This window comes from Mustela lutreola, chromosome 2, assembly GCF_030435805.1.
Source record: "Mustela lutreola isolate mMusLut2 chromosome 2, mMusLut2.pri, whole genome shotgun sequence".
Lineage (NCBI taxonomy): Eukaryota > Metazoa > Chordata > Mammalia > Carnivora > Mustelidae > Mustela > Mustela lutreola.
In genome coordinates this window covers 135,629,592-135,701,680 of record NC_081291.1, presented here as the reverse complement: position 1 = coordinate 135,701,680, position 72,089 = coordinate 135,629,592, and positions in this window count along the sequence as shown.

Below are 72,089 nucleotides of genomic sequence, written 5' to 3'. Positions count from 1 at the left end.
GATTTTTTTTTAAGCTTCTCTGGTAATTCTAAAATATATCCAGACTTGCTAGTCTTTGCAAAATAGAAAATCACAGGGTGGTCTATGTGCGGTATGGGGGGTTTCCAAACTACTGATTTTTGTGCTGTGGATCGGTTTCTAATTCAATAGGCTTGGAATATCTGCTTCAAAAATTACAGTTTTTGTCAGCCCCTCATGTGCCTATATGTTGTCAGTATTAAGAAGTTCTTTCTTAGCAGACAAATGTCATCTAGAATGAAACTTAGCCTGTGTGTCAGGTAATCCAAAAGTGGACAGGAACTTGACATATTTTGACAGATGTAGAAATTTGGATGGTAGCAGAGGGTGACTTTTGGATGTGGTAAAATGTAGGGAAGCCTGGTTTGGGGACCAGGTTTGAGGGGCAGAACCCCAGGCCAGAAAACAAGGTTGAATTAAGGAAACTGGTCATTATGTAGCAAAGGTTCTCACTGATTATAACACAGAAGTCAATGAAGTAAATATGAAGAATAAGGCAAAAAATGAAAAGAAGCATTGTTCCTACAAGGCAGTTGGGCATAGCTGAGGCTGATCCTTGAACTATCTGGATTTATGGCATCACTCGCTGGTAATCAGATTAAGCCCTGAGCTGGTCAATGGCTAAATGACATCAGTTTAGAATATTGGGAGTCTTCAAATAAGAAACCCTGAAATACTTTGTAGCCTTTTGAATTTAATTCCTCATCCATTTTTCAACTTCTTTTTTATTTTCCTTCTTTTTTTTTTTTTTTTTTTTTTTTAATTTGATATAGAGAGAGAGCACACAAGCAGGAGAAGCAACAGGCAGAGGGAGGGGGAGACATAGGCTCCCCACAGAGCAAGGAGCTCTATGCAGGGCTCAATCACAGGACCCTGGGATCATGATCTGAATTGAAAGCAGTTGCTTAAATGACTGAGCCACCAGGTGCCCCTATTTTTCAATTTCTAACCAGGCTAGAATTTGAGATTTTCTCAGGACCCAGATAACGTTTAATTTTGGAAATATGTTCATAATATTTTCATTTTTAATGAGAAGATTAAGTTATCATTATTTCAGGGAAATTTTCTAGATTAATTAAGATTATTCCAAAAAAATTAAGATTATTCCACTTACAAAGAACTCAAAAGTTATTAACATTTCAGAGCATTTTTTAAGTGTTCAAGCAGAAGCATTAAGAATCCGTCAGGCTCCAAGTCAGTTTTGTGTTATTTTTAATTCTCCAGAGTAGCATTAGATATTTTCCTCCTTGAAATTGGCTTTAGCTTTATGTATTAGACAGTATATAAAATATGTGACCAAACCTTAGAAAGAAGCACTTAACTTATTCTTAATTAGTAACTAGTTATTGACTAGCATTTCCATTTGGAAGACTTTTGAACAAATCACTTTTCTTTTGTTACACAGTGAGCCAATCATCTTAATTCTAACTCAGGTTTATGTAACAATATTCAACTCTTTCACTTTATAGAAGCACAATTCATATACTAAGACTTACATGAATTCCAGAAGCCATTAAAGTTTAGATAAAAGTTTTGTTTTGTTTGTATTTGTTTTGTTTGCTTTGTTTTGTTTTGATTTTGATTATAGGCTGCTTAGATAACCATTTTGTCAGCAGCCCAGAGTTCAAAATTCTAGTTAGTAATTCCCTCCTAATCTTTGTTGCCAAATATGTTTACCCAGAACTCCCTGGTTGTTGAATCTACTCAGCTGTTTTACATTCAAAGAATTCACTTTTCTTCCATTTTTGCCCACCCTTCCCTGACTTACAGTATTGTAAAAATGAATGAGTAATTGCTCAAGCCACTCTCATCTGTGACTTACACAGACTCACTGTCACCTGATTAAAATGCACTCTGTTCAGCTTCACAAGAGAAAATATTTTTGTGTTACTTGACAAATAGTGTGAGAGTCCTCTTTGGTTACAAATTCAAGACATATCCCTCCAGGTATACATGCTTAATTGAGGAGAGAACAAAAATAAAATAGTCAGCTATTATAAAAAAAAAAAATCCAGCTCAAAGAGTTACAATTGTAGCCTTTAACATAAACCCCTTCAGCCTTTTACACTCGCTGCTTCCTCTGTCTAGAATTACTATTAGCTTCTTTTCATGGCTGGGGTTCTTGTCATTCTGGTATCGCTCAAAGAAGATCTTTTCAGTTTATCCTTCTCTGAACACCTAATTTACATTTATTGTCTTACAGTATTTTCTGCAAACCATTGAAATGATCTCATTCTTACATTTATGTGTTTATGTTTATTTTCTCTGTTTGTATTTCTGTTCCACCTTAAGAACAAGGATTGGATTTGTATCATTCACAGCAGTTTGCTAACTGTCAAGAAAAATGTCTGACCTCATAAGAGGTGCCTGATTATTATTTCCTGAATGAATGTGAATACGAGTATATTACCTACACTGCCTGAGTTTCAGTTCCCTCAATTTGAAAATTGTGATAAAGATAATGTCTTTAGCACATGATAGTTGTGAGGCTTCAACAAGGTAGTACACCTAGGAAAAATGTTGTTATTTTTAATGAGGCTTGTAGCAGAGAAAATTGCCAAATGAATGTTCTCAGTGTTCACACCAAAGAAGTGGCTTTTTATGTGATCATCAGTAAACAACGTCAAAAGCAGCATTTTTCAACATGTGGTGTCCATGGACAACCCATATCAGAATTACATGAGCTACTTTACTTTTTTCCTGACTTATGAATCTCTGAGAATGGGCCAAGAAGCTCAGTATTAAAAACAAACAAACAGAAATGAAATCTTGCCATTTGCGACAACGTGGATGGAACTAGAGGGTATTATGCTTGCGAAATAAGTCAATTGAAATAAGCCAATCATATGATCTCCCTGACATGAGGAAGTGGAAATGCAACGTGGGGATTTGGGGGGTAGGAAAAGAATAAATGAAACAAAATGGGATCGGGAAGGAGACAAACCATAAGAGACTCTTAATCTCACAAAACAAACTGAGGGGGGCCAGGGGTGGGGGTAGGGAAACTGTGGTTGGGTTATGGATATAGGGGAGGGTATGTGCTATGGCGAGTGCTGTGAAGTGTGTAAACATGGCGATTCACAGACCTGTACCCCTGGGGCTAATAATACATTATATGTTTATAAAAAAATTTTAAAAAATATTAAAACAAACAAACAAAAAAGCCCTCTGGGCTATTTTTATGTACAGCAGAGTTATGAAGTACTATCACATATACCTTAACACCTGGACTAATGAATCTTCTAGGAATAAAATACCTTTATAACAAATTGAACTCTTTTAAATGGGAAAAAAAATAACATTGTAATCATGAGCTTTGAGCCTTGTATCTAGCCTTATAACTCAGATGAAAGTAAATCTAACTTATAAAAATGGTGAAATCTATAAAAGTCACTTATTTTGAAACTACTTTTACTGTAGCCTTTTCATTGTTTGTTCTTGCCTCAGGCAGAAAGATCTTTGGCTATGGAATCCAGAGTGGTGTTTACCTTTTTTTAAGGATTTTCCCTATTAAAATAGAAACAAAGCAAAATAAGAATCCTCTTGTTAGTCTTTTACATTTGACATTTTTATTACCCTTTAAAAAAATGAGCATTTGTGAGTTAACATATACATTTGTGCCTTGTATCTCTATAAAATAAATAAAAAGCTTTGTCACAAAGAAAAGGAACCATATGAAACCACCACCACACATTGATAGACAAATTATTTGTTATGTATGGGGGCAGGTGTAGGAAGTTGTTGTAAAATAAAATCAAGACTAAGCCTCAGGCAAATGGACTTTATTTTTGAGAGAATCTGAAGTGGTTTTGGATTGTGTCAGGGGAATGGAGGTGTAGGTAAGGATTAGAAGGCCTGTAACATAGTGATGTGCTAAGGAGTGACTACTGGTGTTGAAGGCATTTGCTTCTTTTTCCACATGAATTTTATCCCACAGTTAGTTTGTCCACCTTACCCTGTCCAAAGCAGTAATTTGGTCAGAGTTTAGGGAATACATTTGCTTTTTCCCCTCAATGACAATACTGCAATACTATAATCCACAATCTACCTAAATTGCACATTGATAACACGTCTCTAAGCCTCTTTTACTGTCATAACCATTCCTGGAGAGGGAATTTCACTGAAGCACTGAAATCTATGGACTTTATTAATAGAACTAATTTGAGATGGACTCTCCACAGTGCATTGTTTCATTGTCACCAGGTAGCTAGCTCCTCTGGATGAGGTCTACTTGTGTTTTAGTCTGAGCACAGTGCTTATTCTATTTTTAAGAAAAAAAATTGTCATAGGATTGCATTAATAGCAATATATAAATATTAACTGTAATACATAGTGTAATATAAAATATAAATAAGTATAATCATATTCAAAGTTTTATTTAATAATACCTAGGTATACAAATGTTATGCTCTGTAGCTTTGTGTAATATGCATTTTCTTCTATGTCTGACCTGTGATGCATTTGATACATAAAAATCATGTATATTATTATGTAAAAGTTAGTAATATCAGATATATATTTTTAGGGTTTTGTACTTTCTAAAATATTCTGCCACACATTCTTTAAACACCTGTTTAAGTTAGTAAGGAAATGATATGATTTGCTATCAAGGGAGTAGAGCCTAATAATTTCAAATTCAGATCTTTCTATTTCTTTCTCCTCAATTCACATTGTCTCTAGTTGTAGTTCTGAGATTTCATTTCTTTGGCAACATGTGGGTTATTTTTTGACAAGTTTATATTTGCAAAGGACATTTTATTTTAGTATACAATTTCAATTAGGTAAGTTAAATAAGAAATACAAAGCACTGGGTACCTGGGTGGCTCAGTGGGTTAAGCCTCTGCCTTTGGCTCAGTCATGGTCTCAAGGTCCTGGAATTGAGCCCTTCATCGGGCTTTCTGCTCAGCAAGGAACCTGCTTTCCCCTCTCTCTCTGCCTGCCTCTCTCTTGCTTGTGATCTCTTTCTCTCAAATAAATAAATTAATTAAAAAAAAAAAAAGGAAATACAAAGCACTGGTTTCCTTCTCTGCATGATGGAAGAGCTATTTTAATTTTTTACCTACTGTGTGTATATATACATAGTTTTGTTTTTTAAAAACATTATTAATCTCTCTTATTTTCTAAGCTGAATATCATCATGGAAGATTGAATGTATCCTATGCATTAATAAAATCTCAGTATCTAAGCAGGCTAATGAAACAATAAACTAATCTACTCTGGAATAATTGCCACATTATTTACATGTTATTTAGAAAAAAATTCTCAAATTACATATATGCTTATGCAGTGTTTTTCTAAGCATTTCAAGTTGTGTAACATAATTGTCAAATTATGTTAAATTCTTATTATGAGTTATATAATTGAAAATTACAATTTTTACATAAACATGTGAGACAAACACAACAGAAGATTTAATTTAGGCTAAATTATTCACTTAGTTTCCCACAAGATAGATTCAATAAATGAGCTTTTAAAAATCTGTTTGCATAAATCAAGCACTAATTTTGGGGACTATCAAAAGAAATCAGTTTTCAATGGCTTATCTTTTAAAATCATCTATATGAAATAACAAATATTTCATCAACAAGCCTCAACAAGAACATACACATGCAAAGGATATTTATGTAACAACTTTGGCCAGTTGGCACACACACAAGAATCTTGAAGTTATAAGATATTTCTAAGTAGCCACTAGGAAGAACACAATTCATAATAATTTATATTCTTTCCTGCCTAGTTTTCTCCCATATCTATGCTCTGGCATGGTGATTGGTTCTCCTGGTTCTAGAAATTCATTTTCTCATTTTTAACATGAAGTTAAAGTTTATTGCATTCTCTGTCTTTATGATTTTTCATACTATTAATAGTAGATTATATGTTGTAATGGTATTTTTCTTTACTGATATATATGTATTTTGAAGATACACTGGAATAAACTGGTTCATCCAGTTTGTCCTATAGAAACTGAGCAACTTTTCTCTCATTCCCCTCTTGAATACAAACCAATTAAAATTTCATTCCCCACTACTTCAAAAATTCCGTGTTTATGATATCAATAAATTTCAAGTGGCCAAATCCAATGATCAGTTGTTTTGTCTTATTTTGGTTCTTTATCCTCCCTGCAAGGTCCTTTTCCATCTCCTTTGGGTGGTTTCTCCTCACCTTGCTGATCTTGAAATATTGCAGTTTCTATTTCTACTAATTTTTAAGTGATGATATATCCATAAATGTAAAAAGAGTCAGTACACTTGAACTTTCTAAATTTTTATTTCCAGCCTAGATCTTGTTTCTGAACTTCTGAGTTATACTTCTAAGTACCTATGTAATATTGCCACTTGCAAACCTGATAGATATACCCCACTTAGCTTGTCCACAATTAAATTCAAGAGTTTCAACCTAATAGCAAATCTTTCTTCACAGTATCTTCATCTTCAGAAATGGCCATTCCATTTTTCTAATTACTTTAGACAAACCTTCATCTATTTATTTATTAATAAACTTTATTTTTTTAGAATAATTTTAGGTTCACAGCAAAACTGAGCAGAAACTACTGAGTTCCCATATACTCCCTTGTCTCCACACATATACAACCTTCCCCTGATATCACCATCCTGGACCAGAGTGGTAGATTTGATATAATTGATGAGCCTACATTGACACATCATTGTCACTTGAATTCCATAGTTTACATTAGAGTTTACTCTTGATGTTGCACATTCTATAGGTTTTGACAAATCCTTTTTTCTCCCTGTTTTATTTTATTTCTTTTCAGTGTTCCAAAATTCATTGTTTATGCACCACACCCAGGGCTCCATGCAATATGTGCCCTCCATAATACCCACCACCAGGCTCACCCAACCCCCTAACCCCTTCCCCTCCAAAACCCTCAGTTTGTTTCTCAGAGTCCACAGTCTTTCATGGTTTGTCACCCCCTCTAGTTTCCCCCAACTCCCTTCTTCTCTCCATCTCCCAATGTCCTCTGTGTTCTTCTTCATGCTCCACAAGTAAGTGAAACCATATGATACTTGACTCTCTCTGCTTGACTTATTTCACTCAGCATAACCTCCTCCAGTCTCACTCATGTTGATACAAAAGTTGGGTGTTCATTTTTTCTGATGGAGGCATAATACTTTATTGTATATATGGACCATATCTTCTTTATCCATTCATCCATTAAAGGACATCTTGGTTCTTTCCACAGTTTGGTGACTGTGACCATTGCTGCTATGAACAATGGAGTACAGATGGCCCTTCTTTTCACTACATCTGTATCTTTGAGGTAAATACCCAGTAGTACAAATGCAGGGTCATAAGGTAACTCTATTTTTAGTTTCTTAAAGAATCTCCATACTGTTTTCCAAGGTGGCTGCACCAGCTTGCATTCCCACCAACAGTTTAAGAGAGTTCCCCTTTTTCCACATCCTCTCCAACACTTGTTTACTGTCCTGTTGATTTTGGCCATTCCAACTGGTGTAAGCTGGTATCTAAACGTGGTTTTGATTTTAATCTCCCTGATAGCTAATGATGATGACCATTTTTTTTTAAGATTTTATTTATTTATTTGACAGAGAGAAAGAGATCACAAGGAGGCAGAGAGGCAGGCAGAGTGAGAGGGGGGTAGCAGGCTCCCTGCTGAGCAGAGAGTCCAGATGGGGGACTCAATCCCAGGACCCTGAGATCATGACCTGAGCTGAAGGCAGAGACTTTAACCCCCTGAGCCACTCAGGTGCCCCAATGATGACCATTTTTTAATGTACCTGTTAGCCATATGTATGTCTTCTTTGGAGTACTGTCTGTTCATGTCTTCTGCCCATTTTTTGACATGATTATCTGTTTTGTGTGTATTGAATTTGAGGAGTTCTTTATAGATCTTGGATATCAGACCTTTGTCTGTATCATCATTTGCGAATATCTTCTCCCATTCAGTGGGTTGTCTCTTTGTTTTGTTGGCTGTTCTCTTTGCTGTACTTTGCTGTACAGAAGTATTTGATTTTGGTGAAGTCCCAAAAGTTCACTTTTTTTTTTTTTTAAGAATTTATTTATTTATTTGACAGACAGAGATCACAAGTAGGCAGAGAGGCAGGCAGAGAGAGAGAAGGGGAAGCAGTCTCCCCGCTGAGCAGAAAGCCCGATGCGGGGCTGATCCCAGTATCCCGGGATCATGACCTGAGCTCAAGGCAGAGGCTTTAACCCACTAAGCCACCCGGGCGCCCCCTAAAAGTTCATTTTTGCTTTTGTTTCCTTTGCCTTTGGAGAAATATCTTGAAAGAAGTTGCTGTGGCCAATGTCAAAGAGGTTACTGCCTCTGTTCTGCTCTAGGATTTTGATAGATTCCTGCCTCACGTTGAGGTCTTTTATCCATTTTGAGTTTATCTTTGTGTATGGTATAAGAGAATGGTCGAGTTTCATTATTCTACACATAGGTCTCCAATTTTCCCAGCACAATTTATTGAAAAGACTGCCTATTTTCCCATATATATATTTTTTCCTGCTTTGTTGAAGATTATTTGACCGTAGAGTTGAGGGCCCATGTCTGGGCTTTCTGCTCTGTTCCACCAGTCTATGTTGACAAATGCTTCTATTATCTTATAACCAGCCAACACACATTTCTCTTGCTTCTGTGTTCCAAAAGTATGCAGACCTGAAGCCATTTTCCCACCTATATCATGGGTTTTTAATTATAGAAAAAGCTTCTTCTCCATCTTCTCCTTCTCTTTCTCCTCCTCCTCCTTTTTCTCCTTTGTCTTCTTGTCCTCCTCCTCCTCCTCTTCCTCCTCCTCTTCTTCCCCTTCTCCTCCTCCTTCTTTTTCTTCTTCTTCTTCTCCTTCTCCTTCTTCTTCTCCTTCTTTAGAGAGAGAGAGAATTAGCAGGGAAGGACAAAGGGAGAGGAAGAGAGATAATTTTAAGGAGGATCCATTCAGGGAGCCAGATGCAGGGCTCAGTCTCACAACCCTGGAACCATGACCTGAGCCAAAATCAAGAGTGGGATGCTGATTGACTGAGCCACCCAAGTGCCCTTGAAATAACTTCTTATCTGTGTATCCATCCCATAAACCTGTCTCCACAGAGCTCAGTGTGATTCCTTAAAGATTGTTAAATATATCTATATTAGTTTCTCTGTCATCTTACACTTGCTCATTTCTATTCACCCACATTAGCTTTCTCAGTGTCTCTATAAATATCAAACATACACCCTTCTCAGGGCCATGGACACTAGTTCTTCCCTTTGTTCAGACCTCTTTTTTCCCCCTGGTTATCAAAAAAAGCTTAATCTCCAACTTCATTCTTCTCTATGTTCAGTTTCACTTTCTAAAAAATGAAATCCATGATGACACTTTGTAAGTGAAATCCATGGTGCCACTACTTGCCTTACAGTATTATCACTATTAATGTATGTATGCAAGCAAATATATATTTGTCCAATCTATCTTTACTTCATTATTTCTTCCACTACTAGAATATAATATCCAAAAACAAAGGAGTGTGTTAGCTTTATTCAGTGGAATATCCATAGTCTTTGAAAAGTGTCTGGAATATAGAAAACATATAAATAGTTTTGAATAACTGTTTCATGAATGACATGCAAATTAAAATCTCAAGGTGATTTTATGGAACTTGAAAAATTGTCTTTGGAGTACTATGCCTCCATCAGAAAGGATGAATACCCAACTTTTGTAGCAACATGGACGGGACTGGAAGAGATTATGCTGAGTCAAACAAGTCAAGCAGAGAGAGTCAAGTATCATATGGTTTCACTTATTTGTGGAGCATAACAAATAGCATGGAGGACAAGGGGAGATGGAGAGGAGAAGGGAGTTGAGGGAAATTGGAAGGGGAGGTGAACCATGAGAGACTATAGACTTTGAAAAACAATCTGAGGGTTTTGAAGGGGCGGGGAGGGGGAGGTTGGGAGAACCAGGTGGTGGGTATTAGAGAGGGCACGGATTGCATGGAGCACTGTGTGTGGTGCAAAAACAATGAATACTGTTACACTGAAAAAAATAAATTAATTAAAAAAAATAAAAGACGAAGAGATAGCTCAAGATTCAGAAATCAATCCTTTCACAATTGTTTCATGATAGTTTTAGGGTGTACAGTTATCCTCAATCTCAGTAAGTTGTGTACATTAAATATGGACAGCTTTTCTATGTCAACTGTACCTTAATAAAGTGGTTTAAAATTGTAAAAAAAAGTTATGAAAAGGTTAATGAGTAAAATATTAAAACAACCTCATAAAAATGGGTAAGTTTTGAACATATAATTCACAAACAAATACATGGAATAATGAATAAACCAGTAAAGAGGATGATTAACATCATTACCCATTTAAGTTAAAAGCACAATGAGTTGCCACTACACATCTACTGGAATAACTAAAATAAAAATACTGAGTCAATCCCATTTACAATTGCACCCAAAACCATAAGATACCTAAGAATAAACCTAACCAAAGAGACACAGAATCTATACTCAGAAAACTATAAAGTACTCATGAAAGAAATTGAGGAAGACACAAAGAAATGGAAAAATGTTCCATGCTCCTGGATTGGAAGAATAAATATTGTGAAAATGTCTATGCTACCAAAAACAATCTACACATTTAATGCAATTCCTATCAAAGTACCATCCATCTTTTTCAAAGAAATGGAACAAATAATTCTAAAATTTATATGGAACCAGAAAAGACCTCGAATAGCCAAAGGGATATTGAAAAAGAAAGCCAACGTTGGTGGCATCACAATTCCGGACTTCAAGCTCTATTACAAAGCTGTCATCATCAAGACAGCATGGTACTGGCACAAAAACAGACACATAGATCAATGGAACAGAATAGAGAGCCCAGAAATAGACCCTCAACTCTATGGTCAACTCATCTTCGACAAAGCAGGAAAGAATGTCCAATGGAAAAAAGACAGCCTCTTCAATAAATGGTGCTGGGAAAATTGGAAAGCCACATGCAGAAAAATGAAATTGGACCATTTCCTTACACCACACACAAAAATAGACTCAAAATGGATGAAGGACCTCAATGTACGAAAGGAATCCATCAAAATCCTTGAGGAGAACACGGGCAGCAACCTCTTCGACCTCTGCCGCAGCAACATCTTCCTAGGAACAGCGCCAAAGGCAAGGGAAGCAAGGGCAAAAATGAACTATTGGGATTTCATCAAGATCAAAAGCTTTTGCACAGCAAAGGAAACAGTTAACAAAATCAAAAGACAACTGACAGAATGGGAGAAGATATTTGCAAACGACATATCAGATAAAGGACTAGTGTCCAGAATCTATAAAGAACTTAGCAAACTCAACACCCAAAGAACAAATAATCCAATCAAGAAATGGGCAGAGGACATGAACAGACATTTCTGCAAAGAAGACATCCAGATGGCCAACAGACACATGAAAAAGTGCTCCATATCACTCAGCATCAGGGAAATACAAATCAAAACCACAATGCGATATCACCTCACACCAGTCAGAATGGCTAAAATCAACACGTCAGGAAATGATAGATGCTGGCGAGGATGCTGAGAAAGGGGAACACTCCTACACTGTTGGTGGGAATGCAAGCTGGTGCAGCCACTCTGGAAAACAGCATGGAGGTTCCTCAAAATGTTGAAAATAGAACTGCCCTATGACCCAGCAATTGCACTACTGGGTATTTACCCTAAAGATACAAACGTAGTGATCCAAAGGGGCACGTGCACCTGAATGTTTATAGCAGCAATGTCCACAATAGCCAAACTATGGAAAGAACCTAGATGTCCATCAACAGATGAATGGATCCAGAAGATGTGGTATATATACACAATGGAATACTATGCAGCCATCAAAAGAAATGAAATCTTGCCATTTGCAACAACATGGATGGAACTAGAGCGTATCATGCTTAGCAAAATAAGTCAAGCGGAGAAAGACAACTATCATATGATCTCCCTGATATGAGGAAGTGGTGACGCAACATGGGGGCTTAAGTGGGTAGGAGAAGAATAAATGAAACAAGATGGGATTGGGAGGGAGACAAAACATAAGTGACTCTTAATCTCACAAAACAAACTGAGGGTTGCTTGGGGGAGGGGGGTTGGGAGAAGGGGGATGGGGTTATGGTTATGGACATTGGGGAGGGTATGTGCTTTGGTGAGTGCTGTGAAGTGTGTAAACCTGGTGATTCACAGACCTGTACCCCTGGGGATAAAAATATATGTTTATAAAAAATAAAAAATTAAAAAAAATTTTAAAAAAAATAAAAAATTAAAAAAAAAAACAAATAAACACTAAAAAAAATACTGATATCAAGTACTTACAAGAACTCTAAAAGCAAATGAAATTCCTTTACTTGACTGGTTGACAAGTAAATTTGTGTAATGCTTTGGAAAATTGTTTGACGGTATTCTATGAAGTGACATATTCACTCATGTTTTCAACTTCTAAGTATTTATCTAAAATAAATGATGACACGTGTCTATAACTCTAAACAAAAAATTTATACACTATTATCTATAACATTCACACTCATAATGGCCAGAAACTAAAAACAACCCAAATGCTTCCTGATAGGTGGATGGATAAACATATTGTGCTATAACCACAAGATGTAAATCTGGCGAGCAATAAAAATAAAGGAACTCATGATGCATGCAAAAATATAGATGGATTACAAAAGTTTTGTCTTGAGTGGGGAGGGAAAAAAAAAGCCAGGCACAAAAGAAATCATGATTCCACCTATAGGAAATTCTAAAACAAGCAGAACTAATCTACAATGACAGAAACACATTAAGGTTGTATGGGACTGGGAGTAGGGGAGGTTAACTGCAAAGGGGAACACCACAACGTTTAAAGGTGATGAAAATGCTTTGATCTTGGTTGTGGATGTACGTAAACAGACTTCTGCATTGTCAAAACACCTCAATCTGTACCAAAAAACTCTCATTTTATTACATCAACTTATACCTGAGCAAAGTATCTTAAGAAAGAAAAAAATGTACATAAACAGTAAAATTTTGGTAAAAGATACTTTACTTTATAGATCCATTCAATTGTATTTTTTATTAAATTTTCTATTTTTAACCAAATTCTTCACCATGAAATTTGCAGTAGATAATCTTCATCAGATTATATAAATATAATCAAAACCTAACAGTGACTATTACAAAGACAATGAAAACCAAAGAATGAGCCAATCTTGTATTTAGTGGTATATTTTACAAATACCATGTATTACAGAACATGAGTTTCAAGCCTGTCCTCTGTGACCCCAACATTCAAAAGGTCCATTAACTTTAAATACAACTGTAGGTATCCTCTATGCAGTAATATTCATTACCAGAGAGAGCTAGATTCAAAGATATGAATGCCATTTACTGAATCATTTCTAATATTTTTCTTATTAATTAATTAATTAATCTTACAGGGAATACTCCGGAAGGGAATTAATATACATATTTATGTATTTCAAACTTCAGAAATCCCCCCTTTTATCTTAAGAATAAACGACATATCTTATAATCAACTGTTTGGTGGTAGTTTTGCTTCTCTGCTTCTTGGAGAATATCTTTGCTCGGATTCCCACTCAATAAATATCATTGAGCAACTTTATAAGTTATGCACAGATTAAAACTGAACTATACAATTTTAAATTGCTTTATGATATTTAGAGTTGTCAGTGACTATTTCTCAGTATTTTGTAATCACATTTGTCATTTGCACTTTTGCTAGATTATAATTAAAACTTAGTGTTTTCTTCTACCTGTTCATCATGAGCTGGCCACATTTAGTTGAACCAATGTTTACTGGACATCTCTGATATGTCACATATTGTTTTAAATACTAAAAGCAATGAAATCAATGAACAAAATAGACAAGAGTCTTTAAATATATTAAACATATATTCTAATATTGTAAGCTCCATAATGAACAAATAAATAAAGTATACAAAAAATTCAATGGTGAAAAGCTTTCCCTTCTTTACCTTAAAATCATATTTCTATTAATATTCAGTCTGAAAGATCAGTCTGACTGGATCACACATAGCCTTAAAAACCTTCAAATAGATATATTCAGAATATTTCATCCCAAAGCAACAGAATACACATTCTTCTCTAGTGCACATGGAACATTCTCCAGAATAGATCACATCCTCGGTCCTAAATCAGGACTCAACCGGTATCAAAAGATTGGGATCATTCCCTGCATATTTTCAGACCACAATGCTCTAAAGCTAGAACTCAACCACAAAAGGAAGTTTGGAAAGAACCCAAATACATGGAGACTAAACAGTATCCTTCTAAAGAATGAATGGGTCAACCGGGAAATTAAAGAAGAATTGAAAAAAATCATGGAAACAAATGATAATGAAAATACAACGGTTCAAAATCTGTGGGACACAACAAAGGCAGTCCTGAGAGGAAAATATATAGCGGTACAAGCCTTTCTCAAGAAACAAGAAAGGTCTCAGGTACACAACCTAACCCTACACCTAAAGGAGCTGGAGAAAGAACAAGAAAGAAACCCTAAGCCCAGCAGGAGAAGAGAAATCATAAAGATCAGAGCAGAAATCAATGAAATAGAAACCAAAAAAAACAATAGAACAAATCAACGAAACTAGGAGCTGGTTCTTTGAAAGAATTAATAAAATTGATAAACCCCTGGCCCGACTTATCAAAAAGAAAAGAGAAAGGACCCAAATAAATAAAATCATGAATGAAAGAGGAGAGATCACAACTAACACCAAAGAAATACAAACTATTATAAGAACATACTATGAGCAACTCTACGGCAATAAATTTGACAATCTGGAAGAAATGGATGCATTCCTAGAAACATATAAACTACCACAACTGAACCAGGAAGAAATAGAAAGCCTGAACAGACCCATAACCAGTAAGGAGATTGAAACAGTCATTAAAAATCTCCCAACAAACAAAAGCCCAGGGCCAGACGGCTTCCCGGGGGAATTCTACCAAACATTTAAAGAAGAACTAATTCCTATTCTCCTGAAACTGTTCCAAAAAATAGAAATGGAAGGAAAACTTCCAAACTCATTTTATGAAGCCAGCATCACCTTGATCCCAAAACCAGACAAGGATCCCACCAAAAAAGAGAGCTATAGACCGATATCCTTGATGAACACAGATGCGAAAATACTCAACAAAATACTAGCCAATAGGATTCAACAGTACATTAAAAAGATTATTCACCACGACCAAGTGGGATTTATTCCAGGGCTGCAAGGTTGGTTCAACATCCGCAAATCAGTCAATGTGATACAACACATCAATAAAAGAAAGAACAAGAACCATATGATACTCTCCATAGATGCTGAAAAAGCATTTGACAAAGTACAACATCCCTTCCTGATCAAAACTCTTCAAAGTGTAGGGATAGAGGGCACATACCTCAATATCATCAAAGCCATCTATGAAAAACCCACCGCCAATATCATTCTCAATGGAGAAAAACTGAAAGCTTTTCCGCTAAGGTCAGGAACACGGCAGGGATGTCCATTATCACCCCTGCTATTCAACATCTTACTAGAGGTCCTAGCCTCAGCAATCAGACAACAAAAGGAAATTAAAGGCATCCAAATCGGCAAAGAAGAAGTCAAATTATCACTCTTTGCAGATGATATGATACTATATGTGGAAAACCCAAAAGACTCCACTCCAAAACTGCTAGAACTTATACAGGAATTCAGTAAAGTGTCAGGATATAAAATCAATGCACAGAAATCAGTTGCATTTCTCTACACCAACAGCAAGACAGAAGAAAGAGAAATTAAGGAGTCAATCCCATTTACAATTGCATCCAAAACCATAAGATACCTAGGAATAAACCTAACCAAAGAGACACAGAATCTATACTCAGAAAACTATAAAGTACTCATGAAAGAAATTGAGGAAGACACAAAGAAATGGAAAAATGTTCCATGCTCCTGGATTGGAAGAATAAATATTGTGAAAATGTCTATGCTACCTAAAGCAATCTACAAATTTAATGCAATTCCTATCAAAGTACCATCTATCTTTTTCAAAGAAATGGAACAAATAATTCTAAAATTTATATGGAACCAGAAAAGACCTCGAATAGGTAAAGGGATATTGAAAAAGAAAGCCAACGTTGGTGGCATCACAATTCCGGACTTCAAGCTCTATTACAAAGCTGTCATCATCAAGACAGCATGGTACTGGCACAAAAACAGACACATAGATCAATGGAACAGAATAGAGAGCCCAGAAATAGACCCTCAAATCTATGGTCAACTAATCTTCGACAAAGCAGGAAAGAATGTCCAATGGAAAAAAGACAGCCTTTTCAATAAATGGTGCTGGGAAAATTGGACAGCCACATGCAGAAAAATGAAATTGGACCATTTCCTTACACCACACACAAAAATAGACTCAAAATGGATGAAGGATCTCAATGTACGAAAGGAATCCATCAAAATCCTTGAGGAGAACACGGGCAGCAACCTCTTCGACCTCTGCCGCAGCAACATCTTCCTAGGAACAACGCAAAAGGCAAGGGAAGCAAGGGAAAAAATGAACTATTGGGATTTCATCAAGATCAAAAGCTTTTGCACAGCAAAGGAAACAGTTAACAAAATCAAAAGACAACTGACAGAATGGGAGAACGTATTTGCAAACGACATATCAGATAAAGGACTAGTGTCCAGAATCTATAAAGAACTTAGCAAACTCAACACCCAAAGAACAAATAAACCAATCAAGAAATGGGCAGAAGACATGAACAGACATTTCTGCAAAGAAGACATCCAGATGGCGAACAGACACATGAAAAAGTGCTCCATATCACTCGGCATCAGGGAAATACAAATCAAAACCACAATGAGATATCACCTCACACCAGTCAGAATGGCTAAAATCAACAAGTCAGGAAATGACAGATGCTGGCGAGGATGCGGAGAAAGGGGAACCCTCCTACACTGTTGGTGGGAATGCAAGCTGGTGCAGCCACTCTGGAAAACAGCATGGAGGTTCCTCAAAATGTTGAAAATAGAACTGCCCTATGACCCAGCAATTGCACTACTGGGTATTTACCCTAAAGATACAAACGTAGTGATCCAAAGGGACACATGCACCCGAATGTTTATAGCAGCAATGTCCACAATAGCCAAACTATGGAAAGAACCTAGATGTCCATCAACAGATGAATGGATCCAGAAGATGTGGTATATATACACAATGGAATACTATGCAGCCATCAAAAGAAATGAAATCTTGCCATTTGCAACAACATGGATGGAACTAGAGCGTATCATGCTTAGCGAAATAAGTCAAGCAGAGAAAGACAACTATCATATGATCTCCCTGATATGAGGAAGTGGTGATGCAACATGGAGGCTTAAGTGGGTAGAAGAAGAATAAATGAAACAAGATGGGATTGGGAGGGAGACAAACCATAAGTGACTCTTAATCTCACAAAACAAACTGAGGGTTGCCGGGGGGAGGGGGTTTGGGAGAAGGGGGTGGGATTATGGACATTGGGGAGGGTATGTGATTTGGTGAGTGCTATGAAGTGTGTAAACCTGGTAATTCACAGACCTGTACCCCTGGGGATAAAAATATATGTTTATAAAAAATAAAAAATTAAAAAAAAAAAAAAAAAACAAAAGTTAACTAAAAAAAAAAAAAAAAAAACCTTCAAATAACTCTTTCACATAGGGATTGTTTTCAAACCTAGGCGCAAGAAAAATCTTTTTAGGAGTTTCGTTTTGACTGTTTTGTCTCCCCCCCACTCCCCCACCCCCATTTTCCAAAGTTAGAGCCACTACATGAAAAATTATGGAAGGGGCACCCTCTAACATAGCAGATCTCCCTAGGGAATTCTGATATAACATTCACAGTCCACAGCTGAAGAGGACAGAATATAATCTCACATACAGGGTATGTAAAGCACTCCATCTTCAGGCCACACTTTTTCTACTTTTTATATACCTTTAAGTTAAAATCGTATTAACTACACTTCCCTCAACATGGTGATAGTTTTTCATGACACATTACTTTTTCTGGTTTTACATTTTCACCACCTTGTTTGCCCACAACTCCCTTTATCCCCAGAAAAACTCATTCTCATACTTTAGACTTTCCTCAGAAATCATCTCCTTCAGGGAGACTTCCCTGACTCTTTAGACAGTACTGAGTCTCCTCTGCAGTGTTTATGTCTGAGACAAAACTCCATGCCTTGCACTTCAGCCTTGTCTACTTGTTTATAGAAAAATATTCTCCTAAGATAATTATAAAAATATCCCAGGCCAATAGTTAAAATTTCAAGGGACATGGCCTACAATAACAGCCTTATACATAAGATTCATTTATTTATTCATTTGTAAGTCTGGCTATATGTCCCAGCATGTAAGTTTAAAAGAGCTTGAGTTCAAGTATATGACCTTTCCAAGTTGATTACATGGAAGGGATCCAAAAAGTTGGGTAAAGTTTGGCAAGACCGACCCAGCTGTGGTAGATGAAAGAATAGTGCATGAAAGGGTTAATAAAACAAAATATCTTGCATAAAATTCTTGCCATTTGAGGCATTCTGATGAAGTCTATGGCATGGTGTGAGAAGAATTCTAGGTTGCTTGCAATGCCATAACTCTGACAGGTAGCAAGATGTTTGTTCACAGAGGGATCACTGCAGTGTCTCAGAATTCAGGGAACTGGGAGAGTCTGGATATCATTAGCAGATATGTCAAGTACATGGTGTAAGTTAAGAATTCAGAAATATGTAAACAAAAAAAAAAGAAGAAGGAGGAAGAGGAGGAGAATTGGTATCAGATAGGTTAGCTGAAGAGTAAAGAACAGGTCTTGTGAGTGATGAGCCTAATGTGTTATTGAAAAACTTGATTCTTAGTAGGAAGTGTGTTCCCTGGTTTCACACAATGGACACATGGGTCTTTGACAGTAAGACTTATCACAATTTCTGGTGTAATAGTAAGGTTAAGTAAACAACATATTACTGGTAATCCTAATAAGAATTATCTGCATCACAGGGTCACTTATATTTACATATGAGACCTATAAAAATGGCAAGTGATTTCGGTTGCTGAGAAAGATAAGCATAGAGAAAATGAAAGGCATTTAGGCATTTACCCTGGAAATATAACATGGGTAAGACATAGATATTTCTACTTATGGGAGGCAAGCACATAAAAATAATCAAAATACAGAGCATAAATTCTATACTAGTTTTGAATCACCCTGGAAATATAGTTGGGAAGCCATCTAATTGCATAAGGAGCCAAAAGTTTCTGCTGACCAGGAACACTGCCTTAAACTCCAACCCCTGAGGTTGGTGTTTGGAGGGCAAACCATTGTGTTTCATAAATTCCTTAAAAATGAGGACATAATAGTTTTATGCAGAAGAACAACATAAAGATCATAAATAGCTATAGACATGGGTAGGTTTATTAATTACATTTTCTTGTTGTCAAAAAAACGTCAACAAGCACATTTGAGGACTGAAATGAAGTATTGGTTATGGTTTGGTGTTGACAAGGGAGTGCAGATCCCTGGTACCGACCATGCCTCTATAACTTTAACATATATATAAATTGCCAGGGAATTTATTAAACTATAACTTCTGATGGCGTGATGGAGTGAGTCTAGAGTAGAATTTGAGATTCTGCATTCTCAATAGCTTTGAGCTGATTGATGCCAGTGCATCTGGTCCTGGGTCCACATTTGAATACCTAGACAAACGGGACACTTCCACTGAATATTCACAAGTTGAAAGCAGAAGCAGCTAGCCTCCTCTGAAAGAAAAAATGTTGAAAAGAGAAAGGCAAAATTTTTCTACATTACAATTTTGACTGAATTAGATTTTGTTTAAGCATCTGAGTGTCTCCTACTCTTCAGTTAGTTGGATAACTGATGAGAAAGAAAAATGCAATGGATATGACAAGTTAGGTTAAACACTTTGTTATCCCGGGGATGGTGCTGTTTCTCACTTATTTGTATTGCTGTCTTCTATTATGGCACAGACTCCAAATTTAAAAGGAACATTCACATTGATTGAAATATCTTATGGAGTGCACCTGGGTGGCTCAGTCGGTTGGGCATCTGTCTATGGCTCAAGTCATGGTTCTAGAATTCTGGGATTGAGTCCCACATTGGGCTCCCTATTTAGCAGGGAGTCTACTTCTCCCTCTCCTTCTGCCTTTCCCCCCAATTCATGCTCTCTCTCACTCACATAAATGAATAATGAAATATCTTATGGAACAGAAAAGAAGAATACTGAACATCTAACAATTGGGAATTTTCTCATGTTATTTCCTGAACTATCAAATCATGGACATTCTTTTGTAGAATACAAAATGTATGGTGGCTCTTTTAAAGACTGTTTTGTTCTCAACAAGGAGGGAAACCTTGTGATATTGAGAATGAAGGGATACATTTTCACACGTTTGTAGAAATTCAGTTGAGGCTTGACCGTGTAATTTTGTTTTCAAACTCCAAGAACTATTAGTAATAAGTTATTTTGATACCTGTTAAAAGGGAAAAACAAAACATAAGGAGCCAAGTCAATTTGGTGGAACATCTTTTCTATCTAGTATTAGTATGTACTAGCTACTAAATTGAAGGAGGGGGCATTGTTTCTGTGGTAGCACTAAAGAAGATTTTCAATATATACACAAAAAAAGAGAGTGGTAAAACCTCTCTAAGGAATTATAAACTCAACAAAATGTTGAGTTAAAAATTATATTTTTCACTTGGAAAATTATGGTCAGTTATTTTAGTATAGTATATTATACTACATAGTATTTTAGTATAGAAAATATTGTAAATGTTTTGTATTATATATTTTATATTACAAATACATTGTGTATATGAATTGACACTATATCCAATGTGATCATTTTAGTCCATGTAACTAACTTAATATTAGACATTAACTTCCATTTCAGAAAATGTAGATAGCATAGATAGATTATCCCTTTTGAAAATGTATGATGAGAATATGATAATATACTTATATATCTCTTTATCTTACATAGAACTTGTTTTTTCATATGTGAGATGGGAAAAGAAGCATTGACTAAGCTAAAGAAAAAGGGAACATACTGCTGCTGAAATTACATTAAAAATCATAGTCATAAAATACATATACTAAATCAAAACTTAGTTCAAAACACATGGAGAATGTATATTGCATTTAAGTGATAGTCTTACTTTTCATTTAAGAATTTCTGTTATTGGACTGCTTCATTAGTAGCTATTTATTGATAACTTCATCTGTTACAGATTTCCACCACATTGAATGTTTTTTGCTTTAGTGAAAATAGAAACTATCCTATTTATTTTTATTCTTAATCTATAGCTTTTTAAAAATGCTATCTTATTTTCAGGTTAAAATTAATTTTCCTATTTGTAACTACACTGAAAGTGTAATTATGTAATGTCAAATGCAATATTTACTCATAAAATAAGTTTTCTAGTGGTCTCACTAGTTATTTTCCCACATATCTAAGAGCATCATGACTTTTTAAAATGATACTTTCATTTTCTTAGCAAATGCATATAACACAGTGAACTCATCATGGTATTTTATAGAAAAATGCACATAATATCAGTGTAAAGATGATTGTGAGACCATTTTACATAGATCTCTCACATTTCTGCATGTTTTGTGAACAGAGATACTGACAGTTTTGGTTTTGGATCATCTTTCAAGATTTCAAGAAAATAGCCTTGGAAGATAAAGAATCTCCATCCAGTACAAAGGAAAGATTTGTTTGCTCACCAGTATTATAAAGATGATGTCTGCCTCAGGGTGAAGATGGATTACATTTGCTTGGAGCCTCTTTAAAAGATTTGCTGTTTCCTGGGCTCCAGGGTTCCTCACTGGAATGAAGCTGCCATGCATGCGACGGATATCTTGACCCTTTTCTGTGTCAATTCTGTAGGACTAGGGTGCAAGGAGGATTAATAGTAATTTGAAGTTCATCTGCGTGCTGTGTCTTGAGGGTGCTGTGAGTAATGAAATGAAATCCTTAGTCTCTAAGCTAGGAGTGTCCTGTTTTCTGCCAGCCTACAGGAAACCATGGCAGGTTAACTTGTTAGGTTGAAGGTAGTGTGAAAGTTAATACTTTTCACAGTTCTTGAGAAAGATTCACTTCAAGTATTTTCCCACGAAAATTATCTCTTCTAACTGCCTTAGCTGTGTTCCCTAGCAAGAGATTACTCTCGTGACTTTACCTCTCCACGTATTCCAAAACTTCTTCATCAATCTAGTTCTAGTCCAATCCGCCATGCCTGAAAAGTAAGTTGTTGAGCTTATTTCAAATCATCAACCATGAATCTTTAGAATCTTTACTTGGGATTGTGTTGGCATATTAGCATTTTAAATATGATACCACTAATAATGTAATGCCATAATGTGCCTGAGAAACTGAATTTTTAATTTAATTTTAACTTTGGTAATTTAAATATAAACAGCAGCCTGTGGCTACTGGCTATCTTTATAAATGTATGCTGTCATACATTGGGACAGTTACAACGATTTGCTATTTTGATAGGGAAAAGCCTACTAAACAAAATCTTCGCAAATCGATTATTCAGACCTGCCCATCTCTTTATCCTGCCATTACACCAATTTACTCATTACCCCAGTAAAATGCCCCATCTCAAGATATGACTGATTTTGGAATCCAGGAGATCATCACCTTAATTATTTCAGCTCATTTTTCTGCATGTCATTTATCTTCATATTTCTAAATATTTTTATACCATTATTTTTTAATTTTAAAAAAGGCAGTCATTTTCTATGGACTTCCTATCACAAAACATGAAAATTACCTCTCTTCACTATTACATACACATACAGTTTCTTTAACCCCAAAGAGAAAAAAACACAATTTCTTTTAGTAGATTATTTATTTTATGTATTGTTATAGATACATAAATAGTATTCAATAGCCAAGCCATGTATCAGAGCATGATTACACTTCCTTTCTTTCTTACAACTTAGATTTCCCTGGGACGATTATTTTTTCTTCTTTTTCTGTTGCCTTAGTTTTATTGATAGATATCTTTAATTCTTTTCTCAAACACATCAGGTTACCTGGAAGTTCCTCCTTTTGGTTTGCTCAGAGTAATTCCTCTGAGAAAGTTATTCCCTGAATCCAGTATGGAGTGCTTTCTCCCTACATGTTATCTTGATGCTTTTTTCACACCATCTTGGGGGTTTCTTTATTTTTTAAATATGAAATAGAAATAACTAGTAGAAGTAATAGAAAATACATAAATTCTCTAATATTTTAAAATAATTTCCTTTTTTTTTTCTTAACTGGATCCCATATTTTGACTTTTCCCTTGCATTTCTGGAGCAAGTCATCTAGTATCTTTCTGTGTAAAGACATGTGGAAAATTATATTTAATCAAACTGTGCATGCTTAAAATTATCTTATTCCACTCACACATTTATTAATAATATTGCAGATATATGATTGTAGCTTGGCAATATTTTTTTTCTCAGTATTTTGAAGAGACTATATTTTTATCTGCAAGAAATAAATCTTATTGTTTATAAGTCTGACTCCTGGTCCTTTATATTCAATCTTGTTTGTTTTTGTTTTTCCTCATAGGTGATTTTTATGAACTCTTTATCTTTGGTACTCTAATATTTCTTCCTTTTTCCTTTTTAAATTCATCATGCTTAGTACTCAGTAGGTGCTTTCAATATGGAAACAAGTTATCTTTTCAAGTTTCAATATGGAAACAAGTGAAGAATTTCTATTCTCATACTTTTGATATATTTTTTTCCTTACAATTAAATTTACTTTCTCCTGGAACTCTTATTTGATATATTTTGGATTTCTTAGATTAATTTTTTGCTTCTCTTAACTTTTCTCTCCTACCTTCTATTTAACTTTTCCTTTTAATTTTAATTTATGGTCAATTTCAACATTTTTCCCCAGCTTAGATATTAAGCCATTAATTTTCAAAAATTTTTGCTTGTTTTATTTTGATGTGGCTTTGTTCATGGCTGCAATATGACTTTTATTTTCTATGAGGAATCTAAATATCTGTGTGTGTGTGTGTGTGTGTGTATATATATATATATATATATATATATATATATATATAATCTCCTGATCCTTACCTCTATTTTTATTCTAATTCCTAATTATTAGATCCTCCCACATCAACACATTGGTTTATGTTTGATTTGCTATCTTTCATAATACAAATTTTCCTTAAAGATCTGGGATCATCTTTGGTGACAAGGCTCATTTGTGAGTGGATAAGACTTGTCAAAAGTGAGTTCCTATTACAAAATATGGCAGTGAACTGGCTTCCTCATTGTGGTCCTTCTAAATGTCGACAACTGCAGTTCTTGTATAATGGTCAAGTCAGTTTTCCAGAACAAATAGTTCAATCTCTTTCTAAGGTCATGTAAACTTGCGAGATAGCACAGTGAGAGATGACTTGCAGAAAATCCCTTAGAGATTCATTTTTCTGTTTGGAGAATTTTATATAATCTCTCTGTTTCAGTCAGATACTTCATATCCAACCTCAGCTATGCTTGGGATTCTAAAAATTCACCATTTCTTTAGTTTGCTTCTTCAGAGAGAAAAACTTTGCTTTTGGGATGAGTGAGAGACTGTTGCTTACATGTGTGAAGTGGAGGCTAGTGTCTGAGAATCTATTTTCTCTTTATGCAAATGTTTTAAAAGTTTTCTACTTTCAGTGTCTCCCATTCCTGTTTCAAGTAATATCTTTTTTCTTTAATTCTGGGGCTGTTTAACATGAAGTTCTCGAAATCAAATCACTCTAATTCTTGTTGACCTCACCATCACTGCTGCCACATGCATGATCAGTGGCCTCAAAGTCAGCTCTTTCTGGCTGGGTAATTCAACTGTCACTTCTCTATTAACCTAGCTGCCAAAATTTTATTAGTCTTTCTTCTCTTTTGGTCCTATTTCTATATATCTTATCTTCATAGATTTATATTATTGTATTATTTTGTAATCATCCTAGTGGTGTTTTAGGTGAAAAACACCATTTTTTGAGGGTTTTTTTTTTTCATTTTTTAGGTGAAAAAGTTTAATGTAAGCTTAATCAACCATGTTTAGGTGAATCACCTACTCTTTATTTATCACTAACAGCTTGTATCTTATGTATAAATAACACTCAACTATAAACATTAAAAACAAGCACAGCATAGTAGCAGGATTTCTTGGGACCTCTTTCCAGGAAAGAAGATCTCATAGACCCAGCATTTATGAAACCCAACCCAGAGCAGAAGATAGCCCAGACAGTCTGATTCCTCTCCTTTTCAATGATGAATTCCTCTGGATCATCAGATAAGCCTGACACAAAAGGGAGGGAAGATTTATTGGGAGCCCTGACAGAAATAAGTAACTGAGGGAGGCACTCTCTTTCCATGACAGGCTTGAGACTTTCACTGTGTTTCAGTGGAACCAAAAGGAGAGATCTAGGTTCATGAGCATCTGGTCAGGCCCAGCAAGGTTTTTTGACCCATCCCAGTGAGCCTGATATTCTCCTCATCAACTCAGAGACATCTGGGCAAACGTGGAACTAGCAAAAGGGGCATAGCCATGAGAGGTGGCTTTGTCTAGGAAACCTCTTCATCCTCATAGGATCTAGACTCTTCTCTGTTCAGAGTAATACAGGAGCGTGGCACCAGTATTGGATCCCACTTCACCCTTCTTCACCAAGAGACACCAGAGGCCTGGTTTGGGGAAACTTCTTCTCCCACTGCAGGCAGCCTCAGCAGGGAACAGTGGGAGTCCACAGCATTCAAAAAATCCAGCAGACCAACACAGCACTGCAAAGGCTCAGAGAATTAAATTGCCATTTGAACCATAGCCCACAAAACTATGTCAAATCCATGTGTCAAATCTAAATAGGTAACTGCCTACTAAAATAAGATAGTTCAGATCTGGACTCTCCCTACATAATCAACAAGATGTCCAGAATATAATAAACAAATAACATGTCATACTAAGAATCAAGAAAATCACAACTTGAGACAAGACTGACACCAACATCAAAAGTGTTTCTAATGTTTGGATTATCTGATAAAGACTTCAAAGCTTCCATCGTAAAATTGCTTCCATAATCAATTATACATTCCCTTGAAGCTCTTCCTTAACTATACCTGTTGTACTGCCAAGCTTAGTACCATTCTGTTGTGACAACCAAATACAAAATTAAAAAAAAAAAAGCTTTCTTAGAAACAACTAACATAGTTAAGCAATCCTGAGAATGCCTTTAATGAAAAAAAAAAAAAAATCAAAATTTTACATTTCTAGGATTGACCAAGGGGATGGAACTACATATGTGGAAGAAGTAAAAGAAATTCTATAAAATATTATATTAGAGAAAAAGCAGTTACTGGATAATAGAAAAAGAATCAAGTGGACAAAGGGAAAGAAAGGGTAATTCACACAAGAGCAAAGTCAAAATACTATTAACTTATTATATGGTACTTGCCTTGATTACTATGCAGAGAAATACAAACCACAGCAACAATTAGTGTATCTTTCAGATTATAAAAACCTAAAATATTCCACCAAAAAATTAATACAATCCAATGCTAGTACAGATAAGGTAAACACCCTTATTAATTATTAGTGGGGTGCAACAATATCTATTAAGTTATAAAATAGGCAATTTTTTACTATGAAAAAAAATTCTCTTAAAACAAGTGAAAACATACAAACTCTTAACAAGCAAAAAGAAGCTATAATAAATAACCAAATGGGAATTATAGAATTTAAAATACAACAACAATTAAAAAAATCACTGGATAGACTAAAAATAAGATAAAGGACAAAAATAGAATTATTGATCTGGAAGGAAGAAAAATAGCATTTTGTTAGTGCTATATATAGCTTTAATAATAGAGAGGAAATAAACCCCCCCCCTCAAAAAAAAAAAAAAAAAACTTCCCTTAGGAAAATAGCAAAATGTCCAATATTTGGATAAGTCCCAGAAAGAGAAAAGAGAAGGTGTAGGGCTGAAAGAATACTTTGAAGAAATTATGGCTGAAAACTTCTCAAATATGGTGAAAGTCAAAAACCCGCAGATCCAAGAAGCTAAGCAAACTTCAAAGAGGATAAACCTAAAAACAAAACAAAACAAAACAATAAAACAACAAAAAAACTTACACCAAAATATATATCATAATTAAACTTTCAAAAACTAAACAGAAGAAGGAAAAGAAAACCTTTAATGAAGGTTTTAATGAAGATGCATTAACCTATAGGGAAGCAAGAATTCAAGTGACAGGCATATCTCATCTGAAACTATGGAAGAGTATCTTTCAAAGGTGGGAAGGAAAAAAATGTCCGCTGTGAATTCTCTATTTGGTGAAACTATCCTTTAGGAAGCAAGGTGGGGGGCAGGGGGATGATTAGTTAAAGGATAACAAAAACAATTTTTTGAAGTACGTCTACTCTTAAAAATTGGCTTTAATTTTTTTTTTTCAAAAAGAAAGGAAATAATAAAAGAAAGAATCTCGGAACATCAGATAGGAAAAAGGAAGACCAGAAGGCAAAAATATGGTATATACAATAGATTATCCTATTCTTCATGAGTTATAGCATCATATTTGGTGATAGAAATAGAAATCATAGCAGCATTTGATGAACAAGACAATGATATTTATAAGTGGAAAAAAGGATACTAAAGGCAAGAAAGGTTTCCATGCTTCACATAGTAAAATGTTATGAAAGGAGACTGTTAAAGTCGTGTAAGTATATTGTAGCACCGAGAGCAATGACTGTAACAACTCTTCAAAGAGATCTACTCAAGCCAGTATAAATCAATCCAAATGTAATCCTGAAAGAATATTCAAGTAACCTGAGAAAGCTAATACAAGTAAAACAGAGATATAAGAATCCTCAGATTCTTATATCTTTGTTTAGAGAGGAAACAAGTAGAATACAGATAATAAAGTGGCAGAATTATTAATTAAGATATCATATCAATAATTACCTTAAATGTAAGTGGTATAAATACACCAATCACAAGACAACAATTGGCAGAGTGCATTAAAAATAAAATGATCCAGGCGCCTTGGTGGCTCAGTGGGTTTAACCTCTACCTTCAGCTCAGGTCATGATCTCAGCGTCCTGGGATCAAGTCCCGAATCAGGCTCTCCCTCTGCCTGTCTCTCTGTCTACTTGTGATTTCTCTCTATGGGTGTCAAATAAAATAAAATAAAATAAAATAAAATAAATAAAAATAAAATGATCCATCACATTTTCCTTTTAAGAATCTCACTTCAAACTTAAAGACATAGGTAAATTGAAAGTAAAAGCATAGGAAAAGATATACTATATAATCAATACAGTGCAAGAGTAGCTGTATTAATACCTTATAAGGCAGACCATTTTATAGTATTATCAGGATAAAAGGAAAAGAAAATTAATTGTAAATGAGGAAATATTTGAGATAATGACAAAGAAGCTCCTAAAATAAAGATGAAGAGCTGTTGAAACTATATCATACAATACCAAACAGGATTCAGAAAAAAAAATCCTTTTACAGTGAAATCTAACAAAATTATAAAGAAAAAGAATATTCTATATTATCTACATTGTCATGACATTTTAGAAAACCAAGATAGAATCTTGTAAGAGCTTAAAGAAAGTGAGCACTGATCACCTCCAAAGGAACAAGAATCAAATTATGCTCAAATAATCTTCCAAGGATATTGAATGCAAGCAAATAATGGAGTAATATTTTAAAAGTGTTCAAAGAAAAAAACACTTATGTGTCCTAGTGTCAGGGTTAACACCTGGGGTGGCATTGCTTGGGTGCTTGCTAAATCTCAGAGAAATAAGGTAGCAGGTACACTTTTCTCTGATTTCTTGACATCTTGTGGATAACTTGGTCCAAAGCTGATCTGAATGCACTAGATCGTATCTCCTACTGTTTCTCTTTGTGTGGGATGACCGCTTCACATTAGATGAGAGCAATTTAATGCAGTCACTGGGGAAAAGCTGCTCAACCTCTGGAGAGCATCAGAACTGTATGCTGTGGAAAGGGACCCTTAAGTCCCAAGAGAAATTGTGATTGGGTACACCCTCTGTCCCATTACAGGGCTGCAGAGTTCTTGTTTCACAGAGTAGAAGAATGAATGCAATGGACACAAGGGGGTGAGGTGAAGTGAAAGCTTATGAAATGAAGCAGAGAGCAGAAAGGAAAAAATATAAGCTCTCTAGAGTAAGAAGGTCCCCAGATGGATTGTCCCTGTGGGTTTTCACTGGCAATCTTTTATTGAGACCAGATCAGAAAGCTTGTGGCCTTGAAATTTTTGCATCCTCTTGGTTTTCAGGGCCAGGTGTTCTGGCTTGTTCCCTTATCTCTGGTTTTGTATACCTCAGCATTTCTCCACATTTGGGATTTCTGTGAGCTGGTTATGTAATCTTGCTGTGTGAGCCTTCTCAAGGGAATCGGGTGCTTCCTACCTTTCCCTGCCTATGTCTTCCCTACTCATGGGAGAGGAACTGTGGGCAGAAAGAGCTATACTGGGATTATAAGGAGTGACTAATTGTATGCTTTTTAATTAGTGGGCGGTTAGGGGGTACCTCAAGTCTCCAAGGAATCTGGAATCAAGTCTTTCAGGACCTAGAAGTGACAGCTGATATCAAGATAAGGTTATTATTTTTTTAAGATTTTTTTATTGATTTGAGGGAGAGAGAGAGAGTGATGGAGGGAAAGAGCATGCACACAAGAGAGCTTGAACAGTGGGGAGGGGCAGAGGGAGAGGGAGAAGCAGACTCTCAACTGAGTGGGACCCATGAGATCATGACACAAGCCAAAGGCAGACACTTAACTGACTGTGCCACCCAGATGCCCCAGTCAAGATAAAGTTTTTTGTTTTTTGTTTTTTGTTTGTTTGTTTGTTTGTTTAAGATTTTATTTGTTATTTTATCTGAAAGAGCGAGAGAGAGTGAGAGAGAACAGAAACAGGGGAGGGGTACACAGAGGGAGAAGCAGGTTCCCGCTGAGCAGGGAGTTGGAAATGGGACTAGATGCCATGCCCCGGAATCATTACCTGAGTTGAAGGCAGACACTTAACTTGCTAAGCCACTCACGCATCCCACAGGGTTACTTTTAAACATTAAGGCACTAAGGCAGCCACCAGTTCTTTGAAGAAGATCAAGATATATATGTTTCAGATATCTATCAGTGGGCTGCAAACTGTAAGGAGATTTTAATTTAAGCTACAGTTCTTTTGCCTTTGTTTTCCACATCCTCCCTGGGGTGAAGGCAAGGCACAGAGGCAGCCAGTTTCAGGCCAGAAAGTTTCTAAAATATCAGGTAGCTTAGACTATTTATCCTTCTATATATTTTGGATACTAACTCTTCATTGGATATATCATTTGCAAATTTTATCTTCTCCCATTCAGTAGGTCACCTTTGGTTTTGTTGATGGTTTCCTTTACTGTGCAAAAGCTTTTTATTTATACAGTTCAACACCAAAACAAAAACAAAAGCAAAAACAAAAACAAAAACAAAAAAACAAAACCCCAAACAATCTGGCTTAAAAAAATGAACAGAGGACTTGAATAGACTTTTTTTTTTTCCCTCCAAAGGAGACATACAGATGACCAACAAACAAAAGAAAAGATGCTTCACATCACAAATAATGAGGGAAATGCAAATAAAACTCACAGTGAAATACCACTTTACCCTGTCAGAATGGCTAACTTCAAAAAGACAAGATATCATGCTTAGCGAAGTAAGTCAATCAGTGAAAGACAAATATCATATGATCTCCCTGATATGAGGAAGTGGAGATGCAACATGGGGGGTTAAGGGGATAGGAGAAGAATAAATGAAACAAGATGGGATTGGGAGGGAGACAAACCATAAGTGACTCGTAGTCTCATAAAACAAACTGAGGGCTACTGGGGGAAGGGGGGTTGGGAGAGGGGGGTGGGGTTATGGACATTGGGGAGGGTATCTGCTGGGGTGAGTGCTATGAAGTGTGTAAACCTGGTGATTCACAGACCTGTACCCCTGGGGATAAAAATATATGTTTATAAAAAATAAAAATAAAAAATAAATTTAAAAAAAAGACAAGATCTAGCAAGTGCTGACAAAGATGTGGAGAAAAATTAACACTTGTACACTGTTGGTGGGTACGTAAATTGGACAGCCACTGTGAAAAACAGTATGGAGGTTCTTGAAAAAATTAAAAACAGAAATACCATATGATTCAATAATTGTACTACTTTACCCAAAGAAAACAAAAACACTAATTGGAAAAGATATATGCACCTCTGTGTTCATTGTAGTAATTACTTACAATAGCAAAGGTATGGGAGAAACCTAAGTGTTCATCAATAGACAAATGGATAAAGATTCAACACACACACACACACACACACACGCACACACACACACATGCTGGAATATTATGTATCCACAAAAAAGATGAGATCTTGACATTTGCAACAATAAGTATAATGTGAAATAAGTCAGCACAAAGAAAGACAAATAGCATATGATTTCATGCATATGTGGAATCTAAAAACAAACAAACAAACAAATGAATAAGAAAGCAAATGAAAACAGAATCAGACCTATAAATATAGAGAACAAACTGATGGTTGCTGGAGAGGAGGGTTATTTATTTATTTATTTATTTATTTATTTAAATTTTTTATTTTTTATAAACATATAATATATTTTTATCCCCCGGGGTACAGGTATGTGAATCACCAGATCACCAGGTTTACACACTTCACAGCACTCATCATAGCACATACCCTCCCCAATGTCCATACCCCAACCCCCTTCCCCCAACCTCCCTCCCCCCAGCAACCCAAGGAGGGTTTTGGTTGGATGGGCAAAATCGGAGAAGGGGCATGGAAATACAAATTTCCAGTTCTGGAATGATTAAGTCACAGGAATAAAAGGCACAGTAAAGGGCATAAGTTAATAATATTGTAATAGGGTTGTACTGTGACAGATGGTAGCTACTCCTATGGTGAGCATAGCATAATATGTAGAGAAGTTGAATCCCTATGTTGTATACCTGAAACTAATGTAACATTGTGTGTCAGCTCCACCCAAAAAAAAGACTGGTCACCTCTGCAAATATTATGTATAACAAACGTACTACTTGAAGATGAAAGTGAAATAGTATCTATTCTCAAAAGCAATCCCACAGTATTTAGCAGAATTGAATATTTGTGTTTCCTTTAATCCAACAACTTCATGCTTTGTTTATATGTACCAGAAATTTTCTCTGGTTTGGATAATAGGGCCATAAGAAACCATGTAACATTCGTTTATTGACTATTTTTGTGGTAGTTAAGGGTTTGGATACAACATATGCTTTCATCTCTAGGGTAATAAATAAATTGATATTGTGATATATATTCTCTCCAATATCATGTATTTAAAAACCATATATAAGGTATACCTAAAACAATAAATAAATATTAAAATATAGTTTTACAAATAAAAAGTAAGAAGCAGGACAAAAAGGGTACGTAGCACACTTACTATTGTCACTTTAAATTTGAGACAATAAGAAAATATTACTTTAACAGGTCATGGCATTATCTAAGGATACACATCAAACCCTGGTGCCTGTGGTGGATTTTATGAAGTGTTAGATGTGACTGGAGAATGTAGATTAAGGAAAAATCTAAAATAAAATAAATTCAAGAAAGAGTATGATCTTACACACATGGATGATGATAACTCCCATAATCTGAAGTGTTTCAAAAATTAGGATCTGTGCAACTGTCATCCTCCCAATCAACGAAAATTTTTAATTAAAAAAAATTGGTTATGATTTGAATAACATTATTATTAATTTCCAAAGGGAAAAACTGTTAGATCAGAAAACTTTGCATTGTAACTTTCTTGTGAATTTAATACAGTAAAGAAACCTTAATTTTTTATAAAAAGATATCCATATTCAAATTAAGGGTAATCATGCTTAATTTGATCGAATGATAGGAAATTATCTGAAGGGTTATGTGGAAATTAGACTACTGATCTTGCTGATTTTGTGTTCTCTTAGTTTACTAGTGTTAGAAATATTGCTGAAATTATGTTAATCTTGTCCTTGTTAAATTACATGTCTAATAGTACCCAAATTAACCTAACTCCCCTCCAATTTCTTACTTATTTATTAAAAAATATATAAGCATATACAAAAGGGAAATGGTATAATGAAATAAAAATGTCTTTAGACTCAGTAATACTGGCACTCAAATAACAAATTCACCTCTTCTTAAATGCAGAATTCTGAAAGTGTAATTAGAAGTCTCTTCTTCCATGAAATGGAAATCATATGTAATTGAGTGATTGCAAATATTAGCTAAGATAACATACAAAACACTTAAAAGAATATCTGGCTAGAAAATGAATCCCTTACTCTTCTCACAAATAACAGCATGACACCAAAACAGTTATAGATGATTCAGACGCCATCTCTGACTTAATATGAAGGCTAAAATGTGAAACTTACAAACACTGAATATTTGCGTTAAAAACCGATAAACTAAAATATTTGTTTTTTTTTAAATTTTGTTGTCCATGTGATGAACTTAGCATCTTCTTATTTTCCATTTTAAAAATATGTATATAAACAGTGTAAAGTACAAGTCTGAAAAGGTTTTTTTTTGGTTTCAAATTTTTATTTTTATTTTTTTTATCTTTTTTCTTTCCATCCTGCTGTCCTTCCTTTCTTTCCCCACTCCTCTTTTTCTACTTATTCTTCCTGTTCTTTCTCCTCCATTTCCCCCACTTTCTTATTTCTCTCATTTTTTAAAAAGAAATATAGGCCAAGTCTTTCATTTATTTTATGATAATCTGATTTCACCGGTGACACATAAGGAGAATGAGATTCCAAAATCTATAAGATAATTTCCAAAAGTTTTAAAATATTTTTTTAAAGACTAGAGGCAAAGCTAAACACAGGTTTTCAGATTATAAATCCACTACTTGTCAGGAATACAGAATAGATAAAATATTGCTACTGGTACATCGCTGAATTATTGAATGTTGTTGCTATTATTTAATTTTTCTACTTGCATATCTTTATAAATTCTTTAAGTGACTTTTTCATAGTCATCTAGCTTGTTTATTTTAGGCAGAAAGAACAATTTCTTAAGTTTTATTTCAGGTAAGCATGTGTAATATAATAATTCATTTAAACTTTTAATATGGCATCTGATTTTGTAAAATGGCCATCACATTTTCCTTACTATGTTATTAATGTAGAAATTATCCTGAAGCTGGGATGCCTGGGTGGCTCAGTTGGTTAAGCAGCTGCCTTCGGCTCAGGTCATGATCCCAGCGTCCTGGGATCGAGTCCCACATCGGGCTCCTTGCTCGGCAGGGAGCCTGCTTCTTGCTCTGCCTCTGCCTGCCATTCTGTCTGCCTGTGCTCGCTCTCTCTGACAAATAAATAAAATCTTAAAAAAAAGAAATTATCTTGAAGCTAATCTAGTTACACTCAAGTTTTAGATAGGTAGCGCTTGGTGTTTGGAATAGACGGTCTGTACGATGTGATTCAATACAAAGCCTAAGACTATCCATAAAGTGTCTATTATAAAATTGATTATTTGTAATAAGAATGTTGTACCTCAACCTACTAGCATATCATTAATATGCAGGATTAAAGCATAGCTTTGATACTTTGGAAACTGCTAGTCAAAAAAAGGAGGCATGAATGAAATGTGAGTTATAATCATGTATCTTCAATTCCACCTCAAAGTTTTTAAAGGGAAATGTGAAAATTGCAGTCATTCTCTTTGAAAGGACTTCTGCAAGAATAAAAGATGATGTTCTGATATGTTTGTTATAAAACTCTGAATTTTGAAAAACTGGTAAAATATAAACTTGAGAAAAAGGAAAAATATGTATTCTAAAGAAAAGGGTTTGTTAAAATTTGGAGAGTGTGGATCACTTATACAATTATCAGTCTATCGTCAAACTGAAACACCATAATAAATCACTCACAGGATTTTTTCCTGTTGTGCAAATTCTCAAGACAAGCTATATTTTAAGGAGAACTTCAATGCTATTGAATTTTGCTTGCAAAATTTATATTTAAAAGTGAAAATTATATAAAAAGGTTTATTTCATCTCACTTCTTTATTTCTTCTCTTTATGATTGATAAGTTAGAATATAATCAGAAAGGTAGAGGATTAAACATGGCATTTGCGTTTCATTGAGACAAAGTATCATTTACTTATTTTAACTTTACTAGTAATTTATTTTAAAATCGATTATTCTCATTTTGTGTTTATATGCTGGAAGCCATTTTAAACGAAATATTTTAAAGATGTCAATATATCCAAGTGACTATGAGTTACTCTAAATAACTGAGTATTTAACCATGGAAAGAAAATAGAAAAGCTGGAAAGATTGGAGCTGAATCTGACTTTTGTTTCCCTCTGAACCTCACAATTTCTCTGCCTATTCAAAACTCTGTAGATGTCCTATGGAATTACAGGTGAATATTAGAATCAGTGTATCCTAGAAAAATCTGGGATCTTTTGATTCAAATATGGAATGTCAACACAATGAGGACAGTGGGGACATGAATAAGCAGACTGGGCGCTCCCCAATCCTAAAGCCAAAGATTAAGGAGACCCAGGTACACAATTCTCCTAGTGCTTTAGTATGTGAAAGGTGGCAGATCTATTGCTGCATTGCTATACAAGGTGGAGAATGCTTTTCATTCCAAATGCTCATGGGTAGGTAATGTGGCACCAGCCAAGCATATGACCCCCAAACCAACATAAGCCTAATAACAAACAAGATAGGTAACAAGATAGAAACTGCAGTTAAAGCAGTATTAATACAGGGCAAGGAAAAAAGAGCCATTGGTATTGACATGCAACAACTTGTGCAATGACAAAAAATTAGATTTGAATGCCGCACACACATGGAAAACCCTGATTTTAGAACTAGGAAATATAAAAAAGATATTATTTCCCCGTGTAGGGTTTAGTAAAAGATTTGAGGAAGATGTAATCATTGTTTGGCCTAAAATACCAAATCGAAAGAAACATCTCAAAGCACAAATAGAAAATTAATTTTCTAAGTCAGAGACAAAAAGCACAATAGGAAAATGTGGAAACCATAGGAAGTGGCAATTCACAGAGGAACAGAACCAAATGGTGAATAAGCATATGAAAAGACACTCAAACTAATTAGTAGTCAACAAATGCAAATTAAAGTAACATTGAACAAACATTTTATACCCATGAGACAGGCTATTTTCAAAATTGAGATAATACCTACTACAGATGAAATCAGAGAAAATTTAGTTTACATACAACTGATGGTAGTATAAATAATTATAGCAGTTTTAAAAGCAAAATGGTGACTTCTACTAAAAAAAAAAAAAATGGATCATTCCCATTTCTGAAAATCTGTCTCATAGGATTAATTCTATAGAAAAAAAAATTATATATATAAAATGTAATGCAGCATTTCTTAGAGAACAAATAGGAAGGAAACAACATAAATACGCTTCAATTTGTCAGTCTCAAATTTAGAAAGTCTCAAGTATACTACAAAGCATATTTTATCCATGAATGATTTGAGAGTAAGCTGCTGACCTAATGCCCGATCTATCATTCTTGAATAATTTAGTATGTATTTTCTACAATGACATTCTCCTCCATTCTCACAAACTTCGAAACTATCAAACTTTGAAAATTAACATTCATATATTACTAATATCTAATACTCTTTTCAACTTTTAGTAGTTGTCCCTATGTTGTTCTTTATTGCTCAAGAATCCAGTTTAGAACAATGTTAATATTTCATTACAATGTCTCTTTTTTAATCTGACATAGTTCTCCAGTCTGTTCTTGACATCTCCTATCCTGACACTCCAGATTACAGGCAAAATATTTTATAGATTTTCGCTTAATTCAGAATTTTTCTCATTGCATCCTATCTGTGGGCACATGATTTAGATTTGTCCAACTATCAATGTTAAATTTAATAACTTGATTAATGTGGTATCTGCCAGCCTTCTCTTTTGTAATATTATATTTTCCCTCTGCAGTTAATTAATAAAACATGGGAAGATAACTGGAGACTACATAAATATTCTATTTTTCAAATTTCAATTTATATGTTTATTTACATCATCATGGGGTCATAGCTTCCAGTTCTATGAGTTATAATCTGTCCCTATCTATATTAGTTTCTGAGGGCTGTTGTAAAAAAAAAAAAAAAAAAAAAAAAAGTACCAGAAGGAAGGTGGCTTAAAACAAGAGAAGTTTATTCTCTTACAGATGATTTGGAGGTTAGAAGACCAATATCAAGCTGTCATCAGGGCCATGCTCCACTTGAAGGGAAATACCCTTCTTGCTCCTTCCTAACTTCTGTTTGCTCATGGCAATTCTTGAGATTCCTTAGCTTGTAGGTGTACCATTCCAATTTCTGCCTCTATCTTTACATGGCCTTCATTGAATATATCCCTGTGTGACCTCTTCTCAGAAAGACACTAGTCATTGGGTTTAGGACCCCCCTTGATCTAGTATGAGTTAATCTTAATTATCTGTGCAAAACCTGTATCCAGATAAAATTACAATCTGAGTTTCTGGGAGGACATAAATTTGAGGGACACTATTCAACCTATTACATTATTATAATTTCTTGGGTGTTTGTATGTCCCAGATTTGGCTGGATTTTGTGTACTTTTGACACGTCCTCACTATATTTTCAGCATTTCCTTACTTTTTTGGCATAATAAGTTGTTCCAGGGTTATTCATTACTTTCATTGTCTTAGCCCAGGAATCTACTATTTTTCCAATTATCCTTGGCTCCTTTTAGGAGAAAACAGTATTTATAACCTAAGATATAACAGTGGATGTTAGAGAGCATATGTGAGTACACATGAAGATTCTTTCTTCACTTAGCTTGAGCTCAGATGCTTCCACTTGCATCTTCTTTAGGTTGCCTTGAGAGTAGGGGTACTCTTCACCATGCAGTTGGCCACCTTTCCATGTAGAACTCTCATACTATGCAGTGGTCCAACATGCAACACACTGCCTTCCCTCAACAGAGATGTCTTCCTCACTATCCCTGGGCTCCAACATCTTTCTCTGGGCCAGCATAGCTCCCCTCATTCTTTGACACAATCACTTTGCTTAGTCCACTTGATGGCTATTGGACAGATTTGTTTAGTGAAGGTAGAAGAGAAAGAGGGAACTCCCCTTTATTTTTAATAATTTCATTGTTTTGTATTTTATTTAAAATGTAAATAAAAAAACATTTGCACTTTATAAATCCTTATAATTTTATTTTTGTTTTCTATTATCTTATATCCTTCCTTTGGATTATTTGCTTACTTGTTTTTCAATAAATCTGAGATTGAACAGTTAACCCACTAAATCTAAGTCTTTTTTCTTTTTCTTTTTTTTTTTTTTTAAGATTTTATTTATTTATTTGACAGACAGAGATCACAAGTAGGCAGAGAGGCAGGCAGAGAGAGAAGAGTAAGCAGGCCCGCTGCTAAACAGAGAGCCCGATGCGGGGCTCTATCCCAGGACCCTGGGATCATGACCTGAGCCAAAGGCAGAGGCTTTAACCCACTGAGCCACCCAGGCGCCCCAGTCTTTTTTCTTTTTAATATATACATTTTAGACTATTTCCTTCTAACAACACTTTCCCTGAATCAGATCATTTTATTGTAGTTTTTATTTCTAAATGTTTATTAATTATTGTTAAGATCTATTCTTTCAACTAAAAAATATGGATTTTATTTATTTATTTATTTATTTTGGTATGGATATGGGGCTTTTTTTTTTTTCTTTTCTTACTGACTCTAACTTCTTTGTATTTTGGTCAGAGAACCTGTTCTAAATGATGCTGTTTCTTAGAAATGTGCAAGCCTTTTTTCATGGGATGTTATACAATCATTTTATAAAATATTCTAGGTGTGAGGCAAAATTATGCATATTTTCTAATTTGGGGGGACAGAGTTTTACATAGGCCTTTCAGATCAGGATAATTAATTGTGTTTTGCATGCATGCTATATATATATATATTTCCCCTTTGATTTAATTTTCAATAATCAAAGTTATGTTCACATGACTTACTATGATAAAGATGATAAAGATTTGTCAACTTTTCTTACAGTTCTCTCAAATTTTGTTCTATTTTTTTATTTACTACCCCCTCTTATTTATAAATATTTTATTTTTTAAAGTTTATTTTGTGTAATTGTATTATAGGTTTACCTGATTTCTTTTGCTTCATATTTGCCTTTTATGTCTAGTTCCAGACTTTGATTTTTAATCTTTCTTGTGCTTTGTTTTTATTTTTTATGTATAATAAATAGTTGCATTTTTTAAAAGCTGATTTGGTGATCCTTGCCTTTTTTTTTTTTTTTGTAGTTTTTAAAATTGAAGTTGGATGACTTATCATAAGAAAACATACTTTTGTTTCCAATACAAAGATCAAGACATAGACTAATACTCTTGTTCTCCTTTTCAACACTACTCTCCACCTCTTGTCGCTTCTCTGTGCTACCCAAGGATAGCCAATACTCTCGACTTTTAACACTATAGATTATTCTTTCTCTTTGAACATTAGGTTAGTGAATTCAACAGGACATACTCATTCCTGGCTTCTTATCCTCAACATTATGCTTGTGATCCTCAACATTATGCTTGTGAGAATTATATATGTTATTGAATATATTTGTAATTGTTCATGTTACTAATGAACAGTGTTCTAATGTATGAATATACCACAATTTATTCATCCATTTTATCTTTGATAAACATTTGGATAGTTTTGACTTTACTAATTGTGAAGAAAATGTAAGTTAAAACAGTAATAATTAACTTCATTCATTGTCAAGGAAATTCATATTAAAACTGCAATGTTTAATACAACTATATCCCCTCCACAATGAATAACAAAGAAATGAATGAGTGGATGGATAAATTGATGAAAAAGAGACAATACTATATACTACTACTGAGAGTATAATATATTGTTACTATATTGATAAAACTGCTTTGGAAAATTGCTTAGTACTCTACTTACTAAAGCTGAATGTAATATATCCAGAGCTGGGCCAGCAGTTGTACCCCTAAATTACCTTCAAGAGAAAGATAGGCTCATATTCACCAAAACACATGTATAAAGAAATGTATTTTCTGATTTGCCTAAGTTGTTAGAACTTTATGAACTTATTTTTATCTCTTGAGTCTGAAGTGCATTGTTGAGGTCAATTTTCCAGGTTTCAACACTTGAATTTTTTTTTCACAGTGAAAAAAACAATGTTTTTATCTTTTAACATCTCTTGTCATAGTCCAGAAGTTCATTATTATTCTGTTCATTGTTTCTTTATAGTTGATCTCCACTTTTCTCTGGCTATTTAAAAACAGTTGCTTTGTCTTTGGTAATCCACTATGTTTATATATCACCATACATTGTTTTAATTATTATTTTTGCATACACTATGCATGCTTGATCTATAGATTTGTGTACCAAACACATTCTAAAAAATATTTATTACTTCTTAAATGTCACCTCCACTCCATTCAATTTTTTTCTTAAGGACTCAAATTTATTTTATTCTTTTTTTATATTCTTTTTGACCTCTTCCAACATATCTCTTTCATGTTGTGTTTTAGGTATATTTTTTAGATTTATCTTCCACTTCACTATTTTTATCAAATCAATTTATTTGATGTTTAATTCATACTTCAAAAAATTAGTTCTCACAGTTGCATATTTAAATCTACCTATTAATCATAGTAATGTCTCATAATCACTTGGCCACTTCATTTTTTCATATATTCAGTTATAAAGTCTACATCTAATAATTCCAAAAAATGTTCCTTCTGGGGAGAAACAAAAACTATTGTTTTTGTTTTTGTTTTTTGTTTTTTGTTTTGTTTTTTTTTTAAACAGTCCTCTATTTTATTTAGGTTTATATCCAACTAAATTTAAAATATTGTCATCCAGATTTTTTTTTAATTTTTTATTTTTTATAAACATATATTTTTATCCCCAGGGGTACAGGTCTGTGAATTACCAGGTTTACACACTTCACAGCACTCACCAAAGCACATACCCTCCCCAATGTCCATAATCCCACCCCCTTCTCCCAAACCCCCTCCCCCCAGCAACCCTCAGTTTGTTTTGTGAGATTAAGAGTCACTTATGGTTTGTCTCCCTCCCAATCCCATCTTGTTTCATTGATTCTTCTCCTACCCACTTAAGCCCCCATGTTGCATCACCACTTCCTCATATCAGGGAGATCATATGATAGTTGTCTTTCTCTGCTTGACTTATTTCGCTAAGCATGATACGCTCTAGTTCCATCCATGTTGTCGCAAATGGCAAGATTTCATTTCTTTTGATGGCTGCATAGTATTCCATTGTGTATATATACCACATCTTTTTTGTTGTAACTTTTTTTTTTTTTGCTAACTAATACAAATAATACATTATTTTTATGACTTTCAATTTTTTGCTTTATCATAACCTGGGTATTGTGAGGGAAATTTTTCTCTAGTGATGTGCTTTTCCTTTTGCTGGTAGCACCAACAATCTCAGATCAGGTCGTCTTGAGAGTCTGCAAAAACACTCAAGCTCTTTCCCAACCTTGAAATCCACAGTGCTGAGAATCTAATGGTAGGGATAGTGTCAACATCTGCCATTGATGGAGTCTTACTTCTCATTGCCTGCAGTTACTATTTTAGACTCCCACTGATGATTGGTTTACACCATAAGGAGTGTGAGTATGTGTATGTGAAGAGGTGTCAACTTGTGAATTCTCCTTTTACCATTAGCAATGTCTCAAAATATATGTGCATAGTTCAAAAGAAATTAAAAAATAAAGACAGTTCATAAAGTGGTCTTTTAAGTAAACGTTTACAAATTAAAAGTTGAATAAAGATTTGAAGAAGATGAATTTGAAGAACTTAAGAGGACAGGTGGTATGTGCATATGACAAAACCTGTGAAGATTCTTGGTAAGAGATGGCATGTTGATAAATACTGCTCTCATTCATGCTCATTACTTCCATCTAGTGCACTGTTATATTTTATGTGTGTCCTGTTTATTCTGATTATTAGTCAATCTATCCTTGCTCCCTTACTGATACTGTTTCTGTTTGTATATTCTATGCAAGTCAACGTCAGGATGGTGATTTAGATTATATTTGAATGCCCTAGTGTCTATCGTAGTTCCATAAGTATCATAAATATTCATTTAGCTGAATATGTTATGAATAATTTCCTAATAAAATAATCTGATATTGGATATTCTCCACTAGAATTCACAATTATAGACAGATGATGATCATCTATGTTTCCCCTAGAACTTCCATACAAACCAAATATTTTATGTTAAATAGAAATGTTGAGAGATTAAATTACTTCTAGTTATTAATGATGAGACGCATTGTATCCCCCATGACTTGTACATTGATGACATGAATGTCTCTGTGTTTTCTGCACAAATAATCTCTTACAGCTTAGAAACTGAACACAGTCCTTGGCATGGTTGTGTTGCCATTACTGGCAAAAAAATAAGTTTTAGCTCATAAAAAACTCATCATTTTGATCTATTTCCTTTATCTCTATGCTAATTGCATTGCACAACATATTGATTTATCTCCCTAAGAATAACAAGCATGCATTGTTTTGGAAGTGCTTTAATATTAGAACTAACAAACTTATTGGCTGGATTCTGTAGTGTTTTGTCCTGTATTATGCATTCTGTGGTTTGCAATATTCTAAATCTTGAAATTGTTCTATAATGATCCACGTAAATATTTCAAAATAAATTCAAATGTACATATATAACTTTTGCTCAGGACTAATATATTGTGTTTTTTACAATGTAGTATTTTGGCTCTTATAAATTAAATCTAAATGGGAGCTCAAGTTGTGTCTTCCAGATTTAAAAACAAATATTTTAATCCATTATAATTCATACACAGTTTAACAGTTTTTTTTCTGATCTAAATATCATTTTATTTTTTTCATTATTTATATTTATTTGTGTGGATAGTCAAGGCTATGGTGATTGACAACCGTATGATGACTTCTTGAATAAATATAAATTTAAAGGACTGTTTAAAGTATGAGATTTTTACATAGATGTGCTTTCATTGCCAATACTTATAAAATCTCATAAAAATAAATCAGTCAAAAAAGTAACAAATAAGCCTCCAGATTTTATAGGATAAATTTTGGGAAAACTTCTAAGTCATATTGTCTATGGCAATAGTTCCCTACGAAAATACATAGTTTATTTTCCTAATTTAAACATAAGTTAAAGAAAAATTTCTTTTTAAATTCACTTTTTGATATTAGCCTACTTAAACATTTGCAGTGTTAAAATATTCTACTTAATTAGTACAGAGCAGGTCTTTAAGGACTAGGCAGGGGCCTGGAAAGTCACTGTAAACTAAAAGGTGATCCAAAGACCATGTGACATTTGTTTCTGTTAATTTATCAGTGTGAAAAAAGATGCAGGTGTGGATTATATTTGGTTTTTATGTTTTTGAGCTTTTAGATCTCTAGTAATTAACCTTGGATAGTCTAATATGAAATTAATAGAATCCAAACAATAGTTTAGAAACAATTTAGGCATTTTTACATCTGTTAGATATGTCATAGACATTTGGCAAATTGAATCTGTGGGGAACTGTCATTTATAGACACGAGTTTAGTCATTGTGTTCAATACATATTGTATAGGAAAACAGAAGATTGCTAATTATTCTCTAAAATGTCAGTTAAAGAAATAGTTTTTTAATATTTTAAGTATAAAAATGAGAAGTTTTATCTTTTACAGAGTATAGCTAGTTTAAGAATATGATTTAACAACAGTGTAAATTATTCACAACAGTTAGAGAAAATATTTTTCCATTTATTGGACAATAGTGAATTCATACATATATACATATGTGTATGTATCCACATACACATGTATATATGCAGATAAAAAACAATATCTGCATAGTCAAATTTATGTTAAGTAAAAGTGTCACTATATCTTCCTGGTATAACAGAAATGAGGATTCATTCATATTAATAAATAATTATAATTATTAATGATAATTGGTAAATGTCAATCCAGAAATTGGGACAAAATTTGCTTAGTGAATTCCACAGTGAATGAATAGCATGATGATGAAGATATGTCTCCAACTCATAACCACTGAAACTATGAAATTTAGAAGTTTCCAACTTATTCCAGAAATTATATCTTTCTCTTTTTGACCCATAACAGAATGTTTTGGAGAAGAGGACATTGATTTTGGTCGCCTAAGAAATATTTAACACACCACATATAAGGTCTTTTTTAGACATAGCCTTTGATAAGAACCTGGAATTAATTTAGTAAACTTATGATTATTGTGATGAAAATCTTAGTTCCTGTCCTGTTGTCCTACTGAAAGCTACTTGGGAACTATCCAGTTATCTAGAGTATTTCTGTAAAGCTGTTACAGTGTTGGAATTTCTAATTTTCTATTCTATTTTAAACTTACTTTTTAAAAAAGATAATCTAGAATGTGGATGTGTTATTTTCATTGTTTGTATATGTGGACCTTATTCAAGTTCGATAGACTGTGGCAGTTTTGCCAGATAGCATACAGAGTGACTCTTACTGCATTTCATACTGATTCTATTTCTTGAGTAGGCATTATGTAACCAATCCAGTGTCACTCTTCTGGGTTTCTCTGAGCAATAGTTAAACAAATGAACAAACAAAATATTGGGTTGTTTATAAGCACAAAAGGAAGTTACATTCTACCAGTAATTGGTCAATGGTCTATTTCCCAGGGAAATTTTTTTTTTTTATTGTTTCAATGTCATTGCTACAATAAAGCATCTAATTTGAACATTGATTTCATTTTTCTTATGTTCAAGGGCACATTTAGTCTTTGAAGGGAAGCAATATGTGTCACCACAGTTTATTTCAGATTTGCTTGATGATTTTATTTCTTATTTTTGAAATATTGCTTCATTTGTGCAAGTGAATAGGTGCTCAGTGTCTCTGTCACCTTTCAGAATTCATTTTTATTTTTTCCTTTTTTCTTTTATTTTCCAGAATTCACTTTTTTTCTTTTACTTTTAAATATCAACTTTGTTTCCATCTTCAACTCATTCTGCCTGTCTTTCCAGGAGAAAAATCTTGAAGAATAAAAAAGAACATGCTTGCTTTGTATGGCTTCCTAATATTTCTTCTATAATAAAAAGGATTCATATCACATATTTTTTGGAAGAAAAGTGCATAACTAGAGAACAGATGGTACAATAGTACCCAAGATTAGGGGGTTTATTCACAAAGCATTTGCGGACAATTTCTGCATGCTTTTTCTAACTTTCTGGCATTTCGCCCCCAATTTGCTTAGCAACAGTTCAGATGTAGTAGAAAGCTTGGTGTGACATTATCATTTGTTGAAACTCACATAAAAAAGAATTAAAGTTCATTGAAATAATTCAAGGGAAAAAAAGTTAAAAGTCAGATACTTACAACCATAATAAAGTCATTAACTCTGTAAAGACAGACTCCTACTGCAGAGAAGATTAAATTTATATCGAAAAAATGTTTACATTTATCTTTATTTTTAATTGGTGAACATTCAGGTGGCAAGTTTTCTCATGACATTAAATAGATGTAACCCTTTCACTATAGTTGACTCTTATAGAAATTGAGTTACTTAACTCAGGATATTATATATAATTTTAAATCTCTCAGAAAATAAGGAGTAGGAGAAATAAAAGAGATAGGTGCATTAGTGAAGCACCTGAGGAAAAGGGTAGGATGCAAAGAGTCACATATAGGCTGAGTCACTATAAATCCCTACAGATTAAATAATTCATTCCATGGCCACCAAATATTTTATGCTTTTGTGTATATAGCTTTTTCTGGTTTGCTTCTTTTTTTTTTTTTTTTTTAAGATTTTATTTATGTGCCAGACAAAGATCACAAGCAGGCTGAGAGGCAGGTAGAGAAAGGAGAAAGCAGGCTCCCTGCTGAGCGGAGAGCTTGATGTGGGGCTCAATCCCAGGCCTCAGGATCATGACCTGAGCTGAAGGCAGAGGCTTTAACCCACTGAGCCACTTAGGCACCCCTGATTTGCTTCTTACCATTGAGACTACATGTTCAACATAAAGAGTTGAATAAGTATAAAATAATTTTGTATATTAACCAGATTCCTCATAGTCTGTAGCAATGTTATAAAACACTAAATTTTTAATAAATTAATTGATTTTACACAATCAGTAATGTTCGCTTTTTAAAAAGCAGAATTATTTTCCATTTTTAATGCATATATTAATACACTATTTTATTTTTCTCTGCTTTTAGATATAATTTACATATAATGTTGTGTAAGTTTAAAATGTACAATGTGCTGCTTTACACCGATATAATACAAAATGATTACCAATACAGAGTTGGCTAACACTTTCATCATAGCACATTGCCATTTTGTTTTTGTGGTAAGAACATTTAAGATTTATTCTCTCAGCAACTTTTGAGTACCTGATACTGTATTATTAACTCTAATCACCAGACTATACATTAGATCTCCAGAATTTATTCATCTTATAAATGGAAGTTTGCCTCTTTGACCAACATCTCCTCATTTCTCCCACCCCCTCAACCCTGATGACCACATTCTGATCTTTGTTTCTGATTTTGCCTCTTTTAGATTCCATATATAAATGAGATCATGCAGTATTTGTCTTTTTCTGTCTGACTCATTTCATTTAGCATAATATCCTCAAGGTCCATCCATGTCTCAAGTGTCAATATTTCTTTTTTCTCATGGATGAATTATATTTGTGTGTGTGTGTGTGTGTGTGTGTGTGTGCGTGTGCATGCATGTATACTACATCCACTGATGAACACTTTGTGTTAAAAATACAAGCAAGATAGATACAGGTGCAGAGTATAAAGAAAATCAATTCCTATCTCAACAGCTCCACTTCCAGTCACTCTCAAAACTAATTCTTTTAAAAGCTTCTATTTTAAGTTTGTGTGTTGATTATTTCCATAACTCTAAATCATATGCTGATGACTCTATTTTTCCTTATCATTTAAACAATAGATACATTGATAGCCCATTCCAAAAATATGGCAATTTTGCTTGCTTAACACAACTCTCATTTAGTTTTCTTTCATTTTTATAATTATATTGCTATTTTTTATGTTCATTTTAAAAATTTTATATTCTACATCTCCATACAGTCATATCATGACTCTACATCATGGAACATGAGAGTATGAGATCTTATGCCTTTTTCCAACCATCGCCTCCTCTTTTGTATCCTAATCTCTCTAAAGATACCTTTATCTTTTCATTTTCAAGGCTTAAAACACTTTTATTATGTTTTATAATCTTAATACTCAGTTGGTTTATTATGTGAAGTTAAATCCAAATAACTTGTTAATTACTATTGCTATTGGCATAGTGATCTCCCTTCCTGATTTCCCTCCCCAGATGCTTATAGTGAAGATTGCCCTCATCAGATTTTTTTTTTTTTTTGAAATATCTCAACAAGAAACACTACCTTCCAAAGGAACGTTAGCCTAAAGTCTGAATGAAATGCTGTAATATAAGGCCTCATCCTCTCATCCCCATCTGGCCCAATCTTGTCTCTACAAGACAAAATTCAAAGCTCCTCATTGGTTTCACATAAAACTCAAATCAGGTATCAGAAGTAGTTAGAATAAATAAGTGGTAAGATGGGATTTTGGCACAATATCACACACTTCCCACCTCTGGCGTGAGGATGACATATCTAGTGGTAGCTAAAGCACAGATAGCTCTTGTCACACACACACACACACACACACACACACATGCATGAGCGTGCACACACACACGTGCACACACACAGAGCCTTTGTCAAAGTTTTCACTGTTGTAAACTGAGATGGTCCACCTGTGTATGTACTAGCTAGGGGAAAATATAATTATAAGGACAGTAAAATCATGTGGCTACTTCTAAGCTCAACTGAGTTTTAGGGAAAGGATAACAAAAAGTTCTAAGTGAAAAAATCATTCATTGAAAGTGAAATGTGAAAGATATCCTTGGTCTCATATGAAGTAGTTTCCATCCCCTGTAGCTACCAAGCAGACGAAGGAGAAGGTAAGGACTAGGAATTTATTTTAAGAGTAGTTAAGTTCCAGAGATGGTTAAATTTCCAGTGAAACCTAGTTTGTCTTGCCAAAATCAGGGCCTTATTCAGGAAAAATAAAATCCTGAAATGTGGCATGGGAATATCTGATCAATGCCTCCAAAACTTGACACCCTAGATTCCCTGAATCATCTACTCTACTCTTTATTAATGGACAATAAAGAGAACTCTCTCTTGAAAGGCAATACACTCTTTCCCATAATCTGCCTTCATCTTCTCTCCTGGACATTAGGCCATTAATTCTAGTTAAGTAACAACAGACACTGAGCAGAGAAATGCTGACCCTGATGACAGAAAAGAGAGAGTAACACGAAAGACTTGTAAGAATGAGCCAACAGGTGCTATCAGGGTCCTGGAGAGTACACACATTCCCAGTCCTGAGGATGCTCAATAAGGCAGTCAGAACATCAACTATGATAAAATATAATATACTGATCTTTCTTAAACTTAGGATAGGGTTATATCTGATAAACCAATGATAAGCCACTTTGGAAAACAGTATGGAGATTCCTCAAAAAGTTAAAAAATAGAGCTAACCTATGAGCCAGCAATTGCAACACCAGGCATTTACCCTAAAGATATAGTTAATGAAAAGAAGGGGTAATGCATCCTAATGTTCACAGAAGCAATGTCCACAATAGACAAACTGTGGAAGGAGGTGAAATGCCCTTCAATAAATGAATGGAGAAAGAAGATGTGGTTCATATATACAATGGAATATAACTCAGCCATCATCAAGGATGGATACTCACCATTTGCATCTACATGGATGGAACTGGAGGGGATTATGCTAAGTGCAGTAAGTCAAGCAGAGAAAGATACTTATCATATGGTATCACTCATATGTGGAACATAAGGAATAGCATGGAAGATCACAGGGGAAAGTAGGGAAAACTAAAAGGTAAGAAACCAGAGAGGGAAATGAACTCTGAGAGACTATGAACTCTAAGAAACAAACTTAGGGTTTCAGAGTGAAGAGCATGTGGGAGGATGCAGTAGCTAGGTAATGGGTATCAAGGAGGGCATGTGTTGTGATGAACACTGGGTGTTATATGCAATTATTGAATCATTAAGCACTACATCAAAAACTGATGATGTACTATAAGGTGGCTAACTGAACATAATAAAAAAATATATATCATTAAGTCAAAAGTTCAGCCTGCTGAACATTATAGTTTACTTAGCCTAGCCTACCTAAAATATGCTCAGAACACTTAGCCTATAGATGGATAAAATCATCTAACACACAGCCTCTTTTTTTTTTTTTAAGATTTTATTTATCTATGTGACAGACACAGACCACAAGTAGGCAGAGAGGCAGGCAAAGAGAGAGGCAGAAGCAGGCTCCCTGCTGAGCAGAGAGCCCAATGTGGGGCTCCATCCCAGGACCCTGAGATCATGACCTGAGCTGAAGGCAGAGGCTTAACCCACTGAGACACCCAGGAGCCCCCACATAGCCTCTTTTAAAAGAAAGTAGTATCTCATGTAATTTATTGAATACTGTACTGAAAATGAAAATATAATGGTTGTATGAGTACAAAAAGGTTTTAAATTAGTGGTTGTTAGCATCACAGTCATGTGGCTTACTGGGAGCTACAGATCACTGCTCCTGCCTAGCATCAGAAAGAGCATCATACCACATATTGCTAACCCTGGGAAAGATCAAAATTCAAAGTAAGGATTCTGCTGAATGCATATTGCATTCACACCACCATAAAGTCCAAAACAAAATCCTAAGTTGAAACATTGTAAGTCTGGACCATGTGTATTGATTTAGGAGAACTCTTCCAAGATCTGAGCCTTAACACCCTGGCAAAGATATTGAGAGATGGTGTAAACATGCTTCTGAGAAGATCCTACATGCATGAGAAAAATCAATTGTTCACCCTAAGGGAGATAAAATGTCAGATTTACAAAAGTAAATAATGCAAGAAATGATTAAAAGTCTCGGAGAAGTGGGCATATTAGATTGGATCTAATGTGTGAGGCTATAAAATACTCAGATAACTACAGTTCCACAGAGTGCCTGGAAGATACACCATTTACCAAAGTAATAAGGAATATATTGATAAGAGGGACACCAGCATCACAGAAGTCAGTGGTGACTCCTCTGAAGGCCAAGGCTAATGTACAAGATGCCATTCTAGAACTAAGCTAATAGGTAATAGAATTAACACTGAGGATAATAGGAACCTGAAACAATAAGTGTCTGATGGCAATGCAAAGTTCTGTGAGCAGAGTCTTTGAAATAAGTGACAAGTTCGGAGAGACAGTCAAGGTAATCTGACCCATAATGATAGATTGCAGCATATGTAAGGAAAATTTGGATGATACAAGAGCATGTCAGTTTGTGTCATTTGTATCATTAGAAGTCAAGGAAGGATGATCATGAAGTTTGAGGTACTCACCCCAATAAAAAGTCATTAGAGTTTTCTTGGTTTCTGAATCAAAACCCATGTTCTTCTTTAGAACTCTGAACAAGTCCCCTGAAAGACATCACAATAACAAAGCAAGTCTATTTAGTAATGAATTTCATAATTTTGTGCCAAGGGGACATATGGTCATTTATTTAGTTGCCTTGGAGAAAAAGAGATACCTAAACATTTCAATAACTGTTGAACACAGAGTCAAAGTTGTCATTTAAGTATGGAGATTAGAAGTGTCAATGTGGCCACATGTTAAATGGGAGGATACTGGGGACAGATAATAACTAGTCTTGACCTGAATCTAGCCCACTGTAAATCTATTGGATTTATGAAAATACATGGTGGCCACTGCCCAGTTGCCAGATTTAAACTGGAATGGATATATATGTTGGTAAGCACAAAACTATTAGATCCGTACAGAGCACAGTGAGAATTATAGTGAACAAGGCCAAGTGGAAGACTCCAAAAATTCTCTACTTTCCACTCATCCCAAAATACTAAATTAAAAACCACCATATCATGTCATGGGGAAAATGGAAGAAATTACTGCTACATTTAGACTTAGGAATGCAAAGTACTAATCTCCATCTTATCTCAATTTAATTTTTCATTTCTGTCCACACAAAACCCAGATAGATTTTGGTTGGTGATAGTGGAGTAATTCAACCAAGCTACAGGTCCAGCTTCTGTGTCAGATATGGTGTTTTGTTAATGTAGATTAACACAGTATCAGGGATTATATATAGCTATTAATTTGGCAAATGAGTTCTTTTTCTGCATATCAGAAAAATGGATCATATTCATTTGCAACAAGCAAACAAACAACAGTGTCTCCCAGGCCTGTTAACTCTTTCACTTTCTCTCATAATATAGTCCAGAGAGGTCTGGACCCATTTGACGTTCCATAGAATTTCATGACCAGTGGAGCAAGGAAAGGTCTATTGAAGGTCAAAGGCCATGAGCCAAGGAAGGTAGGTGGTGTTTGGAAGCTGTTCAAAATTGACAACTTCCAGGTCACTTGGTATACGGACTGAGGCATGACACCTAGGTGTGGAATGTGTTGCCTCCAGAAACTGAAAAGGCCTCCAAGATATTCTGTTTCCCTCTTTGAGCTATGGAATGCAAAAATGTGACAATCTGTCTCTTATTTTGAAGGGAATGCTCTGGCTTGCCCTCTATCACTTGACCCCTATAAAAGTTAGTGACAAATTCTTGAATATTTTAGAATTTATCTCCCATCCTCTAAAGAACATTTGTCTCCCCAAGACTTCACACATGTTAGCACTTTTTGTTCATACTGGAAAATTAAAACAAGGACTTTGATCTAATAGAAATGATGTGGTAATCTATACATTGTCCAGATGGTCCAGATCCCTTCAGGCTGTATTATGATGAACAGCAGTGTTAACCTCCTTGCAAAGCAGGTTAAGACTATTTTTATCCATTCCAAGTAGATGTGAGCTCTTTCCTCACTGTCTTACTCAATGAGACTAGAAATGAAGGCATTTTCCAAGTCAATGGTCATATGCTATGTATATAGCCCTCATCAATCTGCCTTGGCAATAATTTTACCTGACACAATGACTGTGTGATGGTTATTGGTTACATGCCAACTTGACTGGGACATGGTGTGCCCAAATATTTGGCTAAATACTACATTCTGTCAACTCTGTTACTACCTAGCTTCTTAATAGGATCCCCCAAATGAAAGGCACTGTTGGGGAGCTTGGAAGGAGATTGAAACAAAGAAGGCAAGCAGGTACTTTCTTCTTTTTTTCCTGCTCTAGTAGACATTCCTTAGCATCTGAGAACAGATAGGCTCCAGTTTCAGTTTGCATGGGTTCTCTCAAAATTTTTTTAGTGCGTCTGTGAGTGTTTATGAATGAGATTATCACTGTATTAGTAGATTAAATAAAGCAGGTTGCCTTGCCCAAGGTTGGTAGGGCTCATCCAATCAACTGAGGGCCTAGATAGAACAAAAAGGCAGAGAAAGGAGAAGTCATTGTGCCTGTTGGGTTGTAATACTGGTTTTCCCTTGCAATTTGGAACTGGAACTAAAATTTACACCAAGGCTCTCATGGTTCTTAGGCATTTGGATTTAGACTAGATTTACACTACCAGCTTTCCTGAGACAGACAAACAGGTTGATAAAGAAATTGAAGGACAGAGATGTTAAGTGATCAAATTCACACAAGTAGTTACAGCATGTACTAAAACTTGAGCCTTCCAGTCTGGCTTAAATATGTGAGTTTATAACTACCTCACTACAGCTCCTTTTTATTTGTTTAGCTTTCCACTTTTAAAAGAAATAAATTAAAATTCTATTCTCTTCATCCATTTTGAGTCTATTTTTGTGTGTGGTGTAAGGAAATGGTCCAATTTCATTTTTCTGCATGTGGTTGTCCAATTTTCCCAGCACCATTTATTGAAGAGGCTGTCTTTTTTCCATTGGACATTCTTTCCTGCTTTGTCGAAGATTAGTTGACCATAGAGTTGAGAGTCTATTTCTGGGCTCTCTATTCTGTTCCATTGATCTATGGGTCTGTTTTTGTGCCAGTACCATGCTGTCTTGATGATGACAGCTTTGTAATAGAGCTTGAAGTCCGGGATTGTGATGCCACCAACGTTGGCTTTCTTTTTCAATATCCCTTTAGCTATTCGAGGTCTTTCTGGTTCCATATAAATTTTAGAATTATTTGTTCCATTTCTTTGAAAAAGATGGATGGTACTTTGATAGGAATTGCATTAAATGTGTAGATTGCTTTAGGTAGCATAGACATTTTCACAATATTTATTCTTCCAATCCAGGAGCATGGAACATTTTTCCATTTCTTTGTGTCTTCCTCAATTTCTTTCATGAGTACTTTATAGTTTTCTGAGTATAGATTCTGTGTCTCTTTGGTTAGGTTTATTCCTAGGTATCTTATGGTTTTGGGTGCAATTGTAAATGGGATTGACTCCTTAATTTCCCTTTCTTCTGTCTTGCTGTTGGTGTAGAGAAATGCAACTGATTTCTGTCACACCAGTCAGAATGGCTAAAATCAACAAGTCAGGAAATGACAGATGCTGGCGAGGATGCGGAGAAAGGGGAACCCTCCTACACTGTTGGTGGGAATGCAAGCTGGTGCAACCTCTCTGGAAAACAGCATGGAGGTTCCTCAAAATGTTGAAAATAGAACTGCCCTATGACCCAGCAATTGCACTATTGGGCATTTACCCTAAAGATACAAACGTAGTGATCCAAAGGGGCACGTGTACTCGAATGTTTATAGCAGCAATGTCCACAATAGCCAAACTATGGAAAGAACCTAGATGTCCATCAACAGATGAATGGATCAAGAAGATGTGGTATATATACACAATGGAATACTATGCAGCCATCAAAAGAAATGAAATCTTGCCATTTGCGACAACATGGATGGAACTAGAGCGTATCATGCTTAGCGAAATAAGTCAGGCAGAGAAAGACAACTATCATATGATCTCCCTGATATGAGGAAGTGGTGATGCAACATGGGGGCTTAAGTGGGTACGAGAAGAATAAATGAAAGAAGATGGGATTGGGAGGGAGACAAACCATAAGTGACTCTTAATCTCACAAAACAAACTGAGGGTTGTTGGGGGGAGGGGTTTTGGGAGAAGGGGGTGGTATTATGGACATTGGGTAGGGTATATGTTTTGGTGAGTGCTGTGAAGTGTGTAAACCTGGTGATTCACAGACCTGTACCCCTGGGGATAAAAATATATGTTTATAAAAAATAAAAAATTATATTAAAATTTCAAAAAAAAATTCTATTCTCTAATGTTTCTTCATTTTTTAAACTGAAAATATCTCTGCTTTTTGGATTCTTGCATTTTTCTAGAAACTACCCCAAATTAAAATGATAACTCTTTATTTTCCAAAACTATTGTTTTCCTGATTTTAAATTTGAGTAATCTTGAGTGACTTCTGCTGACCTCCAAGGTAATAAAGTTAATAGCAAGTTATTTTGTAATAACATCTGATGATTATACTTGAACCCTGTGATGCATGGCACAAAGAAGTACTGATCATGAACAGTACCAAAGGTTTTGGCTTGTACTTTTTAACGTATTTTCTTCATTCCACATCTTCTTTTCTCTAGGTAGAAATTTCATCCTTCACTGAAATCCACAAATTTTATAGCTATCATTTCATGAGAAAGACAATGGTTTCTGAATAAATTTATGTGCCTTTCTTGTCATTTATTTCATGACCCTTGAGAATCACTGAATTTCACAAAACAGAAGGACATTTTTCATTGCTGTTAGTGGGTCTCTCCAGATACACTGCAGATTTTGTATGTACTTAATAGAGACTGATTTAAGTGTAATAGTAAGCATTTTATTTCATTTACAATCTTCATAATTTTATCCAAAAAATTAAATTTTAGGAAATATTTAAGGTTTAGCTTAGTCAAAATGCTGAAAGAGGATTCTTAATATATATATATATTTTTTAAATCCATGTATGTATAAAACCTTACCAAAAGCAAATGAAGTGAAATTTTTTGAGGGAACTATGAATGGTGATTGTGATCTATCATTTTCTCTGGCTCTAAGCAGTCTGGATTTTTTCCTCCAACCACTCAATATCCAGAAGGCTCTTACATATCTTTCAGCCAACCTTACATTTGTTATGGCAACAGATATAAATTAACAAATAGAGTTTTAAACCTCACCTAGTTGCAATTTTGTTTGCTTTAGTTAATTATCATTTGTTTCAGTAAATACTTGAGTTCTCATCATGTACTGTTGGAGGACGTTATTTTCCCTCTACCTTTCAACGTTTTCCTGGCTAGTCTGAGGATTAAATTGACAGTAGGCAGATTACCAGGAAAAAAAATCAAATTTAATTTTGTACATATGGGAATCCCACATACATGAGGGGTTCAAAGACAGCAAGGTCAATTCCTGAGCTAAGGAATAGGATAGGTGCCTATGGCTTTAACAGAGGGGGCGGCACTTTACAGGACAAAAAGCAGAGCAGAGGTGTAGTAGTTAGATGTTTGCCCTACCATAGAGAAGGTTCACTAGATAAAATTCGTCTCTGTTAATAACTCTAATTCTGGAAAAGACACTTATTTTAGATTCTTCAGTTAGTTAAGGGAAGGGCAAAACGGTCTCTTGAGTCCTCAGGGTGTCAATTGCCTTTAGCTCAAAATAATGCACAGGCCAAAGTCACACATTTTTTTAAATTTATTTTTTTTATTTTTTAAAGGATTTTATTTATTTATTTGTTTGTCAGAGAAAGGGAGGAGAGAGAAAGAGAGAGAGAGAGGACAAGCAGGGAGAGTGGCAGGCAGAGGGAAAAGCAGAGTTTCTGCAGTACAGGAACCCAGATGTGGGACTTGGTGCTAAGACCCCATGATGTGAGCAAAAGGCAGACGCTAAACCCACTGAGCCACCCAGCTCCCTCCAAAGTGGAACATTTTGAAGCAAATGGTTTTGAATCCCTTCAGTACCCTCAACCACTTTAAGTACTCTGCAGAGATGAATAATACATGGTGCCTGAATTTAAGGATTTTAGTTATCAGAACAAATAAACACATAAATAAATGAGTTCATAAATGATTTGGTGAAGTGTATGTGCTAGCACTGGTAAAAGTCTTTGGGATATATGGTAGGTGATATAATTCTGAGCAGGTGATTAAGGTTTTTTTTTTTTTCACTATTAAAATAATACTTGTGTATATCTTACAAAAATTCATTAATGCTTGGATCATAAATACAAATGTTTTATTTTATATATAATTTGTAATGCCTAAGTAATTTTTATTTCCTCTCAGTTTGTCATTCTGGAAGAAATCAGGCTGTCTTAATTTCAGAGTCATGAATATAGATTCATTACTGAACTAGTTGTAGTTTGCCCCCATTGTAAAACAAAACAAAGCAAAACAAAAACAATGTTTTTATAGATCAGTTCTGAAAAACTAAATGTATATTATAATAGACTCATAGGAAGTAAAAGATGGCATCAGTCTTTGGGACATAAGGGATATGAATTAGTTGAGAAGTGTATCTAAATTACGAAGTTTTTTTGGGTGACCAGAATCAACAGAGCAAAGCAAATTGTTAGAATATAAATGGCTGCTTTTGATGTAATGTAATAGAACTTAGACAAATGTAATAATTTGTTCTTTATTTTGATGCTTATAAGATGATTGAATATAAAAATTACTTCTATATTATGTCACAGTAAATAAAAAAACTTAGAATATTAAACTTTATATGATGACCAAGAACAAATTTATTGGTGAGTTTTTATTTTCTTAATATAAAAAATTGATCTGGAATGTCTAAATCTTTGATGCTATTAATTCAAAGAAGCATCAGTGAACCAGATTCTGTTGTGCCAAACCTTGTCCCTCAATTTCCATTAGACTCTTTAGGAAGTTGTGTGTATTTTTTGGAAATATTAAGACATTATTCTAAAATACAGCTTTAGTGTTTTGGCATTCTTTGGTTCACGGTCAAAGTTAATGCCTTATTTCCAACTGGAAAATAATTATACCCTATGAAACTCTGAATCAATAAGTATTAGAGAATAAAGAGTATTTACCTCTGAATGTAAGTACCAAGCCCAAGGTACATTATCTCTTTTCACAAAGTCTTAATATTATTTTATTGTTTCTCTTCTTGTTCTCTCTGCATTAGGTAAGGACATAGGCAAGGTACAGTCATAACATGCTTTGTCTCCAGTTTAATGGGAAAATCAATGGATACTAGTAATTTTAAGGATGTTAGAGACAGCCATTGTCTTTGATAGAGTTCTTGGACTGAGACTCTACAACAAAAAGTAATTGAATATTAATATAAATCTCAAAAATGAGGTTTCATTTGACCAAATTAAACATAAATAATACATTGGTTAAATTATAATTTCTAAGTGTACTGGCCAGAGATATTAAAGCAAATGTTTATTGACTTTCTTGTCCTCAGGATCTATTGTGAGGATCCTGCATGAAAATAGTTGTCAGCTTCTTAGAATATCTTCTAACTTAATTCTGTAACAAAGGCTTTACCTTGTTTTTCTTTCCTTGTGTCTTTTCTTTCCCAAAATATGGAGATGAGGTCACTAATTTCATTATCTGAAAACTAGGCTGGATACCAGCAGAAAACAAAAAGCCCAATAAATAAGACACATTCATGGAAACATGCAAGAAATTGAGAAGGAAGGCCATGAGATCCGTGTGGATGGCTTAAAAAGTCTTAAAGAATTCCTTAGTCACAGCCATATTCTGGCAGTGACAAATAACCTCATCCCCTGATCTCTCTTCCCAGCTTCTCCATTCAGTGCACCACAAATTCCACCAACATGAACGGATACATCCATTCTGGCAGAAGCTGGTGATCCAAAAAATGATGTCACACTGTTCAACTGCTTTCCTTTCAAGGATAAAGAAATTCTCTGCTGGATCATCATGATGTGCATACTGCTTTCTGGTCTACTTTTGCATTCTTTAAGCATTAGGGAACACTGTGGACACCTGAATTGCTTCTCAAAGTTACACTGCCCTCTTCCTCCTAGGGTTGCAGTTCTTAGCAAGAGGCTACCTTTGTGATTAAGGGTTTTCCAGTATTTAATTCCTCTGTATAGTGGTCCAACAGACAGTGGGTAGATGGATCCTGGGTAAAACCTTCACGTATAATTGTTGACTCATAACTGTTAGCTAATGCATTGCTGTCAGTTTTTGGTATTCCTTCTTCAACTCCCCAGTTCTACCTCATGTTTGGGACTAGTGTGGTTTTGGAAGATGGAGCAAAATACAGACAGTGCTTCCATCCGCTTCTTCTAAAACCACCTCAGTTGCACGGTAGCTTCAACATACTAGGATTATTTAGATATGGACCCAGATTTTGGCTCACTCATGCCTGTTACATATTGCCTTCGCAACAGTTCTAATTCTCAGTGAGAGAAGAATGTACATTTGTAACTATCACTACCAAGATTTTCTTGGCCTTTACAGTGGCTTCATATTTGTGTAAATGTTTTTTACATGTATTTTCTTTTCTCTGGTATTTTTATATCTACTTTTCTTGTCTTTGTACCAAACTTTCTTTCATTTTCTCTTATTAAATAGTGCACATTGGTTTCTTTTTCCATTCTGTGGAAACATTTCTATCAAAGGGATTAAGAAATTCTTTCTGTAAATGGCCAGAGAGTAATAGTTTAAATTTTGCAAGCCATAGCATATAACCTCTGTCACATTTATCCAACTTTGCCCTTGTCATGAAAAATGAGCCACAGACAATATGCAAATAAGGGAGCAAGGCTGTGTTCTAATAAAACTTTATTGACAGGAACAGATGGTAAGCCATAGCTTGAAGATTCCTATTCTATAACACATGTTTCTATGTAAGGAAAAAAAAAAAAAAGAATTAAATTATCAGGATTTTATTACCTTGAAGAAAACAGTTAGAAAACCAATCTCTTACCCCTGAGGGGGGTAAGAAAAATTTTCTTTTTACTGGGACATTTTGGATTCTCTAATAAAATAAACAAGAAAAAATAACAACAATGAGATTGCAGCTATATGACAAGAATCAAAGTAACCATAATTTCAAGTCTATTAAAGTCCACAAATGACAGTTATCACACAATGTACAAAACACATGCGACATCTAGTTGTTCAATTGCAAATAGCCTACATTTGTCAAACAGTTGCTCTGATAAACAAATTGTCTCACCAAACCATCATTATCTTTGGAAAAATTGATTTAAAAATATAAATAATCTTCTATTCTGCCACATTTTAATTCCCTTAATTTTTTTTTGCCTGGTTCCTACAAGGTTGGCTTTGAATTTTTGCGTCATTTGTATTCTAACATTTGTGCAGCATCAAAGTCTTCCAAGACCTAATGAGCTTTTGAATGACTTTGCAGGTAAAGAGTGACAGTGGGTGAATGGGACAGGGGAAAAAGCAGACAAAAGAAAAAACTTTATTTCAGTCTAAAAATACTTGTCTAGACAAAGATATATGGGTTATGAACATTGGGAAGGGTATGTGCTATGGTGAATGCTGTGAAATATGTAAGTCTGATGATTCACAGACCTGCACTCCTAGAGCAAATAATACATTATATGTAAATAAATAAATACGTAGAAATTATCATAATAAAAAAAGAATTGTTATAATTGGAGTTATGGACAATTTAAAGAATGTATCTACCCTTTCTGTACTTGTTATTTGGTATAGTATATAGATGAATACTATAAATGCTACCAACTTAAAAAAGTAGGAAATCATAGTTTAATTTATGGATAACAATGCATTAACTATTGTTTAAAATAAATAAAAATTTCCTTGAAAATAGAATATTTTGGGACACCTGGGTGGCTTAGTCAGTTGAACATCTGCCTTTGGCACATGTCATGATCCCAGGGTCCTTAGACTGTTTCCAATATCAGGCTCCCTGCTCAGCTGAGAGCCTGCTTCTCGCTTTCCCTCTGCTTCTTTCCCCGCTTGTGCTCTCTCTCTATCTCTCTCTATAATAAATAAATAAAATCTTTAAAAAAAAATGGAATATTTTTTCTAATTCTGCATCCCAAACGCCTTATACATGGTAGCACTCATTATTAGTTATAAATGAGCAACTTTATGGATTAATTTTTTATTAGATATACATCTCCCTTGATGGTGTAGTTTGTGATTATGTAATATAATTTGAAAACTGTTTCTAACATTCTCTATCCTGAATAGAGATAATATCACATAAATAAAAAACACTGATCCTACCCTTCCCTTCTACATAACTTATGTGTTCAATTCTTAGTGGGCATATTGCTCTTTGAATGTTGTATAAAAGAACTAAGACCATTGTATCCAGAGATGAGCAATATATTGGTGTTTGCATCCAAATTATCATGTATTGTTATATGTAAAATTAATTTAAAAACCTCTTAAAACTACAAATGTTGAGCTGAGATAAATTTTAGTCTGGGCATAAAAAGGAAAGCCACAGTGACAACAAGTGATGTCACTGAGTAGACACAAAGGATGGTGGGCCCCTAAGTGATATAAGTTTGGGGGCACTAGGTGAGAATTAAAGAGAGGTACTGAAGTATTTACATTGCATGACATTTCTTTCAGTTTTACAAATAGTTTCATCTAATATGATACATTTTAATTATCATTTGAGGAAATTTGGAGAAGCTTAAGTATACTCCAGTTATATATTTAAGGTCAGGAAATCACTAACTTGGTTCTATTGTTAACTTATTTCTGTTTCAAAGTTCCTGATGTTCTCTTAAAAAAAAAAAAAAAAAAGATCTTGATATTTTCTCTGAAGGCTAGAGCTTTTTAAGAAGAAATTTAGTATTCTAACAAGACATTTGTCTTTGTTTAAGGTCATCTTTACAACTTTGAAGAGAGAACATGCTGACAATTTATGAAGCAAATGTCGTCTAACTACCCATAGAATAGGGCAAACTTACATTACCTGTCAAAGCTACACTGAGAAATTGCAGGAAAAGACAACTGTACAGAGAATGTATCTATAGTCTTGTCATTTTTTCCCTTTATGCCAAATATACCACTAGAGAGAAAGAATCAGATTACTTCTCTGAATTGAAAATTATCAATGAGAAATCTAACAAAGATGTGTAGGTCATCATTTTAACTTATTTGAAAAGATAATCAAAGTCTTAATACATATCAATTTTAATCATTAATCAAATGATCCAATTGGGAAAAAAAAAAACACACACACTCAAGCACAGTTTAAGTTCAGTTGGTGGAAGAATACCACAAGTGCCTGAAACAGTACTTGGATTTCTATAAATGATCAATACATATATAGTTGATCGAATAACTAATAACTAATCTACTCAAAAATTGAATGGGTTGGGGTACCTGGGTGACTCAGTGGGTTAAAGCCTCTGCCTTTGGCTCAGGTCAGGATCCCAGGGTCCTGGGATCGAGCCCACATCGGGCTCTCTCTCTCTCTCTGCCTGCTTTTCTGCCTACTTGTGATCTGTCTCTGTCAAATAAATAAATAAAATCTTAAAAAAAATTGAATGGGAGACAAACCATAAGTGACTCTTAATCTCACAAAACAAACTGAGGGTTGGTGGGGGGAGGGGATTTGGGAGAAAGGGGTGGGATTATGGACATTGGGGAGGGTATGTGCTTTGGTGAGTGCTGTGAAGTGTGTAAACCTGGTGATTCACACACCTGTACCACTGGTGATAAAAATATATGTTTATAAAAAATAAAAAATTAATTTAAAAAAATTGAATGGGATGTCTTATATGTTAGTAAAATTTCTTGTTCTCAATACTGAAAGTATTACAGGAAATCTTGTATGACTGCCATCGGGTATGAAATATAGGTTTTTTTGACCTGAGCCAAAGGCTGACTCTTAACCAACTGAGCTACCCTGGCATCTCAGTATAAAGAATTCTTTCACTGAGCTTCTATTTGAGCTAGATATCATGTTCAATTTTTTTTTCCTATTCTAGGACTTTACAGTTTCAGTAATAGGTTGATAATTCTGAATACATACAATCAGAGACAACATTATATTCTGAATATATATGTAGAATGGCCATTTTGCTTATGGTATCAGTGTCTAAACAGTTAAGTCTAACTTTCATGTTCAGATGGATAATAAAGAATAGGTAATTATGGCTGCTTACAAATAATCAAGAGCTACAATATATAAATGAAAAATTATTTGAATTATGTGAGTCCTTAGAAAACATGCATTCTATTTCTGCAATTTTGTGGTGTAGGAGTTGTATAAGGAGCATACCCTACTGAAAGCTTCCAGCTGGATAAGAGAACCAGGACTGTATGACTGACTCCTGGTTCACTGTTTTTTCCTTTTTTATTAGCATTTTCCTAGTGTATCTAATACATTTTTATTACCTATGCCATCAAGTCTGTATTTGAAACCTTTGAATAAATAAATCTTTAGTGAAAACTGCATTTAAAAGTATATATGCTACCAAAAATAAGTAAATCTTTAGTGAAAACTGCATTTAAAAGTATATATGCTACCATAAATATATGCTACCATAAATATATATGCTACCATAAATAAAAATAAATATATTTTTATTTTGATGAAGATGAAGCAATGGTAAATAAATAAGTAAATAAATAAGTATTATGACTCAAAGGTCTAAAAATGAAAAACTAATAATCAAGTAACAACCTGGACCTTCAGTAAGTCAAGAGGCAGACTTGCAGACCACAAGATTCAGCACCTATGCAGGAATTAAAAACATCTAGTGATTACATGACAATGGGAAGGAATTCCAGCATCCATTAAAATCATGAGCATGAAACCAAATTCTAACTCCTCACTGGATACTGTGACAAAGGCACAACAGCTCTCAATTCCTCAAAACCAAAACATGAAAGGAAGAAAAACATTAAAACCATGTCAAACCCTGTGCATTAAATATCTAGTTGTAAAGGTTGCCATACCAAACACAGATGGAATGACAGTAGACTGCCTATTTAAATCATATAAATTTAACTACGTGTCTAATAATATTTCACAAAGTTTATTGAAGTTTATTAAAGGGGAAAGTGGCTTCCAAGTTTGTAATAGCTTGGACGTGACTCAACTACTGGTCCATCTGTGGCTTATCTGGATTCAACATATCTTAGCTTGACTATATTATAGGTGTCATGATGCTATCTTATCTCTCCCCAGCCAGGAAAGTTTTTTTCTCAAATTTCATTTTCATTGCTATTGTTGTTACATAGGTACAACTCTCTGTTTCTCTTTCTTTCTCCCTTCCTCTCTTCCTCCCTCTCTGTCTCCCTCTGTCTCTCTGTCTCTCTGTCTCTCTCTCTCACACACACACACACTCCCCCCCTCCCTCTTCCTCTCTAGTTAATTGGTATATGGGAGGGGTTTCCATAACATGCAAGGAACTGAGGGTCACTCACTGGAAACCATGAGCCATATGGTTGCCAAAATGTGCTTACCCATGCGAAATTAGAGACTCACATGTGAAGTCAAGAAGGCTTCCAATCAAAATTCCAATGTTTGAAGGAACTGAATGAAAAGTGAACCCTGGAGGAATAATTGTAAGTCACATTCATGTAATTTTCATTTTTTTTTTAATGCATTGCTTCTGGATTAGAGCACTGAGATTTGCTAAATGTTCTAATAGCCTAGGGTTTCCAATCAAATGCATGGCTGCCAACTCATTTTTAATGGGTTGTGGTCTGCCCCAGGTTGACAGATAGATGCTACCTGTCCCTTCAAGTGGTCTTGATAGTGCTACTGTGATGAGAAGTTCTGTTCTGTGAACATTCTATCTAACATTGCCCAGGTGCAAACCCACTTCAGACCCTCATTGTGTGCCTCTAACTTTTTGTCACAAGCTTGCTCTTAATACCCCGAGTGCTTTAAAAACCCACTGAGTACTCCTAGAATGTGCAAACCAAAAGTGATTGCTGCTATACCAATGGAACCATTCTTAGCCAATAGGGAATAGAAGCCAATAAACAAACAAATTAATACTCTCCTGTTTTGTGCACCAAGTAGACAATTTGTGATTGAGCTTCCACAGCTCACAGTAATGGCCAACATGGTGAAAAGCATCCTTTCTTCCCTTTTTATTCACCTGTCACTAATTCTTATTCCCTAATGTCACTTCCCAAATAAACTACCTATAGCCCTATTTCTCAAGATATACTTTTGGAGATCTCAGCCTAAGACAGCCAAGATTTATTGCTCACAATCTTCACTGTGGTTAGGTAGGTCCTTTCTAAGCTGGAGTCCTCTTGCCAATCACCTACTGGTGAAAGCATACTCAATGTTTATCCAAGTGTGTTGTGAAAAATCTTATCATTTTTTAAGTGTGCCATGACCTGAAAAGGTTCAGACACACTGCGATAAGCTATAAATGCATGATGGCTTGCTATTTGACTATAGGGCCCATAATTTACAAAGAACTAACCAAAAAAAAAAAAAATACAATTTATAGAATTTCATTTCCAAAAACAAAGTGCTCTTGGTTATTACTCTATGCAATTACATTACTAATTTAGAGGATGATCTGGCTAACAGAGTAAGACAAAAGGAAATTGAGTGTCTAAGGCACATAGAGGAATGTAATGATAAAGCATGAACATTAATAAGATGACAGACCACAAAGTAATCATGAAACATTTGAATTTTAGCTTAAGTGTGACTTGGTATTACCTACCATGTAGAATAACTAGACCATCACTTTTGCATTATATTTTAAATACTAAAATGAAAATACTTACTTTTTTGGGAGAGCTAGCACTTGTAGCATAACCACACTACTTTCTGTTACCCTGTTTTCACTATTTATATGGATTCCTTATGCTTTGAAAAGGTAACTCTTAAATACTTCAAAATCACTATTGGCACACCTCCGAGTTATGTCTGCTTACATCAGACATGAAGTCCTATAAAATTTAACCTTCCAGTTTAAGAGCTTCTAGGGCAATACTCCCAATTTTCCATGAAAAAAACAGTACTTCCACGTAAAAAAAAAAAAAAAAACAAAAACAAGTTTATATATAGGTAAATATTCTTTCTACACTGATCACTAGACTTTAACTAAATTTGATGAGAATTACATTTCCACTTAAAAAGGAAAAAATCACTCTCATTGTACTCACAATCTGGTTTTATATGATAAGTCCAGCCAGAGCTCCCACTGTTCCTTATACAGTCTCTACAACAGATTATACATATATGTGTGTGTATATATATACACATATATATATATATATATCTTTATTTATAATTACATGTGGATAAGTACATATATCCTTGTGTGTGTTTAAAATACATTTATTTGTAAAACATGTATGTAGTATAATTTTTGTACATTTTAAAAGAAATTTTTGGAGTTTAGAAAAAGTATATTTTCTTCTTCCCTAAGAAGAGATTGTCTTGTGCATTCCTTGAAGGCTCCTGCTAAACTAGGTTCTTCTTTGTCATCTCACATGGGTTGGGTTCAGTGTGCCTATCCTTGATTGACATGGAACACTATGGTCATAGGGTATAGAATCACTGGGTTTGAGCTACTGCAGTCAAGAGCTGAGGCAATTCTGCCTTGTTTGACCCACTGAGGGCAAAACTCTGAGCTTATCTTTCATGTGGAAATTGATTTTGACATCAACCCCACTCTTTAAGTGTCAGATTTGACCTAGGGTATCACTCGAGTTTCCAGGGAAGTATTCTTTAGGTTCTAGTTTTTACAAATGAATAATTTTCCAAGTTGCTTGGGACCTCAAAAGTGTAAACAGTCTGTTTACTTGTTCACTTTGCAAATTAGCAACTCTTATTGCTTTTACAAGCTTAGTTATCTAACCTAGAATCAAGGAGATATCTTTATCTTACTATCAAGATGAAAAATGTCTTTCCCCTTGGATTAAGGATTAAGAGGGGCACCTGGGTGGCTCAGTGGGTTAAAGCCTCTGCCTTCAGCTCAGGTCATGATCCCAGGGTCCTGGGATCGAGCCCCGCATTGGGCTCTCTGCTTAGTGGAGAGCATGCTTCCTCCTCTCTCTGCCTGCCTCTCTTACCACTTGTGATCTCTCTCTCTGACAAATAAATAAATAAAATCTTTTAAAAATATATTTATTTGTATATTTGAGAGAGTGAGTGAGAGAGGAAGCTGGAGGAGGGGTAGAGTAACAGGGAGAGAATCTCAAGCAGACTCCCCACTAAGTGCAGAGCCCTATGCAGCGCTCCATCTCAGAACCCAGAGATCATGAATTGAGCTGAAATCAAGAGTTGGATGCTTAAATTCCTGAGCCACTCAGGCACTTCCCCCAAATTTTGTGATCTTCTAAAAAGCAGTCTTTGGGTGCTCTAAAGTCACAAAGAAGCTTTTTTTTATGTTTTCTACTGGAAGTTTTATTCTTTTACTTCTTTAAATTTGTTTTAAAGGTTGGTTTATTTATTCGACAGAGAGAAAGAGCACACGTAGGCAGAGCAGCAGGCAGAGGGAAAGGGAAAAGCAGGCTCTCCACAGAATAGAGAGCCAGATATCGGGCTCAATCCCAGGACCTGAGACAATGACCTGAGCCGAAGGTAGATGCATAACTGACTGATCCACCCAGGTGCCCCTTATTTTATTTTTCATTTAGATTTTCAATCTATCTGAAAATGACTTCTGTATGTGATGTGAGGTATGGGGTCAAAAGACCTTTCTAAAAAAAATGCATCCTCTCCCTTTTACACCACATTGTTAGCTTTGTTGTAAATTAGGTGACCATATATGTATGGATGTATTTCTGGACTCTCTCTTCTGTTCCACTGGTCACTTTGTCTATCTTGAAGTTAATACAAAATTGTCTCACTATTAGGAAATAATGTATTCTGATATCTTTAAATTAGAAAATATAATAAAAAGGGGGACTTTATAATTTTTTGAAAAAGGAAAAATATGTTATGAAAATGAATATGAAAAAATAAATTTGTTATATACAATTTTTGTGTAGGCCACAATATATAGATTATTTTAACAAGTCATAAAAATGCAGATTAGTAGAAGTATTCTAGTGATATAACAAGATTCTTTTTTTGAATGCAACTTTATTAAGATGATTTCCAAGTATTTTTCTGATGTATTTTAATTCTTTTGAACATTTCTGTACTTTTTGGCATGAGATATTACAGGTTCATATTGTAGTTTTCCTTGCATAGAAATAGGTATTTCTCCAATGAGATCAGGTTCTTTTAGGAAAGAAATGAATTTGGAAACAGATCTTGGTATTTATTTTGATTATGGTTGCTTGGTGCTCTGTGGTCCTTCTAGAATGAGAACAAAATATGTATGTATGTGTGTGTGCACGTGTGCATGCATTAACTATATGCATACATATACAAAAATATATGTGTATACATATGGATATATATAAAGGTACAAACACTTTCACACACATGCACATACACCTATATATATAATTTCACACTAACTCCAATTCCAATCCAGCACCTTGAGATTCATTCCAGATTTCCCGCTTCTCATGTTTGTAATTCCTTTTGCTAACACTGAGGAATTTGTCTAGAAATATCCAATATCTTTAATTTATTTTCTCTATCCCCTTTATATGACTAATATCTGGAAAATATTTTTCCCACCTCATTTGGCTTCTTTCCTTACATGGGCCTCAAACCTCACTGTGCCTCTTTTTTTGCTTTTGTCATCTTAATGGTGCTAATAAAATTGAGGAAAGAAGAAAGAATAGAAGGAAAGAGAAATCCTATTTTTGGGGAGGCTAGTTTTGGGAAACAAATCTAATTTTGCTTTAAGAGAAGATCAATGACAAAAGAAAAAAATAAGAAAAGAGAAAGAAAATGCTGTAATCTGTTTTTTTATATCATGAAGAGGGATAAGTTTTCCTTCTGATCTTTATTACATAATATTATTATTGCTTTTGGTAAGGGATGGCACAGGGATTACCAGTGATCCCATTTTAATCTTGATCTGATCATATTTTATTAAAAAGTATCACATATTTTTCAGCCTTCAAAATACAATTTATTATAAGAAAGATTATTTTTATGTGTTTTATAAGATCTCAAAATAAAAGTTAGTAAAGTGAAGTCTATATTTAGTTTATTTTTATTTTCTTATGCCCTCTAGCTTGAAATAAATATCAGCCCTCTGTCCTATAGGATGATATTGCACTTCTAAAAATATCTTCTTTCTTTTAGTTTCTACAATCATCATCCTGTCACTATTCTCACAAAGTTGAGTTATTAATCTTTTAGGTATTATATTAAACATTGAATAAGGCATTAAATAGGCAAGGTACTTGACTTCAGAAAACATTTATTCTACTGAGCTCTTACATGCAATATGAGTATTATTAGATTAATATTAGCTATATAAGAAATGAATCCCCAAAAATACAGCAGCTTAAACAGAACATTATTTTTTTCTGTGAAATAATATTTCCAGATGAGTTTTCCTGGTCAACAGGAGGATTCAGCTCCCCAAAATCAGTTAAATTTGCAGAACTTCTTCAATCTTTAGCTGGCTTCACTTCGTTGTGATGGTCTCTGTTGGGTCAACCAAAAGGTGGATAGGTCGGGGAGCAAGTATATGTGGGAGGCTTTCATGGGGCAGAATTGGAAGGGGCTGATCTTATTTACTCTGTTCTCATTCCATTTTAGAATTCTGTTACGTGGCCCCATGAAAAAGAAAGGGGATCTAGAATATGTAGTATTGATATATGCTCAGGGAAAAGGAGAAATATACTGGTGAATAGTTAAGAATAGCTGCCATAGCAATACATCGATGTATGAAAAGCAGACCTGCTTTGGTTGAGACACAAGTGAGCCATATGTGCAACTCAGTAGATATTTCCTCAGCCCCTTAAAAACATCGAAACAAATAACATCAACAACAACAACAAAACCTTCTCCAAAAACCTAGGTTTTCACAGAATGTCTTTTGGAAATTATTGCATGAAAATATACACATTTACTCAGCAATCTCATTTAGAACTCTATACTGTAGAAATAAAAACATATTTCAAAAACAGTTGCATTACAAATGTACCCATTGATTCAGCAATCTCATTTCTTGGACTACATACTATAGAAATAAAAGTATATTTTAAAAACTATTGTATTAAACACATACTCGTTGTCTCAACAATTCAATTTCTGAGACTATACCAAAAAATGAAAGAATATCATGTTGGAAAGCCCTGTTCTCAGCAATTTGCTCTCTAGAATGTCTTCTGAAGTGGTATTTGTAGCAAAATAAAATGAAAATCAAACTAGAAAGAAAATGGGAATACTTTAATAGGAAGGTAACAGAAGGAATTCATAAATATTTTAAGACTGTGAAATATTATGTGGCTATTTCTTAGAGCTAATTCTAGTTGGAGTGTAGAAATTTCCACAATGTACTGACAGATAAGAAAAGCAAGATGCTGATAATTGTACATAATATGAGCTCATTTTCCTCAGGTAATTAGAAAGTAACCAATATTTCTAAGTGCAGAGGATGTGTGTGAGAGGGAGTTATAACACAAACAGAGTAAAATGTATCATTGTGTTTAATCTTTTACAGTTTTTACCTGTCACAGTGGGAGTAGATTGAGTACTGGGAGCAAGAAAAACATAAAGACCACATGTTTATTTTACCCACTGTAAGGACATTGATGATACAATAGATGAGATCATCAATGGGAACACCAGAATAAACACATGGCAAAATTGCCAAAGAGACATTCACAAAAATTATCATGACATGTGTTAGTGTGGCGTGATCAAAGATAGGTTTTATTTGTTCCTTTTTAATTTTACTTTTATATGTTTTCTAATAAATGTATAAAGTCTCCTAAAAAAAAAAAACTGTTTTTTATAGATTTTCTTTTTCTTTTTAATACCATCAATATAAATAATGCTGGGTGACAAAAAGCCAGAGATGAAATTCAAATTAGAGCCTTTTTATTCCAATAATCCTTGCAGAATTCATGTGTTTTTTACTTGTTTAAAATAAGAAGTTCTGGCACTTCCTACAGTAAATCTCTCTTTGGGCCCACTGAGTTTGGTGTTTGGCTGGCAAGAACCTGATTTTGTGTGTGTGTGTGTGTGTGTGTGTGTGTGTGTGTTTGCTTCAGATAACTAATATGCCTTGCCTAAATGTAAGCCATATATCATAAAAATGCCAAAAATATGAGACATATTTTAACAGCATTTCAAAGATGCACTTTTGTTTGCATTCATTATTTCATTTATTTTTTATTATTTTTATTTTTTACTTTTTTAATTGAGGAATAATTGACATACGATATTGTACTCATTTCAGGTGTACAATATAATGGTTCAGTAGTTATATATGTTATGAAATTGTCACCACAATAAATCTACTATCATCTGTCATGATACAAAGTTGTTAATGTTATTGACCGTATTCCCTATGCTGTATGTTACAACCCCATATCTTAACTTGATAACTAAGAAATTGTACCTTTAAACCCCTTCACCTATTTTGCCACGCATGCAGTTTTAGTAATGATTCATAAGAATAACTTTTGTACCAGTACTCTGTTTGCTGATGATTTTCGAAGAACTTAATGACCCCAAGGGAAGATTTTAATTTCTCACTGTTTGGCAATACAAAAAAGAATGGTGTGTATGTACTTCTACAACTGTAAATAATTCAGATGAGTGTTATGACTTTTGATGAGGGTTTCTCATCATTTTTTTTCCATTTGAATATTTTTAGTACATTATGAATGTGTTTTGGTTTCTTTTTACTCATTGTGCCTTGCATTGAAAAGAGATACACAACAATTTAACAATTCTGTAACAGATTATTACATTTTGAAAAGTCAACTCAATTTCAGAGTAGTCAAATTTATCTATTTACCCACCCCTCTGTCAATCTTGTGATCTATTATCTATCTATTTATCTGTCTATCATCTATCATCATCATCTATGTCATCATCATATATCTGTCTATATCTATCTAATCTATCTAATCTTGGTAAACACAGCAAGTTTCCTCTTTTAGGGCAACAATCTGATCTAGTCAGGGACATTTTGATGATGGCACTCCTGAGTCTGAGAAAGGAATCTCCTGATGAAGAGGTCAAGAGTGGTCAAAGAATTATCTAACTAAGACAGAATTTTAGACTATTTCCAAAGACTGTGAGGAGGTTTTTGTTTTGTTTTAGTTTTTCTTGAGAATGCCAAAGGGGTGGCAGATGTCTTATTATTGCTCCTATGGAAACCAATGTCACAAGAAGAGGTGGGGAAAATCTCCCCATGACAAACCTGGAAAATGTGGTAGAGAACCACTCCAAGTTGGAAAATTAAGTGCTTTTTTTTGTAGTCATAGTCTTAGGTGGTTAAAGTTCTTGGAATTTTGATATTCAGAACTACGTGAAGTCTATCTTAAAGAAACCACCATTAACTTTCTCCATTCTTTTTTGAAACCACACTATAAACTTGATCTTTTCAAACTATTACTTAAATTTCTCTTTATCCTTGTAACACACAGATAAAATCACAATTCCTTGGTATAAATTTTAAAGGCCAATATATATAGAAAATTTGTGATTCTATGCTTTCTCATTCATTTGTTCACTATTTATTGACCAATTGCTGTATAAAATTTCTTTCAAGTTTACAGAGGATCCAAAATATCTTCCTTTGCTTCTCTTCAACTTCTTTATATTCTATCCGAACTCTTTTCTGACTCAAAATTCCTCCTGCTTTTATATACTGCTCAAATCCCATGGAACTATTAAAATAAAAACAAATATAATTACCATTATGTTCACGATATGTTGTTAGGGGAAAATACTCTCTTTATTCCATGAATTATTACACATGTCACAGTTCTCTGCATTACTATTATTTAGGTATAAACCTTATATACCCTATAAAATTACAGAATCTAGGTCTAGGGTCTGTTAGTTCCTCTCACATTGCCTTTAAAGAATTTACACTTTTATTTTCTTTTCTGA